General features: G+C 42.4%; 1 protein-coding gene and 1 pseudogene across 7 annotated transcripts; one reads left to right on the top strand and one right to left on the bottom strand.

Annotated features, from left to right (window-relative positions):
* The first annotated feature begins 15,891 nt into the window (after positions 1–15,891).
* Positions 15,892–51,399, top strand: LOC100299712 (zinc finger protein 665). 7 transcript variants are annotated; one of them, XM_059877205.1, is made up of 5 exons: positions 15,892–15,948; positions 30,585–30,667; positions 37,948–38,074; positions 39,793–39,909; positions 45,100–51,399. In XM_059877205.1, exons 2-5 carry the CDS (start codon positions 30,653–30,655, stop codon positions 47,430–47,432), a joined length of 2,592 nt encoding a protein of 863 aa, XP_059733188.1. In that variant the 5' UTR covers positions 15,892–15,948; positions 30,585–30,652; the 3' UTR covers positions 47,433–51,399. The 7 variants fall into 7 exon arrangements, with proteins under 7 accessions (XP_059733188.1, XP_059733189.1, XP_059733191.1 ...); XM_059877206.1 differs by lacking the exon at positions 30,585–30,667; XM_059877208.1 differs by lacking the exons at positions 30,585–30,667; positions 39,793–39,909 and adding an exon at positions 38,461–38,512.
* On the bottom strand, positions 36,704–37,117 carry LOC132342731 (ATP synthase F(0) complex subunit C2, mitochondrial-like; annotated as a pseudogene).
* Positions 51,400–57,316: the final 5,917 nt, after the last annotated feature.

Genomic DNA, 57,316 nt, shown 5'->3' with positions numbered 1-57,316 from the left:
ATGAATATTCAGGACTGATTTCCTTTAGGATAGACTGGTTGGATCTTCTTGCAGTCCAAAGGACTCTCAAGAGTCTCCTCCAACACCACAGTTCAATTATTTGTCCCTTAGCTTTCTTTATAGTTCAACTCTCACATCCATACATGACTACTAAAAAGCCAAAGCTTTGACTAGACGGGCCTTTGTTGGCAAAGTAATGTCTCTGCTTTTTAATATGCTGTCTAGGTTGGTCATAACTTTGCTTCCAAGGAGCAAGCATCTTTTAATTTCATGGCTGTAGTCACCATCTGCAGTGATTTTGGAGCCCAAAAAAGTAAAGTTTGTCACCATTTCCATTGTTTCCCCATCTATTTGCCATGAAGTGGTGGGACCAGATGCCATGATCTTAGTTTTCTGAATGTTGAGTTTTAAGCCAGCTTTGTCACTCTTTCACTTTCAGCAAGAAGCTCTTTAGTTCCTCTTTGTATGTTTATTAGGTGTGTCTAATACCACTGTTGTGACTTTGTTACACTAACACTTGTTAAGTCAAGGTCCTCAGTGCTGGACGTTATGTCACAACTCAATAGAAGACTGCAAGGGAAAGCGAAATGGAAGTGTGTTTTACTCACACTTCCTGGAGGAGCTGCAAGGCAAACATCAAGGGCTCAAGTGGGAAGTCAGGGCAAGATGCAGAGAGCCAGGCAGGGACAGCCTGGGGCTTGTACCTTCATTAGGCTCTATAGGACTGTGAAGAAAGCTGAGCACTGAGGAATTGATGCTTTTGAACTGTGCTGTGGAGAAGACTCTTGAGAGTTCCTTGGATTGCAAGGAGATCCAACCAGTCCATTCTGAAGGAGACCAGCCCTGGGATTTCTTTGGAAGGAATGATGCTAAAGCTGAAATTCCAGTACTTTGGCCACCTCATGCGAAGAGTTGACTCATTGGAAAAGACTCTGATGCTGGGAGGGATTGGGCCAAGAGGAGAAAAGTACGACAGAGGATGAGATGGCTGGATGGCATGACTGACTCGATGGACGTGAGTCTGAGTGAACTCCAGGAGTTGGTGATGGACAGGGAGGCCTGGCGTGCTGTGATTCATGGGGTCACAAAGAGTCGGACACGACTGAGCGACTGTACTAACTAACTAACTAACTAACTAGGCTCTGTAGATAGAGTTCTCTGGGGTCCAGGGTTAAGACTGGATCCAACTTTGTTCTTTATCCTGAGAGTGTAATGTTCCATGAAACACAGGGCCACTCTGCTACGTGTGTCCAGTGACAGGTGAAAATTATTAGAGCACTTAGTGTTTTCTAATGGACCAATTTGTTTCCTTCCTGCTCTGTGTGAATCTAAACACATTAAAATATTTCTCTAATTTAATACAGATATTCTGATTCTACTATCAAGGTGGGTAATAAAAACTCATGTTGAAATGTTCTCTATTCATTGTATCCTACTTAAAAGTTAGAGAGGCATGGTTACAGATGTCATTTCTGGCTGCAACAGTCTCCCCGTCGTCTACTCCACACCAGGAAACGTAAGGGGTGACCCACAGCTGTCTGAGCCAAGTCACTGTCCCCTGGGCTGAACAGGATGGCTTGGAAGCTCTATTATAATACAAATAATTACAAAATGCACATATACAGACAGGAAAATTTCAATTCGCATCCTTATCAGAATAATTTTAAAAGGTATTTTTTGGAGTCCAAAGCCACAAATCAAATACATCGCAACTTAATCATGCATAAGCAAACAGCTCAGCACTCATCTGGCTCCAGATCTCCACCCCCTCATTTCGTGTTTCCCTTTCATTTTGTTTGTCTATTTGTCCCTCTCTGCTGTCCTGCCTCTCTGCACATTGTTACCCCTCAACCTTTCTGAACTGATTCCTTGTGTCCCTCTCTTTCAGTCCTGCAGGTTACCACCATTCAATCCGTGACATGCCCTTCATCCCCACTCTGCCCCACCTCTGGTGGCAAAACTACCTTTCCACACTCTCTTCCTCTGCTCACTTTGTCCCCGCTGCAGCCCTTCTCCTCTCCCAGCATCAAGTCTCTCCCGAGGCCATGTCTTCCACCCTTTTATACCCTCATTATACTGATCAGCCCTGGAGTAGGAAATGGCAACTCACTCCAGTATTCTTGCCTGGAGGATTCCATGGACAGAGGAGCCTAGTGGACTACAGTCCATGGGAATCACAAAAAGTCAGACACGACTGACTAACCTTCCCTTTTCATACTGATTAGGGGCTCCTCTCCTATTCTGTCTTTACTCCTTCATGTCCCAAGAGATCTCAACTTTCTTTTACTTTGTTTTTTACCATCTGCTACTTTCACTGTTTATTCTTTCATTCTTACCATCTCTTTGCAAAACACCCATCCTCCACACTGTCCTCTGATCTCACCCACTCTTCTGTTCTCCTCACGTTTCTATTCCTCTCAGTCACTCAGTCTCCTGACCCCTCTTGCCCACACATTCAGAGTAGGTGGGATGCAGTAAGATGTCTGCCTCATGAGAGAGCACTGATGAAATCAAAACTCAACAGTTTAAGGCAAGACAGGAAAATTAAACGCAAACTTTCCCTCTGCCCATTTTAGCCCCCTCCCTCCTCTCCCGTGAGCCCTCTGTTAACCAGACCTCGATGGAAGAACCTGCTCAAACATAAAGATCAATTTTTCTTCCTCTGGCACCAAGCCACATCACTCCTTAGAAGACAACATTCTCAATATTCTAAAGGATCACAATGAGACAGAAGGAAGGGGGCAGGGCACAACCATTCAAAGAAGTGGGGGGAGGGGATGACACAGTCATTGGGAAAAAAAGGACCTGACAAAAAGTAGTTAGAACCCCAACAAGGCCCAAGATGGCAGAAGAGTCTACTTCCAGTTGACCTTAAGCCTCATTACACTCTCACTCTAACACATCACCTAAACGACACACCCACAGGCACAATGATAGTTCACAGGATAACCATAAAAGATCAAAAAGCAGGCACAGGCTCAATTCCCAGAAACCCTGCCCCTTCCTTAAATAGAATCTTCTTCCCATCTACTTTTGCTTCATTGAATAGTCTTTGACTGTGTGGATCAGAACAAACTATGGAAAATTCTTCAAGTGATGGGAATACCAGACCACCTGCCATGCCTCCTGAGAAATCTGTAGATCAGGAAGCAACAGTTAGAAGTGGACATGGAACAACAGACTGGTTCTAAATAGGGAAAGGAGTACATCAAGGCTGTATATTGTCACCCTGCTTATCTAACTTATATGCAGAGCACATCTTACAAAATGCTGGGCTGTATGTAACACAAACTGGAATCAAGATTGCTAGAAGAAATATCAATAACTTCAGATATGCAGATGACACCACCCTTATGGCATAAAGTGAAGAACTAAAGAGCCTCTGGATGAAAGTGAAACAGGAGAGTGAAAAAGCTGGCTTAAAGCTCAACATTCAGAAAACTAAGATCACAGCATTCTGTCCCATCACTTCATGGCAAATAGTTGGGGAAACAATGGAAACAGACACTATTTTGGGGGCTCCAAAATCACTGCACATGTGACTGAAGCCATGAAATTAAAAGACACTTGCTTCTTGGAAGAAAAGCTATGACCAACATACACAACATATTAAAGAGCAGAGACATTACTTTGCCGACAAAGGTCCACCTAGTCAAAGATATAGTTGTTGCAGTAGTAATGTATGGATGTGAGAGTTGGACTATAAAGAAAGCTGAGTGCCAAAGAATTGATGCTTTTGAACTGTGATGTCAGAGATGACTCTTGAGAGTACCTTGGGCTGCAAGGAGATGCAACGAGTTAATCTTAAAGGAAATCAGTGCTGAATATTCACTGGAAGGACTGATGCTGAAGCTGAAACTCCAATACTTTGGCCACATGATGCAAAGAACTGACTCATTGGAAAAGACCCTGATACTGGGAAAGATTGAAGGCGGCAGGAAAAGGGGACAACAGAGGATGAGATGGCTGGATGGCATCACTGACTCAATGGACATGAGTTTGAGTAAGCTCTGGGAGTTGGCAATGGACTGGGAAGCCTGGTTTGCTGAAGTCCATGGAGTCCCAGACAGTCGGACATGACTGTGTGACTGAACTGAACTGAGAGCATTACAGTAAGTGTATTTTAGCAGGTCTTTGAAAAGGAGTACCCAGGCAAGAGAGCTTAGATAAATTCAAGAGATACAGCAAAAATCCAATGAGGATCCATCAGAGTTTCTAGAAAGAGTTTATTATACTTATAGGCACTACTGTGATGCAGTCCTGAGGCCTCTGAAAATAATGAGAATGGTAAACATAACCTTTATTGGACAAAGCTCCCCAGACATCAGAAACTCACAAAAGTCAGATGGTCCACTTGGAATGACCCCTTCTCAACTGGCAGATGTTGCTTTAAAAGTGTTCAACAACAGGGAACAGCAAACGAAGCAAGAAGATGCAGGACTGAAAGCCACATTACCTCGTGGCAGCAGTGGACTCCCAGGGCACGAGTAACCTGAGGAGAGGTGAGCCACCGCGGGGGAGGGAACAACAGGCTTAGTGTAAGGAGGGCACTGGAAAACAGACTGTCCTTGGCTAAGGAGTGAGAAGGAAAACAGTAACAGACAGGAGCCTGTCATTGCAGTAGAAAGAGATGAACACTCTGATGATGCCCCAGGAGCCCCAGGTACCTGTGACAGTGGGGACAAGCTGACTGACCTTCTGATAGCTGCAGTGCAGCATACTTGGTAGATACCAAGATGGCGCAGAGAACGACTCAGTCCATCCCGGTCACAAGAGTTTCTGGAGAAGTGCAAAGCTGTTCTTTCTTACAACCTCTGCAATGCCGATTAGGGGACCTCAATCTGAAACACAGTTTCTTATATATGCCAACGTGTCCAATCCCTCTTTTGTAAATTAAATGCGCAAATAATTTTTTCACCAGAAAAGCTTGACATCAGCATCCTGTCAGAGCACCCGGTAAGTAGGCAGATGACACTTGTGGACACTCTGGAGAAGAAGACTGATTCCCCCTCCCCAAGTATACAAAAAGGTAAGGCAGGAAGTGTGCACTGACAGCACTCCAGGGGAGGCTGACAAACACGTGGCCAATACAAATCCTGTTATTAGGGACACTGGAGGGATTCCCTGGTGGTTCAGTGGTTACAAGCTGGCACTTTTGCTGCAGTAGTCCGGGTTCAATTCCTGGTGAGGGAACTTAGGATCCTGCAAACTATGCAGGACAGCTAGAAAAAAAAAAAAAAGGACACTGGGACACCTAATTTAAAACAGTACCTTCTGAGGCAAGAGACCCAAAGATCATTCAAACAATTCTTGAAAAGTTGGCTTAACTGGGACGAATTAAACCTTGTAGATTCCTATATAAAACCCCTATCCTCCCAAAGAGCTGAACTCCACAGTGTAGAGTTCAGCTTGGAATCATTGTCCAAGACGTGAGGGCCACTAGTGAGACAGCCCAAGATTTGCAGCCTGTAACAGTAATCCATATATGTTCTGCTCAGAACTACTGTGGGACAATACTGCGGGTTCTCAGTTCTGGGCTTGAAGGACACTTTCCCCTGCATTCCTACTGCAGAAGAACCACTGCAGCTGTCTGCTTTCTGGCGGCAGGACCCAGAAGCACAGGGAGTCCAACCGTACTGCTGGACAGTGTTGCCTCAAGGACTGAAGATTTCCCCTACCTTGTTTGGGGAAATGTTGGCTAGGGTTCTTACACCAATGTTTGTCAATGACTTGGTCACAACAAGTGAAATATCTACAAAATACCATAGGAACCCTGAACTCCGCTGATTGTGGATGGAACGGCTCCCAGAAGAAGGCAACAAGCAACAAGTCATGTACCTGGGTTTCATCCTCTGCCTGACAGAAAATAGGCAACTGCCGGCTTGGGAACACCCAAGACACACAGAGCTGAGGGGCTTCTGGGAAAGGCAGGATTCTGTCGAATGAGGATCTCGAACTCAGGCTTTAAAAGGACATATCTTGAGCTCTTTACTTTGACAAAAGAGCACCAAAACAACCTGTGAAATGAGAAAAACTAGGTTAGTCTCGGCTCCAGCTTTGGAACTAGCAGACTTAAACCTTTCACACTGTAGGTCCATGAGAGACAAGGCGATTCTCAAGCCATGCGAGGTTCACTACAGATCAACTTGTCAGAATACCAGGTGGTGTATCCAGAAAAGGAGTGGGCATTCACTCTACACCACACCATACCTGGGGGACATGTGTGCATGTGGAACTGTCCTGTCTCCTGAGGCCCTCTTGCACAACCGTGCCACAGCACACTGTAACAGCACCCACACCAGGAGAGATGCCATAGCAGATTCACAAGTTCATAATGGAGCCTAACCTGCGGAAGACCATCCAGCGAGCCCCTCAGACTTGCATGATTCATGCTAAAAATAAAGACTGCTGTCAGACCTCCCCAGATGGGGACCTAACACAGGAACCTGGGTCGCCCAGGACTGGCAAGCAGACTAAAGTAAATCAAGTTGATAAGGATAGAGAAAAGGGACAGAGTAGGTGACTAAATAGTTAATCCCACTAGGGGATTGTAAGTAAAGAAAAAACTATGGGAGACTCTGTACGTTAAAGGATCAGTCAAGAAAGCAGGTTTTCTCAGCCACAAAACCATGTGGCAAAGGCACAGGACCTGCCCCCAAAGAATAAGACAACATTGGCATGAGCCCCACATCCTACCCGGTGGGCTCAGTAAGTTAATGACCCCCTAGGACATGCTTCTTTGTGTGCACTAAAAACAAAAATATAGGGAAAATGTGACATTATGCTCAAACCTGAGATGATTTACCAAATTTTTGTGTATTTCCATTGAGCCGTTCGAGTCCAAGCTTGACCCTGTAAGGACAAGAAAATTTCGCCACCCGATGAGGAAGAGGAGCTGATGATGAAAGCTGACTTCTAATCAAGAAGTTTGAGCATAACTTTGCTAGCGGGTGAGATGAGTGCAATTGTGCAGTAGTTTGAACATTCTTTGGCATTGACTTTCTTTGGGATTGGAATGAAAACTCACCTTTTCCAGTCTTGTGGCCACTGCTAAGTTTTCCAGATTTGCTGGCATATTAAGTGCAGCACTTTTACAGCATCATCTTTTAGGATTTGACATAGCTCAGCTGGAATTCTATCACCTCCACTAGCTTTGTTCATAATTATGCTTCCTAAAGCCCACTTGACTTCACATTCCAGGATGTCTGGCTCTAGGTGCGTGAACACACCATCATGGTTACCTGGGTCATTAAGATCCTTTTTGTATAGTTCTTCTGTGTATTCTTGCCACCTTTTCTTAATCTCTTCTGCTTCTGTTAGGTCCATACCATTTCTGTCCTTTATTGTGCCCATCTTTGCATGAAATGCTCCCTTGATATCTCTAATTTTCTTGAAGAGGTCTCTAGTCTTTCCCATTCTATTGTTTTCCTCTATTTCTTTGCATTGTCCACTTAAGAAGGCTTTCTTATTTCTCCTGGCTATTCTTTGGAACATTTCATTCAAATGGGTTTATCTTTCCTTTTCTCTTTTGCCTTTCACTTCTCTTCTTTTCTCAGCTCTTTGTAAGGCTTCCTCAGACAAGCATTTTGCCTTTTTGCATTTCTTTTTCCTTGTGATGGTGTTGATCACTGCCTCCTGTTCAATGTCATGAACCTCCATCCATAGTTCTTCAGACATTCTATCATATCTACTCCCTTGAATCTATTTGTCACTTTGACTGTGCAATCATAAGAGATTTTATTTAGGTCATACCTGAATGGTGTCTTGTGGTTTTCCCTACTTTCTTCAATTTAAGTCTGAATTTGGCAGTAAAGAGTTCATGATCTGAGCCACAGTCAGCTCCTAGTCTTGTTTTTCCTGACTGTATAGAGGTTCCCCATCTTCAGCTGCAAAGAACATAATCAATCTGATTTCGGTATCTACCAAATGGTGATGTCCTTGTGTAGAGTCATCATCTCCTGTTGTCAGAAGAGGGTGTGTCAACTAAAAGAGATGCACAACTTGAGAGTTGCAAGTTAAGTTTTATTTGGGGAAAATGAGGACAGCAGCCAGGAAGACAGCATCTCAGATAGCTCTGACAGGTGTCCAGAGATCTTTGACTATTAAGACCTAGTCCAGTAATAGCACATTGAGTGGCGTATCAGCAAAAACCTTCTTCAGAACAGGGAATGAGCCTTCCCAGCAACGTGGGACCATATGGTCATGAAATGCCCTGCAAAGTATGGTCATATTTGCTAAATGGTCATATCAGTAGAATAGTCTGAGCAGTCTGAGAGACCACTCCAAAGCAGCAGTGGGGGAAGTTCAATATATAAGGTTTTGGTGAAGGGGAAGTTCAATACCATGAAGCGCTCATTTCACAAAAGGTTTTTTGTTAGTCATGAGGATCTGATGTCACCATGAACGGATTTAGTGCTTCTCTAGATAGGAGCAGATGCAAGGATTGAGATCATAAAGTCTGTTCCTAAAAACATCCAACTCTCTACAGACCCGTCCTACCAGAGTCCCTGGAGCAGAGTGCCTCGCTCCACTCTGAAGTCCCTCCGGTCTTGTTGAAAGTCCATAGCTTTAGCAGAATGGGGTTCAATCTCCATGGAGGCAGAGGGTAAATGCCTTTGCCGTTCGCTCGTTGGCAGTGCCCTTCATAAGTGACAATTTGTAGTTGAAACGGCCCTCTTGTGGTCATACATCCAATCATGTTTTGGGGGGCATTTCATGAACATTTTGTCTCGTGTTGCTGAGAGGCTTGTTCCCAGTTCTGAAGAAGGCTTTTTCTGACAGGTCACTCAGTGTGCTATTAGTGGATTAGGTTTCCATAGTCAAAGATCTCTGCAGACCTGTCTTCTAGTTATGGTCCAGGAAAGTATTCCTTCTTGTTGCATCTTCCCATTTCTCAGTTCCATTAAGTCACTCAGCTGTGTCTGACTCTTTGTGACCCCAAGGACTGCAGGACGCTAAGCCTCCCTGTCCATCACCAGCACCCAGAGCTTACTCAAACTCATGTCTATTGTGTCAGTGACGCGATCCAACCATCACACCCTCTGTCGTCCCCTTCTCCTCCTGCCTTCAGTCCTTCCCAGCATCAGGGTCTTTTCCAATGAGTTAGTTCTTCACATCAAGTGGCCAAAGTATTGGAGTTTCAGCTTTAGCATCAGTCCTTCCAAAGAATATTCAGGACTGATTTCTTTTAGGATTGACTAATTTGATCTCCTTGCAGCCCAAGGGACTCTCAAGAGTCTTGTCCAACATGACAGTTCAAAAGCATCAATTCTTCAGCACTCAGCTTTCTTTATAGTCCAACTCTCACATCCATACATAACTACTGGAAAAACCATAGCTTTCACTACATGGACCTGTTTTGATAAAGTCTCTGCTTTCTAATATGCTGTATATGTTGGTCACAGCATTTCTTCCAAGGAGCAAGTGTCTTTTAATTTCATGGCTGCAGTCACCATCTGCAGTGATTTTGGAGGCCCCCACTCTCAAAAAAAAGTATCTCACTATTTCCATAGTTTCCCCAACTATTTGCCATGAAGTGATGGGACCAGATGACATGATCTCTGTTTTTTGAATGTTGAGCTTTAAGCCACCGTTTTCACTCTCCACTTTCACTTTCATCAAGAGGCATTTTAGTTCTTCTTCACTTTCTACCATAAGGCTGGTGTCATCTGTATATCTGAGGTTATTGATATTTCTCCCAGCAACCTTAATTCCAGCTGGTGCTTCATCCAACCTGGCATTTGGCATGATGTACTCTGCATATAAGTTAAATAAGCAGGGTGACAATACACAACCTTGACATACTCCTTTCCCTATTTGGAACCAGTCTGTTGTTCCATGTCTGGTTCTAACTTGCTTCTTGACCTGCATACAGATTTCTCAGGTGGCAGGTCAGGTGGTCTGGTATTCCCATCTCTTTAAGAATTTTCCACAGTCTGTTCTGATCCACAGTCAAAGGCTTTGGCATAGTCAATAAAGCAGCAGTAGATGTTTTCTGGAACACTTGCTTTTTTGATGATTCAGCACATGTTGGCAATTTGATCTCTGGTTTCTCTGCCTTTTCTAAATCCAGCTTGAACATCTGGAAGTGGAAGTTACTCCCATATCTAGAGTAACATTATTACAATCACTGATCACATATTGAGTTATACACTTGATCAACTGCTTCAAGTCCAGTTATCATTATTTTTGTTGGAGGCTCACACACTTGGTTTGGAGATGACAATGGCAACCCACTCCAGTATTCTTGCCTGGAGAATCCCAGGGACAGAGGAGCCTAATGGGCTGCCGTCTATGGGGTCGCACAGAGTCGGACACGACTGAAGCGACTAAGCGGCAGCAGCAGCAGTGATTGAAGGAGCTGAGAGAAAGAGCGAGCTGAAAGGAAGCATAATCACTTGGGAGTGCCAGAGAGTTGGGAGGGAGGGAGGGCAGAGATGGAAGAAGAAAGGCAGAAATACAGGGAGATTGAGGATCACCAGGGAGGTTGGAGAGAAAGCAACTTGAAGGCGAACAGATGGCAGAGAGAGGCAGGGTGGGAGGCAGGGAAGAAGTAGAGAGGAGGACGGGCACAGCAGGAGAGCAGAGAAAGGGAGACATAGAAAGAAGTAGGGAAACAGATCAGCCAAATGGAATGGAAACAGCTAGTGTGCAGGTGATGGTGGGGGCTAGATCCAGAAGAGTGCTGAATCAGTTGGGTAAGAATTATTAAGTCGTTATACATTGATTTTTGGCTTTAAAATCTAATGCAAATCTGGCTTCTTTAAATTATATAGATAAGAACGAGAATTGCAAAATTTCTGTCTGTGACGCACGTGTATTTTATAATTATTTGTATTAAAAGAGCATGCATGTGTAGAGCCTGCTGAGGTGTGGGCTGCGGCAGTAACTTGATTCTCTCAGGTATGGGTCACCCCCTTCCGTATTCCTGGTGAGGAGTAGAGGTTATGTGAGAGAAGAAAAAGGGCAAGAACTGACTGACTCTTACTACATGATGCCTTTTCAAGGAACTTTAAACATGTTCTTTGTGATGGTTTTACTTTTGGCTTTCTGATTTTCTTACATTTAATTATTTTTATAGCTTGGGATAAAGATTTGTTCATTCAATAGCCACTTTCTTGTAAACAATTCTGGAGATTTGTCTCACTTGGGACAACTTGGATAAATGTAGAGAATATTATGGTAAGTGAGTTAAGACAGACAGCGAAAGAGTGTAAAAAATGTAAAAAAAAAAAAAAAAGAAACTCACTAGTACCAGAGGGTAGGATGGTGGTCATCTGGGGCTGGGAGGTGGGGAAGATGGGGAGATGTTGGACAAAAGGTACAGACTTTGAGTTGTGAAATGAGTGTGTCCTGGGGAGGTATGCACAGCATGCTGACCGTAGTTAATCCTGTTCTGTTACTGCATGCTGGGAATTTGTCAGGAGAGTACCTCGTCAGTGTTGTCACCACACACAGAACATGGGAATTTGGAGGTGATGGATATGTTGGTTCGTGGATTGTGATAAATGTTTCACAGTGTACACATGTGTCACATGCTCACAGGGTGTTTGGTGTGTATACATATACTCCTTTGGTTAGTCGGTTCTCCCCCATCAGACATGCTCCTGAGGATCTCGTGTGGGGCCTCGCCCCAGGAATGTGCACAGAGCCACAGATGATTCTGATCTGGATCCTGCATTGTGCACCAGGGCTCTTAGCCTCCACTTCTGAGACTGAGATCAGGCCCTGGGGGAGGGGAGGGCGCCCTGCTGCGAGTGGGGCTGGACCAGGGCCTGCTGTGTGACTTGAAGGGCGTCGTGGGGTCAGCAGAGGTGCCCCCTGCTGCTGTGTGCATGAGGCCTCAGCAGGAGGGGAGTGTGGCCAAGGAAAGTGTGGGAAAGGCCCCTGTTGGTCTCTCTGCGGCACTTGACTGTCCTGAGTCCCTCCTGAGACAGTGGCCACAGAGGACTGTCTGTTCCACAGGGTGAGGGCTTCCCTGTGTGTGTGGTTGGGGCTCAGGAAGGGGAGGTGTTGACTCTAAGCATTAAACAGCATGTTTTCAACTTTCATGGTAGAACTGTGGAGACTCATGGACGAAGAGGCCCAGAAGAAGAAAGAATAGGAGTCAGGCATGGCTCTTTCTCAGGTAGGGTCATATTCTCAGTGGATTCTCACACTGCCTTCCTGAAATGCCCTTCTCAGGATCGCTAATCATGTCTGACTCTTGAGTGTCCTGTCTGACTCCTGTACACGCACACTCACCCGGGGCCTTCCTTGAGGGCCTGTCGTCTCCACTTAGATCCTGTCTCTCCATGACCCGGTGACTCGGAGCTTGTGAGGAGGCTCCCCTGAGCACCATCCTGGGCAGGGTTTCTCACGCATGAGTTGGAGATGAGGTCTCGGTGCTGTTGGGCAGCAGGGACTGTTTAGGACCCATCTGGATGTGCTGTCTGCTCTCTGTCAACCAGGGTAAAGAAGCTGTACGTGGACCTCACGTATTAACACATACAGTACACGGTAAAATCTGCCAAAGAGGCCAATGAGTGCAAATCAGTTCTCACTTTTTATAGTACATTTAAAACTAAATGAGCACCTCCTTGAAAACTTAAGTGTTTGGGAATGGAATGGAACGTTCAGAAAGGGATGTCAGGGCTAGGGAGTGTTTCATTACACCATCTAATTTAAACTGTGAAATCAGGCTTACCAAGTTTTTTTTCTTTCTCTTTTGACCACATGATGCATTCTCCAGGGTCTTAGTTTGCTGAGTAGGGATCGAACCTGAAACCCTGCAGTGGAAGTGAGGGATCTTAACCACTGGACCATGAGGGAATTGTCCAACTTTTCTAATCTTGATTCAGTATTTTCCTAATGAAATAAAATAATCAATTTTGGATTTTTTTAATAAGTACATACCTAAAATTAATGATAAAAATCACATTATGATTTTTAAAATATATTTATTTCCTATACTGTATCTTCGGAGAAGGCAATGGCACCCCACTCCAGTACTCTTGCCTGGAAAATCGCATGGACAGAGGAGCCTGGTAGGCTGCTGTCTATGGGGTTGCACAGAGTCAGACATGACTGAGTGACTTCACTTTCACTATTCACTTTCATGCACTGGGGACGGAAATGGCAACCCACTCCAGTGTTCTTGCCTAGAGAATCCCAGGGACAGGGGAGCCTGGTGGGCTGCAATCTATGGGGTCACACAGAGTTGGACATGACTGAAGCGACTTAGCAGCAGCAGCATACTGTATCTTTATTTCTTCAGTGTCTTTTCCCTAGTTCTGACGAGTGGTGGCCACTCTCTGGTACAGTGCACACACTTCTCATTGTGGTGGCTTCTCTTGTCTTGCAGCCCAGGCTCTAGAGCCCGCTGGTTTCAGTAGTTTCACTTCCTGGGCTCTAGATCTCTGGCTCAGGAATTGAGACTCATGGGCTTAGTTGCCCCTCAGCATGTGGGATCTCAGACGAGGCAACAACTCACATCTCTTGCATTGCCCAGTGGATTCTTTACCACTTACCCGTAGGGAGGGCCACATATTTTTAAATACAGGTATTTTATAAAGATTGGAAGAAATCTTCTGTATGTTATTTTCTGCTTGTGTTACTTTTTATTTTTTTTGAACTAGAGTAAGATATTGTTGAGGCATTCCTGGTAGTACAGTAACTACCAATGTGCCTGCCAAGGTAGGGTGCACGGGTTCCATCCCAGGCCCGGGAAGATGCCTCAGAGCAACTAAGCCCATGGGCCACAACTACTGAGCCTGTGCTATAGAGCCCGGGAGCCCCCACACTCTAGAGTGTGTGCTCCAAAACAAGAGAAGTCACTGCAATGAGAAGCCCCTGCACTGGAGCTGTAACTAGAGAAAGCCCACTCACAGCAACGAAGACCCAACATAAGCAAAATAAATACGCTTTGAAAAAGAAATAGAATGTTGACATAGTTACTGAATGAAGAAGTAAAATGAAAGAAGAGAATGGGAACCCACTCCAATATTCTTGCCTGGAGAATTCCATGGATAGAGCAGCTGGCGGGGCTGCCGTCAGGGGGGTTGCAAAGAGTCTGGCATGAGTAAGCAGGTAAACAACAACTTCTGCCCACAGCAGATTGAGCTCTGAAAAACAGATCTAAGCGTCTAACTTTCCTCTTGCTGATTCTTCAGTGACTTCCTGTAGCTTTTGGAATCAAGTCCTAAATCCATAGATTTTGCATAAATTAGCCTCTGCCTGGCATCACCCCATATACATTCGCTGTGTGCCAGTAACACTGGCTGACTTTCTGTTCAGTAAATATCTTCTGCCTCAGAGCTGGAACTCAGGCTGTTCTCTCTGCTTGCAACACTCTTCCATTTCCCACCTTACCAATCCTACATGTTTCTTCCTCACAGAGACCTTGTCTGATTTCTCAGTGTATTGGAGCTTCAGCTTCAACGTCAGCCCTTCCAGTGAATATTCAGGATTGATCTCCTTTAGCATTGATTGGTTTGATCTCCTTGCAGTCCAAGGGACTCTCAAGAGTCTTCTCCAACACCATGGTTCAAAAGCATCAATTCTTTACCACCCAGCCTTCTTTATGGTCCAGCTCTAATATCCATACATGACTACTGGCCCATAGCTTTACTATACAGACCTTTGTGGACAAAGTAATGTCTCTCCTTTTTAATATGCTGTAGAAATTTGTCATAGCTTTAGAAAATAAAGACCTAAAATATATTAGAACTTGCAAATAGCAAGTGAAAGATTCTAATTATGTTCACACTAAATATATAATCAATTTGAAATTACATTATGGGTATTATTTAGTGTAATTTCCTAAACAAGTTTTTGGGAAAGACATTAACAGTTTAGGTTTCCCTGGTGGCTCAGACAGTAAAGAATTCGCCTGCAATGCACAAGACATGGGTTCAATCCCTGGGTTGGGAAGATCCCCTGGAGGAGAGCCTGGCAACCCACTCAAGTATTCTTGCCTGGAGAGTCCCACGGACAGAGGAGCCTGGCAGGCTATTATGGTCCACGGGGTCGCAAAGAATCCGACACAACTGCGTGACTAAGCACTTCCTCCAAAGTACAGAATACGGTATTTTAATGCAGTTCTCATCAAAAGAAAAAAAATGTTTTTTTTCTCCTATTTTGCTGTCTCTTTTTAGGTTATCTATACGAAATTATGGATGCTAGGTAAAGTTACTGTGATAATCGTTTCACAGTATATGTATCAGTGAATTTTTCTCTGTAGCTTAACCTTACACAATATTTGTCATTGTAAGAGTTGCTTATACAACCCCCTTTATGTCACTGTTTAAAGAGTTGGGTTTAGAAAGGGAAATAATTAAAACACGTTGGATAAAATAAACAATAACGCAGTTTATAATCATTTAAAGTGTCCTGCTCATTTTAAGGCTGTGGTTAGTGACCCAAATGATCACATCCCTTAAGTCCTCCATCTCAGACACCCAAGTGCTGACCCTCAGTTGGTTGAACTCAGCACTATGCTGAGTTTGCTGGTTTGTAGGGCGTCAGTAGGGAATAGCCCATTTCTACCCAGGGAGAGTTTTGTATTTGTAATATAGAGACTAGTCCCATTCTTGTTTATTAAAACTGCCCAAGTTCTGAGATCCCTGAATTGCTTCAGCCTCACTAGCAGGATCTGAGCACACCATGCTGTGAAAAACAGCTTTTTATTGAGAATAAACCCTTTTAGTCTTAAGAGGAAGTATCTTGGGTTCCGACATAAGTTGAAGCTTTTACCTAGCAATGCTACAGAAGGTAACTTAGTGCTCTCAAGGTAACAGGCCCCGCCCCCCTCCGCGGCCCGCCCCTCCCACGAACTCTGCGCACAGCTGGTGCTCGCCCCGCCCCTGGTCGGAAGCCGCGGCTCTAATACCGAAAGCCCTTTCACGCAGACCCGGAAGTTGAAGAGCGCGGAGCCGAGATCCCCGAGCGGCGCCTAAGCTTCCTTCTAGAGTAAGTTTGCAGAGTTCGCCACCCCTCCAATCCCCACCTCCGCCCCCGCTCACTCGTCCTCATGGTGTGGGAATTGCCAGCGACCTGAAAACCCTGGCACCCGGTGCTCGGCCCCGAATAGACGCTGCCGCTGCCGTTGCGGCCCAGTTATCTTTTCGTTTGGGTTTGAAGTGTTTCTGAGTCGGTTTCGGCCCTCTGTCCGCGTAGACACCGCCTCTGGCGACATTTTCCTGCTTAAAACCCTTTTTTTACCTCTGGCGTCGCCAAGTAAAGCCCTCTCTCGGGAGTTGGAGTCGCGCCCGCCGCGTCGCCTTCTCGACCGCTGGAGGCAGAGCCCGTCGCCCCCGCTCCCGGAGAGGCCGCGCCCCCTCCCTGGTCCCGGGATTCCAGAGAGCCCGCCCCGCTCTGAGCCCCTTCTCTCCCAGCCCCTCTGTCCTCGCGTCTCCTCAGGCCGGTCCTTCTGCCCCGCAGGCCGCCCCCCCCTCCCGCCTCTCCCCCCCTCCCGCCTCTCCCCCCCTCCCGCCTCTCCCCCCCTCCCGCCTCTCCCCCCCCTCCCGCCTCTCCCCCCCTCCCGCCTCTCCCCCCCCCCCCCCCGCCTCTTTCCTGTCAGCCCGTCCCCTCACCCCGCGTAGGGTAGGTGACCTGGTCCAGCCTTGTGACCGCCAGTGCTGTTCCATGCCCAATTCAACTCGGTCGGAAAAGGTGGTCTTCCGGTCCGGGGGCGTCTCGTTCTGTCGCCCACTCAGTAAATTCAGGAGGCAGGAGGATCAGGAGAAGCAGAGTCAGAAGGACTGAGAGAAATAACTGAAACTGAGGAGAAAAGCATCAGGGAGAACCAATGGGAACACTGAGAATGGCTGAGGGACTTGCAAAGGGATAGTCAAGTCAAAGAGATTAAGCCTTGAAAATAGCCGAGTGAGTAAAATAGAGAAGTATTAATAAATTAAAAAGCCAGATCTCCAGGGATTGGAAAACAGCATAGGGAGAACTGCCCTGTATCAGTTGATGGGAGCGGGGAGGCGAAGGGCGATGAGGGACGTCAGAGGTGGAGAGTCCCTAACTGGGTTTTGGCCGGGTTTGAGTCCAGGCCTCTTGGGTTAGAGTCCGGGGTTGTGTTTTCATCCGGTTGGGGTCCCGCCACAAGGGTTCAAGTCTCAATCTGAGGTGGCCGGTTTTATCATGGTGCTGGCAGAGAAAGAAGTAAGGAGCAGAGGAAGAAAGGGCTGGAAGGAAGCATAGCCACGTGGCCTGCCAGAGAGTGGGGAGGAAGGGAGAGTCACAGCGAGAGAAGGGGAGTAATCTGGAGCGCAGAGAGGGAGCCGAAATGGGGGAAGAAAGAGGCAGACATAGGTATGGATTTTTGAAAGACTCAGGAAGGTTGGAGAAAGAGAGCATTTCGAGGGGGAACGAATTGCAGCAGCCTGAGACAGGACACGTGTGAGGCAGGAAATAGGACAGGAACAGCAGGAGAGCAGAGGGGGAGAGAAAGAGACACGGAGACTCAGATGGAGTAGGGAGATAGGTGAACAGAGGGGTAAGCTCGATCCGGGTGTGGCCAGTTGTTTGGATACAGATGATTTTTTTAGTTATACAGAGGAGGCTGAGGATTTCAAAACTCCTGTCTATAAGGCTTGTGTCTTTTTTTATTACTTGTGGCAGAAGATGACTTTTCATTTGCAAACCCTGTTGAGCCTGGGACAGTGGCTTGATTCACTGAGTTGTGAGTGAACTCCTTCCCTTGTCCTATCATAAGATAGAGGTCAGGGAAGAAGACACCTGGAGCAAGAAATGACTGACTCTGTCACTCTGTGATAGCTTTTTTTTTTTTTTTTAATTGTTTTGGCTGTGTTTTCTTCAGTTCTGTGCCGTGGGCTCAAGAGTTGTGGCTCCCAGGTTCTAAAGCACAGGCTCAGTAGTTGTGCACAGGCTTAGTTGCTTGTACTTGTGGGAGCTTCCTGAACCAGGGGTAGAACCCATGTCCCCTGCATTGTCAGGCAGATTCTCATCCACTGTATCACTATTGGGTAGCATTTTTAAAGGAACACTTTTTTTTTAATGGATTCACATTTTCTCCTTTCTATATATATGGTGCTTTTTGTAGCTTGGAATAGGTCTTAATTCATTCAGTTTCTGTAATCATTTTTTTTTTCTTTAATAGAAAATTATTTAATTAGTATACATGTGTTCCCCATCCTGAACCCTCCTCCCTCCTCCCTCCCCACACCATCCCTCTGGGTCGTCCCAGTGCACCAGCCCCAAGCATCCAGCATCGTGCATTGAACCTTGACTGGCACCTCGTTTCATACATGACGTTTCACATGTTTCCATGCCATTCTCCCAAATCTTCCCACCCTCTCCCTCTCCCACAGAGTCCATAAGACTGTTCTATACATCAGTGTCTCTTTTGCTGTCTCGTATACAGGGTTATCGTTACCATCTTTCTAAAATTCCATATATATGCGTTAGTATACTGTATTGGTGTTTTTCCTTCTGGCTTACTTCACTCTGTATAATAGGCTCCAGTTTCACCCACCTCATTAGAACTGATTCAAATGTATTCTTTTTAATGGCTGAGTAATACTCCATTGTGTATATGTACCACAGCTTTCTTATCCATTCATCTGCTGATGGACATCTAGGTTGCTTCCATGTCCTGGCTATTATAAACAGTGCTGCGATGAACATTGGGGTACACGTGTCTCTTTCCCTTCTGGTTTCCTCAGTGTGTATGCCCAGCAGTGGGATTGCTGGATCGTAAGGCAGTCCTACTTCCAGTTTTTTAAGGAATCTCCACACTGTTCTCCATAGTGGCTGTACTAGTTTGCATTCCCACCAACAGTGTAAGAGGGTTCCCTTTTCTCCACACCCTCTCCAGCATTTATTATTTGTAGACTTTTGGATCGCAGCCATTCTGACTGGTGTGAAATGGTACCTCATAGTGGTTTTGATTTGCATTTCTCTGATAATGAGTGATGTTGAGCATCTTTTCATGTGTTTGTTAGCCATCTGTATGTCTTCTTTGGAGAAATGTCTATTTAGATCTTTGGCCCATTTTTTGATTGGGTCATTTATTTTTCTGGAGTTGAGCTGTAGGAGTTGCTTGTATATTTTTGAGATTAGTTGTTTGTCAGTTGCTTCATTTGCTATTATTTTCTCCCATTCTGAAGGCTGTCTTTTCACCTTGCTAATAGTTTCCTTTGATGTGCAGAAGCTTTTAAGTTTAATTAGGTCCCATTTGTTTATTTTTACTTTTATTTCCAATATTCTGGGAGGTGGATCATAGAGGATCCTGCTGTGATGTATGTCAGAGAGTGTTTTGCCCATGTTCTCCTCTAGGAGTTTTATAGTTTCTGGTCTTACGTTGAGATCTTTAATCCATTTTGAGTTTATTTTTGTATATGGTGTTAGAAAGTGTTCTAGTTTCATTCTTTTACAAGTGGTTGACCAGATTTCCCAGCACCACTTGTTAAAGAGATTGTCTTTAATCCATTGTATATTCTTGCCTGCTTTGTCAAAGATAAGGTGTCCATATGTGCGTGGATTTATCTCTGGGCTTTCTATTTTGTTCCATTGATCTATATTTCTGTCTTTGTGCCAGTACCATACTGTCTTGATAACTGTGGCTTTGTAGTAGAGCCTGAAGTCAGGTAGGTTGATTCCTCCAGTTCCATTTTTCTTTCTCAAGATCGCTTTGGCTATTCGAGGTTTTTTGTATTTCCATACAAATTGTGAAATTATTTGTTCTAGCTCTGTGAAGAATACTGTTGGTAGCTTGATAGGGATTGCATTGAATCTATAAATTGCTTTGGGTAGTATACTCATTTTCACTATATTGATTCTTCCAATCCTTGAACATGGTATATTTCTCCATCTATTAGTGTCCTCTTTGATTTCTTTCACCAGTGTTTTATAGTTTTCTATATATAGGTCTTTAGTTTCTTTAGGTAGATATATTCCTAAGTATTTTATTCTTTCTATTGCAATGGTGAATGGAATTGTTTCCTTAATTTCTCTTTCTGTTTTCTCATTATTAGTGTATAGGAATGCAAGGGATTTTTGTGTGTTGATTTTATATCCTGCAACTTTACTATAATCATTGATTAGTTCTAGTAATTTTCTGGTGGAGTCTTTAGGGTTTTCTATGTAGAGGATCATGTCATCTGCAAATAGTGAGAGTTTTACTTCTTCTTTTCCAATTTGGATTCCTTTTATTTCTTTTTCTGCTCTGATTGCTGTGGCCAAAACTTCAAAACTATGTTGAATAGTAATGGTGAAAGTGGGCACCCTTGTCTTGTTCCTGACTTTAGAGGAAATGCTTTCAATTTTTCACCATTGAGGATAATGTTTGCTGTGGGTTTGTCATATATAGCTTTTATTATGTTGAGGTATGTTCCTTCTATTCCTGCTTTCTGGAGAGTTTTTATCATAAATGGGTGTTGAATTTTGTCAAAGGCTTTCTCTGCATCTATTGAGATAATCATATGGTTTTTGTTTTTCAATTTGTTAATGTGGTGTATTACATTGATTGATTTGCAGATATTGAAGAATCCTTGCATCCCTGGGATAAAGCCCACTTGGTCATGGTGTATGATCTTTTTAATGTGTTGTTGGATTCTGATTGCTAGAATTTTGTTTAGGATTTTTGCATCTATGTTCATCAGTGATATTGGCCTGTAGTTTTCTTTTTTTGTGGGATCTTTGTCAGGTTTTGGTATTAGGGTGATGGTGGCCTCATAGAATGAGTTTGGAAGTTCACCTTCCTCTGCAATTTTCTGGAAGAGTTTGAGCAGGATAGGTGTTAGCTCTTCTCTAAATTTTTGGTAGAATTCAGCTGTGAAGCCGTCTGGACCTGGGCTTTTGTTTGCTGGAAGATTTTTGATTACAGTTTCAATTTCCGTGCTTGTGATGGGTCTGTTAAGGTTTTCTATTTCTTCCTGGTCGAGTTTTGGAAAGTTGTACTTTTCTAAGAATTTGTCCATTTCTTCCTTGTTGTCCATTTTATTGGCATATAATTGTTGATAATAGTCTCTTATGATCCTTTGTATTTCTGTGTTGTCTGTTGTGATCTCTCCATTTTCGTTTCTAATTTTATTGATTTGATTTTTCTCCCTTTGTTTCTTGATGAGTCTGACTAATGGTTTGTCAATTTTATTTATCCTTTCAAAGAACCAGCTTTTGGCTTTGTTGATTTTTGCTATGGTCTCTTTTGTTTCTTTTGCATTTATTTCTGTTCTAATTTTTAAGATTTCTTTCCTTCTACTAACCCTGGGGTTCTTCATTTCTTCCTTTTCTAGTTGCTTTAGGTGTAGAGTTAGGTTATTTATTTGACTTTTTTCTTGTTTCTTGAGGTGTGCCTGTATTGCTATGAACTTTCCCCTTTAGGACTGCTTTTACCGTGTCCCACAGGTTTTGGGTTGTTGTGTTTTCATTTTCATTCGTTTCTATGCAAATTTTTATTTCTTTTTTGATTTCTTCTGTGATTTGTTGGTTATTCAGCAGCGTGTTGTTCAGCCTCCATATGTTGGAATTTTTAATAGTTTTTCTCCTGTAATTGAGATCTAATCTTACTGCATTGTGGTCAGAAAAGATGCTTGGAATGATTTCTATTTTTTTGAATTTACCAAGGCTAGCTTTATGGCCCAGGATATGATCTATCCTGGAGAAGGTTCCATGTGCGCTTGAGAAAAAGGTGAAATTCATTGTTTTGGGATGAAATGTCCTATAGATATCAATTAGATCTAACTGGTCTATTGTATCGTTTAAAGTTTGTGTTTCCTTGTTAATTTTCTGTTTAGTTGATCTATCCATAGGTGTGAGTGGGGTATTAAAGTCTCCCACTATTATTGTGTTATTGTTAATTTCTCCTTTCATACTTGTTAGCATTTGTCTTACATACTGCGGTGCTCCCGTGTTGGGTGCATATATATTTATAATTGTTATATCTTCTTCTTGGATTGATCCTTTGATCATTATGTAGTGACCTTCTTTGTCTCTTTTCACAGCCTTTGTTTTAAAGTCTATTTTATCTGATATGAGTATTGCTACTCCTGCTTTCTTTTGGCCCCTATTTGCATGGAAAATCTTTTTCCAGCCCTTCACTTTCAGTCTGTATGTGTCCCCTGTTTTGAGGTGGGTCTCCTGTAGACAACATATGTAGGGGTCTTGTTTTTGTATCCATTCAGCCAGTCTTTGTCTTTTGGTTGGGGCATTCAACCCATTTACGTTTAAGGTAATTACTGATAAGTATGATCCCGTTGCCATTTACTTTATTGTTTGGGGTTCGAATTTATACACCATTTTTGTGTTTCCTGTCTAGAGAATATCCTTTAGTATTTGTTGGAGAGCTTGTTTGGTGGTGCAGAATTCTCTCAGCTTTTGCTTGTCTGAGAAGCTTTTGATTTCTTCTTCATACTTGAATGAAATCCTTGCTGGGTACAATAATCTGGGCTGTAGGTTATTTTCTTTCATCATTTTAAGTATGTCTTGCCATTCCCTCCTGGCTTGAAGAGTTTCTATTGAAAGATCAGCTGTTATCCTTATGGGAATTCCCTTGTGTGTTATTTGTTGTTTTTCCCTTGCTGCTTTTAATATTTGTTCTTTGTGTTTGATCTTTGTTAATTTGATTAATATGTGTCTTGGGGTGTTTCGCCTTGGGTTTATCCTGTTTGGGATTCTCTGGGTTTCTTGGACTTGGGTGATTATTTCCTTCCCCAGTTTAGGGAAGTTTTCAACTATTATCTCCTCAAGTATTTTCTCATGGTCTTTCTTTTTGTCTTCTTCTTCTGTAACCCCTATGATTCGAATGTTGTAGCGTTTAATATTGTCCTGGAGGTCTCTGAGATTGTCCTCATTTCTTTTAATTCGTTTTTCTTTTATTTTCTCTGATTCATTTATTTCTACCATTCTATCTTCTAATTCACTAATCCTATCTTCTGCCTCTGTTATTCTACTATTTGTTGCCTCCAGAGTGTTTTTAATTTCATTTATTGCATTATTCATTATATATTGACTCTTTTTTACTTCTTCTAGGTTCTTGTTAAACCTTTCTTGCATCTTCTCAATCCTTGTCTCCAAGCTATTTATCTGTGATTCCATTTTAATTTCAAGATTTTGGATCAGTTTCACTATCATTATTCAGAATTCCTTATCAGGTAGATTCCTTATCTCTTCCTCTTTTGTTTGGTTTGGTGGGCATTTATCCTGTTCCTTTATCTGCTGGCTATTCCTCTGTCTCTTCATCTTGTTTAAATTGCTGAGTTTGGGGTGTCCTTTCTGTATTCTGGCAGTTTGTGGAGTTCTCTTTATTGTGGCTTTTCCTCGCTGTGTGTGGGTTTGTACAGGTGGCTTGTCAAGCTTTCCTGGTTAGGGAAGCTTGTGTCGGTGTTCTGATGGGTGGAGCTGTATTTCTTCTCTTTGTTCAGTCGCGCTGTGGGGAGGGAGGGAGGGATGCTGCAAACAAATAACACTGGCGTGCGCTCGCAGTGCCTCAGCCACACTGGGTCTGCCCCCGCTCACGGCGCGTGTAGCCTCCCTGCCCACACTGCTCGGGCTCTAGGTTGTTCCGCCGGGAACAATCCAAGGCTGGCCCTGGGTTGCATGTACCTCCCAGGTCCAAGCCGCTCAGGTTAAGGCACTTGGGTAGTCCTCAGAGGCGCAGACTCAGTTGGGCCTGAGTTTTGCGCTCTTCCCAGGTCCGAGCAGCTCAAGTGATGAGGTGTTTGGCGAGCGCCAATGCTGCGACTTATCGCCTCCCCGCCACTCGGTTATCTGGGTGTAAAACCGGCGCACCTTCTCAGGCAGATGTTAACCGTCCAGACCCCCAAGAAGTTTTAGTTAGCAAAGAAGCCTGCTTACAGTTTTATAGATAATGTCTCTCTGAGGCTGCGATTGCCCCCTTCTGGCTCTGGCTGCCTGTCACCGGAGGGGGAAGGTCTGCAGCCGGCTATCTCTGTTCAGTCCTTTGTTCCGTGCGTGGGCCAGGCGGTCTTAGGTTAGGGCTGGCTTTTCATGTGGTAGATATCCCACAGTCTGGTTTGCTAGCCCAAATTATTTCGCTCAGATAGTGCTCAGGGTATTCAGGCCAGATTCTTACTCTAAGCGATGCAGCCCACGCTGCGCCTCCCTGCCCAGCCCCCGCTTGCTAATGGCGCGTGCAGGCGTCTGCGCTGCTTCTCCGCTGAGGGAGTTACCTCAGCGCAATCTTCGAGTTTTAATTGTTTATTTATTTTTTCTTCCTGTTATGTTGCCCTCTGTGCTTCCAAAGCTCGGCACAGATTCGGCAGTGAGAAGGTTTCCTGGTGTTTGGAAACTTCTGTCTTTTTAAGACTCCCTTCCCGGGACGGAACTCCGTGCCTCCCACTTTTGTCTCTTTTTTTGTCTTTTATATTTTTTCCTATCTCCTTTCGAAGAGTTGGGTTGCTTTTCTGGGTGCCTGATGTCCTCTGCCGGCATTCAGAAGTTGTTTTGTGGAATTTACTCGACGTTTAAATGCTCTTTTGATGAATTTGTGGGGGAGAAAGTGTTCTCCCCGTCCTACTCCTCCGCCATCTTGTAATCATTTTTAACTTCAGAAATAAGCTTTTTTTCCCCAGTATTCTACTCTTATCATCCTTTTCTGATTATGATTATTCTCAGTGTTTTTTTAAACTTTGACACCAGATTTTTAGATTAAAACTAATGCACAATTTTTTCTTTAAAATTTTTTTCCGATTCATTCCTTGCCTGATGCTTTTTTCCCTTCGTCTTGTACATTTGAAATTTTCTTTGGTAAGTAGTAAATCATCTTAGACTATTTTGTGCCATACTTAGCAAAAATGTCACCTCGTTTATCAGTTCTTATGAGGTAGATGAACCTAGAGCCTATTATACAGAGTGAAATAAGTCAGGAAGAGAAAGACAAATACTGTATATTACTGCTTATATATGGAATTTAGAAAGATGGTACCAACGATTCTACATGCAGGGCAACAAAGGGAGACACAGATGTAAAGAACAGACTTTTGGACTCAGTGGGAGAAGGTGAGGGTGGCATGATTTGAGAGAATAGCAAGAAACATGTATATTACCATATGTAAAATAGAATGATCAGTGCAAGTTCGATGCACGAAGTAGGGCACCCAAAGCCAGTGCTCTGGAACAACCCAGAGAGATCAGGTGAGGAGGGAGGTGCAAGGTGGTTCAGGATGGGGGGACACATGTTCAATTCATGTTGATGTATGGCAAAAACCATCACAATATTATAAAGTAATTATCCTCCCATTATAATACTTAAAAATGAGGAAACTGAAAAAATTAAAGTTAACAAGCAACGATCACCTCGCCTCCCTTTCTCTGAATTCAAAGAGAAATACATCTTCGAGGGTTTTATGTATGGGACATCGTGTAAAAAAACAGACATATTTTCAACTATGGTTTTACCAAAGACTTGAATTGTGTGTATGTGTTTATGTGTGCACACACAAATGGATATTTCTGGTCTCAGCTCTTTACCAGAGAATAACGGAGGTATGACATTAGATCTTGTGAAATTAAAGGCATTTCTTTGAGAAATTGGAAAATAAAAGAACATTTAACATGATAAAACCAACAAAATAAAATGCTTCATTCTTTCCTTTCAAAAAAAGAAAAAAACACCTATTTTAACTGGTTAGTGTAATGGTCTGTTTTCTCCATTTTCTATGATCAGTGAAACAAGTGAGCTGTGAGGTGATATGAAGATGATTCCCTCAGGTCCCTTTTTGACTTTTCTGTGCGAATGAGGAAGGATGGGCTGGATTAACGTGGGACCTTCCCACAGAGCCTCTCTATTCATGATGAAAAAGATTGCTCAGATCCTATTTCTAATGTTTTTTGTACTAGTGGATATATATTTGCAATTCCGTATTTTAAAAATATTTTACTGCAATCTTCTAATAAAGAATTACCTGCTTGGTATCAGTTTGACCCAATCTTGAAAGAAAAGTTTCTTTTGCTCAGATACATGACAGATGTTCCTGGTGTTAAATGGGATGGACATTAAGGACAAACTTGGCCCCCTTGCCCTTCAGCCTCCCATTTCATTAATCAGTTATACCTGGTTCTCTTCACTCAGCTCAGACCTCATAAACGGCTTCAATCTGGGCCCGAGGGAGCCCACTTGTAACATGGAGATGAGAGACTAGACCGGAAACTCTGAGCATGAGCAACACTGACCCCTGAAATGATTAGCCGAATTGGCTGTGTGTCTGTGTGTGGCAGTTCTGGTTTGGAGGGAGTGTCTGGCGGTAATTAGACTTTTAAATAGATCCCAGTCCTCCCTCAATGAAAAATGAAAAGGAAAACTGTAGGATGGAGGCAGGATCACAGGCTCAGAATTAGATGACTTCTATGAATAAGGCTAAATCTGAAGGGAGATTTTTTTTACGTCCTGACGTTCAAACCTCCACTGGCTTTCATTTGTTCTTGGGACAAAAGCTTGACTCCTTGCTGTGGCTCCACAGCCCTCTGTCAAGCTCAGGGCCCTGTAAGAGTCTCCAGCCTCATCCTGGGAGCTGACCATTTGCTCATGGTTCAGCCTGTCCTGGTCTCATTTACCTTTTCTCTGTTTCCAAATACCAAAACCATTTCTGTCTGACATTGTGTTCCTTTCTCACCTTCAGGTCAACCTGGCTCAGGTCCTTTGTCACCCTTCAAGTCTAGGCTCAGAGAGGTCTCCCCATCCCCTCCTAACAGTCTCTCTCATGTTGCTGCTGCTGCTAAGTCACTTCAGTCGTGTCCAACTCTGTGCGACCCCAGAAATGGCAGCCCATCAGGCTCTTCCATCCCTGGGATTCTCCAGGCAAGAACACTGGAGTGGGTTGCCATTTCCGTCTCCAATGCATGAAAGTGAAAAGTGAAAGTGAAGTCGCTCAGTTGTGTCCGACTCCTAGCAACCCCATGGACTGCAGCCTACCAGGCTCCTCCGTCCATGGGATTTTCCAGGCAAGAGTACTGAAGTGGGGTGCCATTGTTACCCAGGTTTATTGCCTCTGTATCAGTTGCCTTCAGCAGAAATTAATGCCCTTCTTCATGAGTTATTTTGAGTCCTTCCTTGTTCCCCTCTTTTTAGGGCTCATAGTGTTCCTCTCGGAGAAGGCAGTGGCACCCCATTCGAGTACTCTTGCCTGGAAAATCCCATGGACGGAGGAGCCTGGTAGGCTGCAGTCCATGGGGTCGCTAAGAGTCGGACACGACTGAGCGACTTCACTTTCACTTTTCTCTTTCATGCACTGGAGAGGGAAATGGCAACCCACTCCAGTGTTCTTGCCTGGAGAATCCCAGGGACGGTAGCCTAGTGGGCTTCTGTCTGTGGGCTTCCGTCTAAGGGATCACACAGAGTCGGACAAGACTGAAGCGACTTAGCAGCAGCAGCAGCAGTGTTCCTCTTCTTCCGGACGTGTGGCTGCAGTACCTGATACTGGAAATGTCTTTAGATGACAGGACTATGAGTTGGGCTGAATAATCCTCAGGAAGACCAAGAGAACAGGGCAGATGATGAAGATGTTTCCCGTGTTTTGGACATTTCAGCTGTAATTGATCTTTACCCCATGTGGACTACTTAATTACTCAAAAGAAGAGCCAAGAAATATAGGAAATCCCGAAAATCCCTACAGAACTGGTGTCCTCAAGCAGCAGGCTAAGATGTCCCCATGTAGTGTTCTGTGTTTCGTCCTCTGCAGCCCCCAGATCTAAGCTCTGTCCATCCAGGAACCAGTCACCATCATGGACAGCAGCTTTGCCTTGTAGGAGTTCATGTGCTCAGTGCCAGCGATTGTGATTTCAGTGCACTGAGGATGAGCAGAAATGCAAAACCTAACAGGGCAGGAAGGAGACGCTGCCCGCCCTCCCCCCTCCCAAGGGCTAGAATATTTTCCAAGTAGGTGTGGGTGAGGAAAACAGGAGAGTGAGACCTGGAGACCCTTGCTTTGAGACTTCCTCATCTCAAATACCTTTGTACCTGGACTCCATAGTGTCCCCAGGTGGTGGCAGACTTTCCGAGGAGGGCCAGTCTCTTGGTTTCCATGCTGCACGTGCAGTGTCCTTTGGGTGGTAGCTCGTGGGCACTCCTCTTGTGATCCCCTTTGCCAAGGAACCCCTGTGCTCTTTAGTCTTGCTTAGTCCAGTCATGCAGGGAGGAGAGGTAGACAAATAGGGAAAGCGGAGGGAGCCTGGTGGGGTCTGCAGGAGGCTTGTGGCAGTACTTGGGGGCATCAAGGTGAGCCCAGTGAATGGAGCGTGCGCCCATCCCAAGTGTAGTTGCAGGGACAAGGCGGGTGTGGATCTGTTGGAAAAGAATGTCTCAGTTCAGGCTGGAGAACCTGGGAGCGGGTTTGTTGGCGAGCCCGCATGGAATGGTTTGAGGTTCCAATGCCTTAGCTCGTGTTCCCGGGACAGCAGTGCTGAGGCTGACACTTGCCTGCACAGGTTTGATTTGACAACTTATGACCACAGGTGAGCAGCAACGACGGACGTGGAATTCAGCCAAGAGAAGCCATTTCCACTGTTAGAACTGTGGCCTGGGCTGAGCCCGCAGGAACCTGTGGGTGCAGGAGGATGGGAGCCTTGGGCTTGAGGGGCTGGTTCTAGCAGGTGCCCCCAGCATCCACTCCACGCCCTGGCTTTTGTTGGCTCTCTTAGCAGGCAGGCACCATAGAGTAACAGGGAAAATCTCAGGTCATTTTTTGCATCAACTTTGGTATTACTGTGTACTTGGGGTTGCCTGTGAAGAAAGGTTCATGTGCATTTGGGAAGATACCAAGAGAATCTGGAGTGTGTCCTTGAAGACGCTGAGGTCTCAGTGGGCCATGTGCATCATTGGAATTATCCCTCTTTTTCATAGTCTTTGGAGATTTCAGTGTTTGACCTGGATCACTCACTGTAAATGAAAATATGGTGTCTTGTGTCTGTGGATCCTTGGCTGTCCTCTTTTGTATTTTGCCTCATGCGTGAGTTATCATGGCTTAAAATGCTTTGTGTTTGCATAAGAGGGTTAGAGGCTCATCATGGGCTCTGTGGACACTCTGTTGGACACCATGAAAGTTTGTAAGTTTGTTTGAGTCCCTCTGGGAAAATAGGAGTACTAAGGTTAAGATCACAGAATGCTTGTTATAAGATGGTCCTGCTCAGTAGGGATCTCTGGGCCTAACCTGCGAAGAGTCATAAAGTCCTGTGATGTAGGGGAAGATGGCTCCGAGAATCAGAAGGCAGTGATACCACAGTGAACGCTGTGCAGCTGCAACTCTCTTGCTGCCAGGCCAGTGCTGGGTTCTCTGTTATCCACTCCTGTCCCTCCCAAAATAAGCACATACACAGGCACAGTACAGAAAACACAGAATCTTAACTGCACTGTTGGTGGTAATGTAAATGGTACTGCTATGTTGGAAACTAAAATAGAAGTTCCTTAACAAATTAATATAGAACAGGCCTACAGTCTGTCAAACCCATTTCTGACAGATATCCAAAGGGAAAGCAGTCAGTTTTTCAGGGATATGTCCGCAGTCCCATGAGTGTGACTGGATTTGCAGTAGCCAAGGCATAGACACAGGCCAGATGTCTCTTGACAAAAGAATAGGTAACAAAAGTGTGGTATGGAAATATTTATTATATACTGTATATTCATGAACTATTTTTTCTCTGTATATAAAAATCAAGGATCTGAACTGAACTGAATGAACCTAGAGAACATTATGCCAAGTTAAAGAAGGCTGACAAAGGAGGACAGACACTGTATGTGGAAACTAGACTTGTCAACCTCATAGAGCCATCGAGTAATAAGGCTGTTACCAGGAGCTGGGTGGAGGGGGAAATGGACACTGTTAGGCAAAGAGTAGAGATTTTCAGTTCTGGGAATCTGAGGTACTGCATGCTGCCGGTAGTGTTTCTATATACTTGAAATTCGCCCAGAGAGGAGAAATACAGTGTACTCATAGATGGAAGTGTAACTTACTCCACTGTAATAATTATTCAATGTATGAATCTATCACAGGATCACTTTGTACACAGTACGTTTGTACCATTTTTGTTAGTTACACCTTAGTTAGGCTGGGATGAAAAAGAGAGTTGGGAGGTGCTTTTCTCCTCTGAATGGTGCTCAGTCCAGGCTTCACGTTTCGTTGATGAGGCATTTTGCGTACCCATGTTTTATACCCTCTGACCACAGATTCCCGTTTAGGTAACTTGTGGTGGTCCACGGCTCGAGAATGTTTCAGGTGCCCCAGTTGATTCCAGTCTGGTTCCCTCACTGAGCATCAGGACTCTGAGTCCTCCCAGTCCTGAGGGCTGAGATCTGAGCTGAGGAGGGGGCACTCTGCTCCGAGTGGGTCTGGACCAGGGCCTGCTGTGTGACCTGAAGGGGATCGTGGGGTCAGCGGAGGTGGCCCCTGCTTGCTGTGTACATGAGGCCTTCACCAGGAGGGGATTGCGATCCGAGGGAAAGTGTGGGAAAGTCCCATGTTGGTCTCTCTGCGGGAGTTGACGGTCCTGAGTCCCTCCTGAGACAGTGGCCACAGAGGACTGTCTGTTCCACACAGTGAGTTCTGCCCTGTGTGTGTCGTTGGGGCTCAGAAGGGGGATGTGCTGACTCTAAGCATTAAGCGGCATGTTTTCAACTTTCATGGTAGACCTCTGAAGACTTGTGTTGCCTGAGGAAGCCCTGAAGTTGAGGAAGAGGAAAGAAAAGGAGTCAGGCATGGCTCTTTCTCAGGTAAGGTCATATTCAGTCTGTCTTTCCTGAAATGCCCTGCTCTGGACTTGCTAATCGTGTCTGACTCTGGAGTATCCTGTCTGACTCCTGTATACACACACTCATCCGGGGCCTTCCCTCAGGGCCTGTCGTCTCCACTTAGATCCCGTCTGCCCATGACCTGGTGACCTGGCCCTTGTGAGGAGGCTCCCCTGGGCACCGTCCTGGGCAGGGCTTCTCACCCACGGGTTGGAGATGGGGTCTTAGTGCTGTTGGGCAGCAGGGATTGCTTAGGGCCCACCTGGATGCTCTGTCTGCTCTCTGTCCACCAGGGTAAGGAAACTGCACTTGGAAGTGAGGTATTAATATGCACAATAGCTGGTGAAATCTGGGAATCAGATCAATTAGGGGCAGTTTGTTCTTTGTTAGGGCAGTTCAAGCTAAAGATGTGGGTCAGTCTCCTTAAATCCTATTGATATAGAATGGAAAGTTCAGAAATAGACATCAGTGATACAGGGTTTTTTAGTTTATCATCAGATTTAATCTATGAAATGAATCTTAAGTCTCTCGCAAGTGAAAATTTTCATTACCTCCATTCTTCAGAGGTTGTCCTTTCACTCTGTGGATTGAATCCTTTGACACAGAAATATTTTAACTTTTAATGCAAGCAACATTCCAGCTTCATTCTTTTGCTGGTGGATATCTATTTTCTCAGCATCATGGTTATTGAGATTGTCCTTGCCGTTTTGTGTATCTTGTGGATACATCCTTGTGGATATACCTTACATATACAGAAAGAATTATTTCTGAGTACTGTGTTCTGTTCAGTTGGTTTATTTGTCTGTTTTTATACCAGTACCACATCACCTTGATTACCTTGTAATAGGTTTTGGAATGGAAAGACCTCCATCTTCCTTCTTCAGAAGTTTTGCTGTTTGCTCTTTGAATAGTTCTGTAACTTTCACCATGTTTTATTCTGCTTCTACAAAGATTGCCATGGCAGTTTTGATAATGAGTTAATTGGTTAATCTTTTGTATGGTTATTAAAGAATCTTTTTTGATATAGCATGTTTCTTTTGTAATCTTTATGACTTTTACCTATGAAACTTTGTCACGTGGGAAAGAAGATAAATTTACTTCTTTTTCAATTGCTGACCTTTGATTTCTTTTTCTCATCTAATTGCTGTAAGGGTTTCAGTGCTTTGTTGAACTGTAGTGCAGGGTGTGCATCCTTGCCTTCTTCTTGACCTCAGAGCAAAAGGTCTTTCATTCTTTCCCCATTGCTGTGCTCTTTTCATAATGGCATTTATTATGTTGCTGCTAAGTGCTAAGTCACTTCATTGGTGTCTGACTCTGTGCAACCCCATAGAAGGAAGCCCACCAGGCTCCCCTGTCCCTGGGATTCTCCAGGCAAGAATACTGGAGTGGGTTGCCATTTCCTTCTCCAATACAGGAAAGTGAAAAGTGAAAGGGAAGTCGCTCAGTCGTGTCTGACTCTTAGTGACCCCATGGACTACAGCCTACCAGGCTCCTCCATCCATGGGATTTTCCAGGCAAGAGTACTGGAGTGGAGTGCCATTGCCTTGATGTTGGTATAATTTATTGTTTGTAGTTTGTTGAGTGTTCCATCTTGAAAGATTGTCAAATTTTTGTCGAATGGTTTTTTTCTGCATCGAGATGATCCTGTATTTTTTTTTCCCTTAAATCTGTAATGTAGTGTGTTATATTAATTGATTTTTTTATGTTGACTTCTCCTTTCCTTATATGAATAAACTCCACTTGGTCATGGTGTCAGAATTTTTTATTTATCTATTTTAATTGAAGGATAATTGCTTTACAGAAGTTGTTGTTTTCTGCCAAATACCAACATGAATCAGCCATAGGTATACCTATGTCTCCTCCTTCCCATCTTCCTCCCTATCCCACCCCTGTAGGTTGTTAGAGAGCCCCTGTTTGAGTTCCCTGAGTCATTCAGCAAATTCACATTGGCTCTCTACTTTACATATGGTAGTGTAAGTTTCCGTGTTACTCTCTCCATACATCTCACCCTCTCCTTCCTCCCCTCCTGCCTCTGTCTGTTCTCTATGTCTGTTTCTCCAGATCTTTTTAATATGTGTTGAAGTGGGTTTGCAAGTATTTTAATTTTGCATCAGTATTCATCAGGGGTATTGGTTTCTAGTTTTTCTTTCTTGTGTCTTTGGGAAATCAGCAAACTATTAGAATCATGCTTGCTCCATAGAATTAGCAGGATTAGTGGTAATTCTTTTGTAAATGTTTGGTAGAATTTGGTCCTGTATTTTTCTTAGAGGTTTCTGACTATTTATTAAATCTCTCTAGGTATAATGGGCTTCCCTGGTGACTCAAATCATAAAGAATCTGCCTGCAGTGAGGGAGACCCAGGTTCTATCCCTGGGTTGGAAGACCCCCTGGAGGAAGGAATGGCTGTCTAGTCCAGTATTCTTGTCTGGAGAAATTCCATGGACAGAGGAGCCTTGTGGGCTACAGTCCATGAGGTCACAAAGAGTCAGACACGACTGAGTGGCTAACACTTTCACTTTCAACACTTCTCAATTTTTTCATTTCTTAATAAGTAAAAGAGTTTGTGTGTTTCTGAGAATTTGCCAGTATCTCCTATATTCTGTCATTTATCGGCATTATTGGTCATAGTACTTCCTTATCTTTAGAAACTTTCTTTGACCTCAGTTGTAATCACTCCTGTTTCATATCTGTTTTTAGTTATTTGAATCTTTTTTTCTCTTTTCCTTAGTCTAGATGGGGGTTTTCCTATACAGTTTTTTCAAAACATCAACTCTTGGTTTGTTGATTTTTATACTTTTTTTTTTTTTAATCTCTGAGGGACTTTAACATCTCTCATTTTATTTGATGGTATTTGAATTTTTTCATCCAGGATTTATTACTTTTTTAAGAAAAACAATATGGATTTTTTGAGGAACAACAACTCTTCACCTGCGTCAACTAGCCATCCAATGCTACAGACACTACCTTTGAGATGATGTTCAAATCTAACCATTCCCTCACATTGTCCTCACCCCTGCCAATTCTCTCTTTTTTTTTTTCTATTTCTTTATTTTTATTTATTTATTTTTTTTAAATTTTATTTTATTTTTAAACTTTACAATATTGTATTGGTTTTGCCAAATATCGAAATGAATCCGCCACAGGTATACATGTGTTCCCCATCCTGAACCCTCCTCCCTCCTCTCTCCCCATACCATCCCTCTGGGTCGTACCAGGACACCAGCCCCAAGCATCCAGTATCGTGCATCGAACCTGGACTGGCGACTCGTTCCATATATGATATTATACGTATTTCAATGCCATTCTCCCAACTCATCCCACCCTCTCCCTCTCGTATCTCTGGTTTAATCTTTCTCATTTACGTGTTTCCGTCTGCTAAACTTGAGTTTAGTTTGTTTTCTGTTTTCTGTTTCCTAAAGGTCTAAAAATAGATTGCAGATTTAAGATCTTTTCTCTTTTTTACTGTAAGCATTTAACGGTTCAGACTTTCCTTTTAGGACAGTCTTCTCTGTGTGTTATAAATTTTCTAATGTTGTCTTTTCGTTTTCATCCATGTATTTAAAAATTTCCATGAGGTTTTTTTCTTAGACCCATTTGTGGTATAAGAGTGAGTTGTTTAATGTCCACATTTGGGGAATTTTCTTTTTTCTTGTGTTTATTTCATTGTTAGGGAAGATCCTGAAAGGTTGTTGTTGAATCACGCAAAGACGCCTGGATTCTTGGCCCCTGGAGGAGAATGATTTAATCGGGGGCCAGAGACGAGGCTTGATGGCTCAGAGCTTTTGTGTAATAAAGTTTTATTAAAGTATAAAGGAGATAGAGAAAGCTTCTGACATAGGCATCAGAAGGGGGCAGAAAGAGTACCCGCCTGCTAGTCTTCAGCTGGATGTTCTATAGTCACTAGCAGTCTGTTAATGAAAGAAAGGAATGTCTTAAAACTCAGAATGGCACCAGGCCCCTCACCCATAAGATGCATTTGGGGATAATCTTGGCACCAAATGGTTCATCCTGGGCTGTAAAATGATTAACTTGAATCTTGAAGAAGGGCAGATCACCATACAAATAGTTTCATTTACATAGATTAGGGGAGCAATATCAGAATATAACATACTGGTTTGTCAAGTAGGTTCTGAGCCAAGAGGCGGAACCGACTTGAAGACAGAGTTTGGGGTAAATGCATCTAGTACATTCGCATAGCTTAAGATAAACATTTCCATAAGAGAAAGGCACTGGTTCACTCAAGGTTTGAGAATAGTTAACTTCAGGTGAAACCAAGTGTCATTATCGCAACACAGCATTTTAAGAGAAACCTCTTTTTAAATTTGTATAGAGAAGGAAAAAATATCGCTGGTTTGTTTCCTCCTGCCGCTTAAGAGAGAGAAAAATGTCTGACACTTGCAGGCTATTTCCTCCGTTTGGAGACCCCTGGCCTTCCTGCCTGTTACCCTCTCAATACTTCCATGGTATCAGTCTCTTAAAATTGTTGATTTGCACCTAACCTGTGGTGTCTCATAGAGAATGTTTTATGTGTCCTTGAGATGCATGTGTTTTATGCTTTTGTTGGGCCGTGTGATCTGTACATGCCCATTCAACTTGTACGTTGAAATCTCATACTATTCCTGTGCCACTATTTCTGTCTTCCTTTCCCTTAATTTTTTGCTTCATTTTTCTGACATATCTAATATAAGATGTATATATATATATTTTACTTGGTACAGCTTTTTGGTAAATTGACCATTTTATCATTATACAATATTTATCTCATTGCACTTTTTTTTTCTTCAGTTTATTTTGTCTGATATAACAGTCTCCCCTGCTTTCTTTAGGATGGACTTTTTCCATCCTTTGACTGTTCACCTTTCCATGTCCTTAGGTTTGTGAGTACTACCTGTTTCAACTCTCTGACAAACTCTGTGTCTCTTGCCCTGTGTTTTTCCTGTTACTTGTTCTAGTGGCCCCTGCCCATGCGCATCGTATGGTGGTGAAAGACAGACACCCTGGACAGCTCCTTACTTGCCCCTGTAATTTCAGAAGGAATGTATTGAATGTTTCCTTCCCATCATGATGTTTCTTGAGATAGTCGTGCTTAATAACTATATTTTTTTTTCATATTCTTTTTTGCCATGATTTTTAATTCTCCAAGAAGTTTTTTTTACGTTACTATTGGTATAATTTTTTTTTGTCATAATCTAATGACTCTTCTAGTTTCAAATCACTGTTTTATTATGGGGAAAAAAAACAAAGAAAGTCTTAGGCTTCTGTTAATGCCTTGCTATGTAAATTTAAGTGGATAAAATTGTATTAGTATTTTTGTATATTTTAATTTTATTATGAATTTAGATCAAGTATTTTTTTTTAATATTTTTACCAGTTTTATTTTGGTAGCCTAGTATAGAATGCTGTTGACAAACTCAGCTGAGTACAAAGGATACATTTTTATCGTCTGAAAGATGCTGAAATACATGTGACTAAATGGATGATATAAAATTGTCCAAAAAAATCTGTCAAGAGACGCATCCTCTCATTTCAGCTAATTTTTTATAGATATGTATGCATTCATGTGCAAGTCTGTGGTTTAGATACAACACATTATTATTTAAAAACTGCATATCACCTTTTTTTTTTTTTTTTGCTTCAACCATTTACAACTGCAGCCATGATCCTTAGCCTGCAGACTGTCCCAAACCAGGTGGACACCTTTTTTTTTGAGTTGAAATTATGTTATCAGTATAATCTGTGGCCTTGAAATTTTCTAAATAATCCTATTTTTGTTTTAAGTAGTAAATTACTAACAGTTGTGTTTCTGTATCCACATCTATAATGACCTTTCATGCCATTCCACATTGTTCACCTTGAACTTTGTGTTTTTTTCATAGTAATACAATATTTATTTGTTTTCCTTCTGTCAAACCCTGAGCCCACCACTTTCCCCAGGCTGCCTGGGGAGTTACAGGAAAGGGAACATACAGGGCAGACACAGAAGAAAGAACTATGGGAGGTGGAAACAGCTCCTTCACATCGTGAAGAAGATGAGCTAGACCACCATCAAGCAAAACAGCCCCATGGCCTTTGAGAGGGCCAAGCCCATGGTGTAGAAGAGCTTCTGTTTCAGAGAAGGGTTCCTGGCATAACAGTGATGAAGCTCCCGAACAAGTCCCACTTCCAGGCCCGGAGGCAGCCACCCCTGCTATGGCAGCTCCAGCTCCAGGGAACTTGGCTGCTGTGTCAGAGTCCCTTGAAATGGCACTGGTTTGGAAGCTGTGGCTAGGAATAAGTGAGATGGTCCAGGGACCTGGGGCTCCCAAGCTGCTGTGGCTCTCATCGATCAGTGTCTCCCGTCCTTCACCACCAGTCTCGACAGTGATCAATCAACAGCAGGGAGGTTCTCCTGATCAAGAAGTGGGTGGAGACGAATTTGGCGCAGAGGTCCATTTTCAGGGGATGAAGGCCCGAGGCCAGAGAGCTGCTCCCCGTGCAGACAAGAGGGGCAGGGAGGAGGCTCACCTTGGACGTCTTTCAAGTTTTCTTTAGGAGCCCTCTGTCAAAGGACTTTTAATGTTCTCTGTATTACTTAACTGTTAGATGCTTAAGCTTCAGTTGCTGAGCCCAAGCCTCTGAGCTCAGGTGCTTCGTGTAACGTTTCTTACCTTCTTGATCTGAGTCGACTTGCTCAGAGTGTCTGTCTGTGACACAGTTTTTCTTCTGTAAGGTGGGAACAGGTCGTTCTTTAATGAGCTATTATATGGATGACAGGTTCTTGCCTGTAAAGTACTTGTTTAATGTTTAGAGTAATACTACAGTAATTTAGAGCAACTGGAAGCCTTCAGACACTTTTGGTCCTTGCTGCTGTTATCGATGTCATAACTGAAACTTTTGACCTTTCCATTAAAAGTGCAATGGACTTCGTCATCTCTGAAGACACCACTCATGCTGTACCTCATCTAGATAATGAATTGCACTCACTGGGTAGAACATAATATCTGACACTTCTGTATAGCCAATACAGTGTTGAGTTTTATTTATACATATTTCATGGATTTTGAGCAGTGATGAAAAATCCATATTAATTGGAGGATCTCATAAGGTCTTATGAAAAAGCATAAGAAATTAAAATTAGAGATGCATAATTTCTCCAGATACCCCTGCATGGATCTGTTAGAACACATACTTCAAGTCAATCCTTACCCCTTACCACCCTTTACCTTTTGCATGAAAATGAGAACTTTTCATGGCCATTTTGGTGACGTGTGGTTTGATTTCAGAAACGACTGACCTCTAAGGATGTGGCCATCGAATTCACTCAGGAGGAGTGGGAATTCCTGGACCCTGCTCAGAGGGCCTTGTACAGGGACGTGATGCTGGAGACCTACAGGAACCTGCTGTCTGTGGGTGAGGATGACTTCCTTCCAGAGCTGCCCTTGGGTATCTGCATTTTCCCTGTGTGCCCCTTGGGAGGCCCTGATGTCTTTCATCTGAGAGTTCTGTGACTGGGGCATGACACAGCTTCACAAGGTTAAATTGACGCTCTTCAGATACTGTGTCTGTTTCATGTCACTGGCTAAGGATCAAACCTGCACCCCCTACATTGGAAATGCAGAGTCTTAACCACGGGATCACCAGGGGAGTCCCAGAATTTCTCTTTTGGATCTGAATATTATCTCCACATTGGAGCATGAGAAAAAGCTCTGGACAGTGGGGAGTGATGTAAAAATAGTCAAAAATACAACATATAAAGAAAAACGAGTATCTCAAAAGGGCTTTTTTTTTCTGTTTAGGATTGGGACAAGCTGGTGGATTGGATCCTCTGTGGTTGTTACTTAGGAAAATGTAAGGAGAGTGGATAAAGACATTGTCTTTTTGATCCCAGATCCTACGAGGGGAGCATGTGTGAATCCCACGGGCTCTTAGCTTGCCATCTGTAGATCGAGCGCATGGTCCCATCTCAAGATGCTGTGATGTCTGACCTTCATGCTGTATTATTTTTACTCTTGTGCTGCCCTACCCAGTCTGGGAATGTCACCTGTTCCTGATGTTACATTCTCCTTACTTTGTATCATTTTACCTCTTAAATTTCTTTGAATTTTATCTGGTTTCCTTGCTGTGATAATCCACCTATGTTTAATTGGCAGCCTCTGCTGAGTCTCTGTGGAGTGGATTTACTAGGTAACAGGAAACTGTGATGGAGACACTATTCCTAATGTTATTTTCTTGCTTTGTGCAAAGTCACCACTTGAAGCTATCCAGTAGAGTGGTCAGCATGTTCTAGGATTATGAGAGAGAAAGTATCACGATAACCTGATACATCTTTCCAGGTTATTTTCTGCCTTTGGAGACTCGGTCAAGGGCACCATGACAGTGTTGTTCGTGTATATCAAGGACCATATATTTTAGTGTCTGTAAATGGTATGGGAATTTATCCCAGGACAAGTTTGTCCACGTTCACATTCTCTATCTATGAGGCTATTGGCTGCACTGTTGTTCTTTGCATTGTAAGTATTTTTTAATTTTAGCATTGAGTTCAAATTTCTGTGTTACTCTTAGTGTTTCTGTTTTGTATTTGCAATGGGTTGGATGGTCCCATTGATTGGGGAATGGTCCCTATGGTGGAACTGGTGATCAGTCCCTCTTAAAATTCTTGATATATTCTTTGTACTCATTTACTATCAGATGTATGATTTCCACATATTTTCTCTTTTACTGTTGATTGTCTTTTCAAACTCACTGCACGTTAATGCACAGTCGTTTATAATTTGGATATAGTTCAATTTATTAATAATGGTTTTATTTTATGGCCTGTGCTTTTGGTGTTCTATCTGGTAAATCATTTGTGGGTCCAATTTCCAGAAACATTTCCTGCACGTTTACCTCTAGGAGTTTTATACATTTGGGACTTAGGTTTAGGTCTTTGAACCATTTTGAGTTCATTTTTGTTTATAGTGTAAGATAATGTTCCAAGTAAATTCTTCTTCTGGTGGGTATTCAGTTTTGTCAACATGTCTTGTTTCATAGACTGCTTCCCCCATTTAGTAGTTTTTACATCCTTGTGAACATCGTTTGAACATCTCCACAAGAGGTGGTTTTGTTTTTGTTTTAACCATTTGTTTTAGGTATGCTGCTGCTGCTGCTGCTAAGTCTCGTCAGTTGTGTCCGACTCTGTAGGACTCCTCAGACGGCAGCCCACCAGGCTCCTCTGTCCCTGGGATTCTCCAGGCAAGAACACTGGAGTGGGTTTCCATTTCCTTCTCCAATGCATGCATGCATGCCAAGTCGCTTCAGCTGTGTCCGACTCTGTGCGACCCCATAGATGGCAGCCCACCAGGCTCATCTGTCCCTGGGTTTCTCCAGGCGAGAATACTGGAGTGGGTTGCCATTGCCTTCTCCACTTTTTAGGTATACTTAATTTACAATGTTGTGTTTCAAGCAGGTATTCAGCAGTTTACAAGATACTTAATATAGTTCCCTGAGCTATATCATAGGTTCTTGTTGTATATCTGTTTTATGTATATATTAGTTTGTATATATTCAGACTCCAATTTATCTCTCCCTTTCCTGCCCCCACCACCATCCTGCACTATCCCCTTTGGTAACCATAAGTTTGTTTTTTATGCTGGTGAGTTTATTTTGTGAATAAGTTCATTTGTATCATTTGTTTCAGTTCAACATATAATATCCTATGATATTTGTCTTTCTCTGTCTGATTTCACTTAGAATAATCCCTAAGTCTGTCTATATTTCTGCAAAAGGCATTACTTCATTGTGTTTTATGCAGTGAAGGTGGCAATGCACTCCAGTGTTCTTTCCTGGAGAATTTCATGGACAGGGGAGTCTGGCAGGCTGCAGGCCATGGGGCCTTAAAGAGTTGGACACGGCTGAGCTACTTTCACTTCACAATATTCCCTTGTATATATGTACCACATATTCTTTATCCCTTTGTCTGTCAGTGAACATTTAGGTTGCTGCCATGTTTTGCCGGGTATAAATAGCGCTGCTAACAACATTAGGGTGCATGTGTCATTTTGAATTAGTTTTCATCCTTTCTGGATATATGCCCAGGACTGGAATTGTTGGTTCATGTGATAGCTCTATTTTTAGTTCTTTATGGAACCTCCATGCTATTCTCCAAAATGGCAGTACCAATTTATGTTCCTTCCAACAGTGTAGGAGGGTTCTCTTTTCTCCATACCCTCTCAAGCCTTTATTGTTTGTAGACTGTTTGATGGTGGTCATTCTCACCAGTGTGAGGTGATACATTTTTGTGGTTTTGATTTGCATTTCTCTCATAAGTAGAGACGTCAAACATCTTTTCAGGTGACTGTTGGCCATCTGTTTGTCTCCTTTGGAGAAATACCTGTTTTGATCTTCTGCCCAGTTTTTGATTGGGTTGTTGTTTGTTTTGATATTAAGCTGTATGAAATGTTTGTATATTTTGGAAATAAATCCCTAATAGGTAGCAACATTTGCATGTATAGTCTCCTAGTCCAACAGTTCTGTTTTTGTTCTTTGCTTGGTTTCCTTTGCTTTGGAAAAAGGTTTTAAATTTAATTGGGTCTCATTTGTTTGATTTTGCTTTTATTACCATGACTCTAAGATCCAAAAAAATTTTGCTGACATTTATGTCAGTGTTTTGCATTTGTTTTCCACTATGAATTTTATAGTATCTGGTCTTGCATTTAGATGTTTAATGCATTTTGAGTTTATTTTTGTATGTGGTGTTAGAGAATGTTGTAATTTCATTCTTTTTCATGTAACTATACATTTATCCCAGCATCACTTATTAAAGAGACTGCTTCATTCTGTTTTCTTTCCTCCTTTGTTATAGAATTATTGACTATAAGTAAATTGGTTTATTTCTGGGTTTTCTATCCTGTTCTACCGATCTGTGTTTCTGTTTTGTGCCATTATTATACCACTTCCCTGCTGGCTCAGAGGGTAAAGCATCTGCCTACAATGCAGGAGACCCAGGTTCAATCCCTGGGTCAGGAAGATCTCCTGGAGAAGGAAATGGCAACCCACTTCAGTATTCTTGCCTGGAAAATCCCATGGACAGAACAACCTGGTAGGCTACAGTCCATGGGGTCGCAAAGAGTCAGACACAACTGAGTGACTTCACTTTCACGTTGATGACTGTCAGTTTGTCATATAGTCTGAACTCAGGGAACATGATTCCTCCAGCTCTGTTCTTCCTTCTCAAGATCGTTTTAGATATCAGAGTCTTTTGTATTTTGGTACAAATTAAGGTTTTCTTTGTTTTATGAAATATGTCATTGTTAATTTCATAAGGGTTGCATTGAATATGTCGATTACCTTGGATAGTATGGTCATTTTGACAGTGTTACTTCTTTTGATCTAAGAACATGGTATATGTTTCCATCTGTTTGTGTCATCTTTGGTATCAGTCATCAGCATCTTATAGTTTTATGAGTACAGTTCTTATGACTTTTTAGGTAGGTTTATTCCTTAGAGTTTTATTCTTTTCTCTGAGATGGTAAAAGGGATTGTTTCATTAATTTCACTTTCTGATATATCATTGTTAGTGTATAGAAGTGCAGCAGTTTTCTATATATTTTGTATCCAGCAAGTTTTCTCTGTTCATTGATGAGTTCTAGTAGTCATCTGTGGCATCTTGGGGATTTTCTGTGTGTAGCATCATAGTGACAGTTTTACTTCTTTCTTATTTTTTTTAACTTGAATTCCTTTGTATTTCTTTTTCTTTTCTGATTATTGTGGTTAGGACTTCCAGAAATATGTCCATTAAAAGTGGCAATAGTGAACATTCTTGTCTTATTCATGTTGGTAAAGGGAATGCTTTCAGTTTTTCCTTGTTGAGTATGATGTTAGCTGTGTGTTTGACATATACAGTCTTAATTATGCTGACGTAGGGTCCATCTGTGCTGACTTTCTGAAGAGTTTTTTATCATAAATGGCATTTGAATTTTGTCAGAACCTTTTCTGCATCTATTGATGATCATATGGTTTTTAGTCTTCAACTGTTAATGTGGTATATCACACTGATTAACTTATGGCTATTGTGAAATCTTGCATCCCTGCAATAAATCCCACTTGAACATGGTATGATCCTTTTATGTATTAGTAACTGTTTGAATCTGCTCTTTTGAACTCAGGGAAGGTCTAGGAGAATGAAGCCTTTTTCTACAAAAAGAAGCTGGATGCCTCCGGAAGGCTTTTGTAACTGGGAAGGTCCTCCAGAGTCAGTTTCAGTCCCTCCTTTTCTTTGATACTCCTCGATCTTGAGATGAACATGTGTGGAAGAAGAAATGAAATAAATGTCCAAAAGAGAGGTTAATCATATTTGGCAGAGGAACCGAGGTTTAGATAGCCTTTTCCTGGATTTTCCTTCTGATTTCTGCAGATAAGATTCTTACACAATATCCTGGAATATTGTGTATGTTTTTCTTGAATATTAGCATTCCATTGTAACTTACAAAATTCATGGTTGGATACATTACATTGTAAATAGTATAACAGATATTATCCTACTTTCTCCATGTATCACAGTCACTTTTTAAAATCTCTCTTGTTTCTGTCCCATACCCATAGTATAATGCCCATAAACTTGCTGAACCAGTTCTTTTCTTTTAAGGTCATTTGCGCTCTCAGTTACCTTCACAAAGACATGCAGTCACAAGCTGATATCTGACATAAACCTATGTACCCTATGCTCCACACAGGCCCTTTCTTAGTCCTGACCATTCCTCACATAGTACCTTGATATGGATGGAAACACTGTTCTCACCTACCACATCCCTCCACCTTTTACATACTCTCACTGTAAAGATCTCTGGCCATTTATTGAACAAGTTTCTCAGGACATGACCTAAGTGATGATGACTCACAACGCATTTCGAGATGGGATGGTTGAATAATAGTTAAACAGACTACTTCTGTCTTGTATCTTCCTTGATATTTTCTTTCTAAGTTCCTTGTAGTCTTTTTTAATATTTTCTAATCTATTCATTCAGTGGGTGGTCATGTTTACAAATAAGTTTTCTCAGTCTGTAGGTTCAGATTCATATCCTGCTGCTCTTACCACTTTGTGTGCCATTTGGTGCATCTCCTGCTCTGATTAGAGAAAAACATGTTAATGTACCTCAAGCCTTTTAAAGCAAATTAGTGCTGTCAGTTGGCTTACAGTAGTGCATGTTTTATAGTAAATACTCAAAATTTACTTTTGTTTAAAAAAGGTAATATCTATATTCTGTCATGTTCTTTATGATATGACTTTATCTACATTACATCTCTTTAAAATTTTATTAATTTTTTAATTGAAGGATTATTGCTTTACAGAATTTTGTTTTCTGTCAGTCCTCAACTACATTATATCTTGTATGCTTTTCACTTGCAAAATTTTTCAGCAATATTGTGTCTGACCCTAGTCAATAAATACACAAAGCACTCACTTTTTGTTTATTATATTTTGGTGCCATTAAACCAGGTAATTAAGAATAGTGCATGGCTAGAGAAAAGCCTTCCTTGGTGGCTCAGTGGTGAAGAATTCACCTGCTAATGCAGAAGATTCAGGTTTGATCCCAGAGTTAGGAAGATCCCATGGAGAAGGAAATGGCAACCCACTCCATTATTCTTGCCTGGGAAATCCCATGGATGGAGAAGTCCGGTGGGCTACAGTCCATGGGGTCGCAAAGAATCAAATTCGACTGAGCGACTGAACAACAACATAGGTAGGGATTGCTTTGGTTATTGACTGTTAGGAAACTGGTGAATATTTTATGTCTTAATGTATATGTCATGTACAGATAATGGTCTTTTAGCGTGTATTCTGCAATACAGCTGACACATACTACTTGTTAACATTGTAAAATGCCTTTTCTTTTTGGGTACGTAGTTCTATAGCAGATTTAGAAAACTGCTATTTCCAAAGAATTGTTTTAGTCATATTCTTCATTTTCTCACTTGTTTTCAATTGTAAACAACCAATTATGAATAGTTAATTATTAATTAGGTAAGCTTGGTTTTGGATTCTTTGCTGTTACAATATATAATATAGTGTTTAGAATTTATTTATGTACAGTAAGTATGCAAAATACAATGATAGTGTAATATTTTTCTTTTCATTTTGAGACAAGTGTTGTTTGATACGTTCCTAGGGGTCCTGGTAGAAAAATACTGTGTTTCGAGAGTTGGCCTAAGATTGTCCAACGTGAGTGTGTTTCACATATGGTTTTTAAAACTAGGCTACCTTAACGGTGAATTTATGTTATCATGCTTTCTTAAGTTAAGAATTCTATTCCTTTAGTGTTTCTAAAAACTTAAGGTCATCATTGTGGTGTTTCACAACTTGTTGTAAGTATTACTTTTGGTGTAATATATATTCAACATGAAAGATTTATTTTTGAATTACTGTGAACATGATACCTGTGGTTCTTTTTATCTTGTAGATATCTCTCCTACACATGTGATCAAGCATTTACAACCCAAAGCGAACAGTGATAAACGAGCAATATTCCAAACATTGATGCTGGGAAGACCTGAAAGCTGTGAAATCAAACATTTTCATCTTTGGGGAAGTCAGGAAAATACGTGTGACTTTGAGTGTCAGGGGAGAGATGGCAAAAGAAATTACAAAGGAACACCTGTAAGCCTTAATGGAAATGTGCCTGATGGAATAGATTCACATGATGGAAAGGATGCAGGAATCAAGTCCTTTGGAAGGAGGCTTGGATTTAAGTCTCAGGATAAACTGCAGATATTTCAAACTGGTGGGATAATTTCTGAATATAATAAAGTTGAGAGGTCTGTCAACAACAGTTTCTCATTTTCACCACTTCAAAGAATTCCTCCATGTGCCCAAACCAGTGTTTCTAATGTATATGGGAATGACTTTATGAATCCTTCAGTAGTAACGCAAGACCTCAAAGCACACAGGGAAAAACCTTACAAATGTGATGAGTGTGGCAAGGCCTTTCGTGTAAAGTCAATCCTTTTAGGTCATCAGACAGTTCATACTGGAGAGAAACCTTACAAATGTGATGAGTGTGGCAAGGCCTTTCGTGTAAAGTCAATCCTTTTAAGTCATCAGACAGTTCATACTGGAGAGAAACCTTACAAATGTGATGAGTGTGGCAAGACCTTTACTCACAGCTCAAACCTCAGGAGACATCAGAAAATTCATACAGGACAGAAATTATTTAAATGTGATATATGTGACAAAGTCTTCAGCCGAAGTGAACAGCTTGCTGGTCATCAGAGTGTTCATTCTGGAGAGAAACCTTACAAATGTGATGAGTGTGGCAAGGCCTTTCGTGTAAAGTCAATCCTTTTGAGGCATCAGACAGTTCATACTGGAGAGAAACCTTACAAATGTGATGAGTGTGGCAAGGCCTTTACTCACAGCTCAAATCTCAGGAGACATCAGAAAATTCATACAGGACAGAAATTATTTAAATGTGATATATGTGACAAAGTCTTCAGCCGAAGTGAACACCTTGCTGGTCATCAGAGTGTTCATTCTGGAGCGAAACCTTACAAATGTGATGAGTGTGACAAGGCCTTTCGTGTAAAGTCAATCCTTTTAATTCATCAGACAGTTCATACTGGAGAGAAACCTTACAAATGTGAAGAGTGTGGCAAGGCCTTTACTCACAGCTCAAATCTCAGGAGACATCAGAAAATTCATACAGGACAAAAATTATTTAAATGTGATATATGTGACAAAGTCTTCAACCGAAGTGAACAGCTTGCTGGTCATCAGAGCGTTCATTCTGGAGCGAAACCTTACAAATGTAATGAGTGTGGCAAGCACTTTGGTCAACCTTCACAGTTCATAAGTCATAAGAGATTACATACTGCAGAGAAACCTTACAAATGTGATGAGTGTGGCAAAGCCTTTCGTGTAAAGTCAATCCTTTTAAGGCATCAGACAGTTCATACTGGAGAGAAACCTTACAAATGTGATGAGTGTGGCAAGGCCTTTCGTGTAAAGTCAACCCTTTTAAGGCATCAGACAGTTCATACTGGAGAGAAACCTTACAAATGTGATGAGTGTGGCAAGGCCTTTCGTGTAAAGTCAATGCTTTTAAGTCATCAGACAGTTCATACTGGAGAGAAACCTTACAAATGTAATGAGTGTGGCAAGGCCTTTCGTGTAAAGGCAATACTTTTCAGGCATCAGACAGTTCATACTGGAGAGAAACCTTACAAATGTGATGAGTGTGGCAAGGCCTTCCGTGTAAAGTCAATGCTTTTAAGTCATCAGACAGTTCATACTGGAGAGAAACCTTACAAATGTGATGAGTGTGGCAAGGCCTTTTGTGTAAAGGCAGTCCTTTTAAGGCATCAGACAGTTCATAGTGGAGAGAAACCTTACAAATGTGATGAGTGTGGCAAGGCCTTTCGTGCAAAGTTAATCCTTTTAAGGCATCAGACAATTCATACTGGAGAGAAACCTTACAAATGTGATGAATGTGGCAAGGCCTTTTGTGTAAAGGCAATCCTTTTAAGGCATCAGACAGTTCATACTGGAGAGAAACCTTACAAATGTGTTGAGTGTGGAAAAGTCTTCAGTCAGAAACCACATCTTCGACTTCACTGGAGAATTCATACTGGAGAGAGACCTTTCAGATGTGATGAGTGTGGCAAGTTCTTCAGTCGGAATTCACACCTTACAAGTCATCGCAGAATACATATAGAGAAACCTTTCAAATGTTTTGAGTGTGGAAAATCCTTTACTCAGGTCTCAGCACTGACTAAACATCAGAAAATCCATACATGAGAGAAACGTATGTGAACGTGGTATATGGTAGAAATCTTCAAAGTTCAAAATTCACACCCTACTATTGGTCAGAGAATTCATACTACTGAAAAACCATACAAATATGAATGTGACAACCTCTTAGGCTTCATGAGAAAATTCATACTGGATAGAAGCCAGATATATATGTATTTATTAGGTCTCTAGAACATGAATTCATTCTAGAAAGATTCCTCACCAATTTCACAAGTGTAAAAACAAAAAACAAACAAACAAACAAACCCTATCCTCACAGCTCAACATCTCTCCAGTAGTATCAGAGTATTTATCCTGGAGAAAACACACAGCAATGTAATGTGTGTGGCAAGGATCTTACCCAAAAGTCACAAGATAGGAACATAGTGGAGCCATACTTCCCAGACTCAGTGGTTGTGGCAAATCCTTTACCTTTCTCACTATATGTATTCTCTGATTACTTTAGTTCAGGTACTGAGCAACTGCAGTAAGTCCATATTTGAAAAGAAACTATAGAGATCTTTTCGTGTAAAATAAACCTGAATTCTAACTCCTCAGAGATTATTCTTTGGGACAGTAGTCCACCATCTTTTTGGTCTCCTGGCTTTCTGAATAAAGTCACTATTCCTTGCCCAACAAGTAGTTCTCAGTTTATTGGCCTGTTGTGTGGTGAGCTCTAAGAGCTTGGCTTTGGTAATACATTGATCAAACGCATTTGCTACATGCATTTCATGATGGTCTCTGGGAAGGAATCAGTGAAATGAAGGGGCCAACTTTATTAAATATGATTCATTCACACCGTGTTTCCTGGAAACACATACAGCCTGAATTACGAGATTCAACAGTGTGTGTGAATTAGCAACAGGGAGGGCGGAAAATAATGTAAAACTAGGACATGACTCATCATGGTCAGTATGATTGGGAAGCCCTTCCGTACATAGTCCAGCCTATTATAAAACATAAAACATATAATAATATAAAACATATTATAATAGAAAACATTATAATAGTTATAAAACATAACTATTCCTTTTGTTATAATTATTCATATTTCATACAAGCTTGTGGTCCCCTTCCTTTTTTTATAGCTATAGGGAACTTGCAGTTTAATAAGACTTTAAATTGTATACTTGTCTTAATTCCTTAGTTTCTTTGAAAAATGAATCCCTTTTGATTCTTCAGTCTTGCCATAATCTATGGTTGCCAGTAAATCTTTAACAACACTGGGAAGAGGGTCCCATGGCAGGACTTGCCTCCCAGCTACGTACTCAATTACCTTGATGATCTAAATGATTCAATGGATAGTTAATTCTTGGCATTTTGGGATTAATAGCCATTTGCACTACTGCCGCTGTTGCAGGCATTGCTTTACAAACCTCAATTCAAACACACAACTTTATTCAAAACTGGACCAAAGATGCTCATACTGTGTGGACCACTCAGGCTCAGGTAAATGAGGAAGTTCAAGATGAAATACAGGAAATAAAAACAGCCATCCAATGGGTCAGAGATCAATTAATAGGTTTACAAAAACAAGTTATACTAAAATGTGACTGGAATTCTACTCAATTTTGTATTACCCCTGTTCGGTTCAACTATAGTGCCTAGTATTGGGAACAAATAAAATTTCACTTGTAAAACATACGTGATAATGCTTCCTTAAATGTACAATTATTAGAAAAGGAAATCTTTGAAACCTTCTCTAAGAGTCTACTCTCTTCCAACAATTTGGAAACCTTAGCTGACCATCTAGCTGATCAATTATCTGGGCTAGAACCTCCAGGATGGTTTCAAAGCATTACACATAGTAATGTATCTAGAGCTGTAACACTGATAATTATCCTGGTGATTACATTTGTAGTATACCAGTGCCTTTCAACTAAAACTGTACAAACTAAACAAACTCAATTGGTCCCGGCCTTTTTCACAAAAAGTATCTACAGTCACCCCCAATTATGAAAAAATAAAAAAGGGGGAATTGTCAGAGGACATTCAACTTTAAGGGATCCAATATATTGCATTTTCTTCCTTTGTGTGCCATTTCTCAGAGACTCTGTTCCTTATCAGTTCCTTGAAAACAGGAACGAGCAGAGCTGCACACAGTTCTCAGAACTTAGAACATGGGAAAGGGCACCTGCTTGGATTCCCTTCAGTGACTCCCTTCAGTGACTTACTTACAGTACTATCCATTTTGTTGCAACTGATGGAATTTCATTTTTAATGGCTGAGTAATGATTTTATTGAAAATATAAAAGTGTCTGTCTACAATGCGGGAGACCTGGGTTTGATCCCTGGGTCGGAAAGATCCCCTGGAGAAGGAAATAGCAATCCACTCCAGTACTATTGCCTGGAATGTGCCATGGACAGAGGAGCCTGGTAGGCTACAGTCCATGGGGTGGCAAAGAGTCGGACTTGCCTGAGCGACTTCACTTTCAAGCATGCATTTAGAAGTTCTTTACTAAAAGGTGAATGAGGGCTGTACACAGTTACAGCTTTTTTCATCTGTTGCATGTGAGAAAAATCAGTGCGTTCATATTGCAGTATTAGTTGCCCTTCAGCGTAAACATTTCCCAACAGAAGAAAGGCAAGAAGATCATTGGCCTCAGAGAGTCCGATTTCAAAGCCAGTAAATCAGAAAGGCTTCGTCGTGAAGAACAATGAGTGGATCGTCTGTTTTCATAAATATGAGTGTGTGTTAGGGGCTTCTTGTCAGCAAAAAAAGTATTGTTGGCTTTAGTGTCAAAGAGAGCATCAGAATAATCATCATGAGATTAATTTTGTCCTCTAATTGAGGGGACCTTTGGTTTTGTGCCCATTACAAGAGAAGGGGGAGGAGCACTTGGGACAGATGGAGCAGGGATGGTGGGGAAGTTTTGAAACATTTTATGTTGCTGTAATTGGGCCTTCTGTAAATTCTTATCATCTAATTTATATTCGTATAATGAGCATTCTGCTTGTTGACGAATATCAGGGCGGCTAGAATGGCCTTGAAATAGCAAGATCACAGCTTAAATGTAGGCCCACAAGAGCCAGAAATTTATTCAAATATTTTCTCCCCATCTTGTGGCTTGTTCAACATGTTCTTTAACCTGGCTCAAAATTTCTAAATGGAAACTGCCTTCATCAGGGAACCAGGGATTATATTTAACCACTGTTTGGAGACAAGCCTCTATCCACTGATGCAAAACCAAAGTCCTTGAACCTTAAATAAATGATGAAGTAAAGTAGAAAAGTGGTGGGGCTTTCCAGCCGTTTGTCATATAACCACGCACTTACCGACCTCCGTAGGTCCTAACAGTCGACTCCAGCCGCTTGCCAGGGTCGTTCACCAGGTCCCTATTCGGGCGCCACTTGTCACAGTCTTTGTAGACTGGGACCCAGGGACTGGAGTGGACAAGAAGAAGGAAGCAGGGGACCCACATCTCGAAACAAGGGTGCTTTATTTGCAGAAACGCATGTTTATGTATCTTCATACAAGGCAGCTTTAGGCAGTAAAAAAATTGAGCAAAAACAAAGCCAAGCAAATAACAATCTTCAAAGGGCCAGAAAGCATTCCATATACTGAGGAAGAGGGGCATAACTGATTAATTACCTTTAAGTAAAAGGTCACTGAAGGGAGTCACTGAAAGGAATCCAAGCAGGTGCCCTTTCTCATGATCTCAGTCCTGAGAACTGTGTGCAGCTCTGCTCGTTCGTATTTTCCAGGAACTGGTAAGGAATACAGACTCCTTGAGAAACAGCACACTACAGAAGAAAATGCAACATATTGGATCCCTTAAAGTTGAACGTCCCCTGACACAGAGCAATTATTTTGAGCATCAGTTTGATCTGAACCAGGATATTATGTGTATGTGAATGAATCACATTTAACAGCTATCATTACCATTTGCTACTATTGTATTCAAAGAACTACATTCTGAATGTATCAAGGTTTCCTGTTTCCATGAATAAAATAGAAACCCTTATGTCACAACCCTGGATGAATGGTGTTTATTCCATCAACACAGTTTTCTCTCACTTCAGTACTTATAACAGCAGCTAAGAAGGCACCATTCGGCTCTCAGGTTTAAATAATCTAGAACAATTTCTTGTCACCATGGAATCAAACAACATAAAATTTGGGGGTTACATAGTCATAATTTGTAACTAAAGTTACTCTCTCTACACTCTATGCCAGAACATTCATATGACTGTAATCCAAATAGCACAGCAGTGCATTTTAGACCGACTTCCATTACTGTACAAAAATTGCATCAAATAAACTTAAAGGTCTTATCTGCTTTATTTTTATTTTTGGCTGTGCTGGGTCTTCGTTGCTGCATGCAAGGTTTGTCTAGTTGCTGTGTGTATTGGCTTTTCTTGTTGGGGAGCACAGCCTCTAGATGCGAGGGCTCAGTAATTGCATCTCACAGGCTCTAAAGCATGGACTCAGTAGATGCAGCACACACTGTTAATTGTCCTGTGGCATGTGGGATCTTCTCAGACCCAGGATGGAACCTGATGCTCTGCATTGACAGGCGGATTCTTAACCACTGAACCATTGGAGAAGTCCCTCATTAGCTTTATTGAATGATTCATGCATTGGGCAGAATTCAACCTGGTAAGTGGGTGCTCCAAGGATCGTGACACAGTGGACAGTCTCAGAATGTTGAGGGTATTTTCATGTGTATTTTGATTACGTATCTGTTACAGATTTTTGGCTTCTCCTTACGATGAAGTTTTTATTTAGATATGGGCTCTTGGTGTTTCTTAGACTTGGGTGACTGTTTCCTTTCCCAGATTAGTGTGGTTTCAGCTGTTTTCTCCTCCGAAGGTCTTTTCCTGTCTTCTTCTGGGACTCCTACAGGACAAATATTAGTGGCTTATTGTCCCAGAGGTCTCTTAAAATCTCCTCCTTTTGGTCTTTTTTATTCTGTTCAGTAGTGGTGATTTTCAGTACTCTTTCTTCTGGCTCACTGATGTGTTTTCTGCCTCATTTAGCCTGTTCTGATTCATTTTAGTTTCTTCTTTGTTTTTTTTTTTTAAATTTCACTTACTATATTCCTCCGTTCTGTTTGGTTGGTTGTTATATTTTCTAAGTCTTCGTTAAATACTTCTCAGTTCTCAGGTCGTGCATCTTCTCCCAAGTTCTTTGATCATGTTTACTACAATTACTCTGAAGTCTTTCAGGTAGATTGTCTATCTCCCTGTAACTTAGTTCTTCTGGGGTTTCATCTTTTTCCTCCCTCTGAATCATATTCCTCTGTCACCTTGTTTTGTGTAAATTACTATTTGTATTTTTATCTATCTGGTAGCGTAGGTACGTTTCTTGACCTTGGAGAAGTGGCCCTCTGCAGGAGATATCCCAGGCACCCTTATCCTGATCCAAGGGCCAGAGGACATCTGATCACAGGGTGGTGTCCCACAGGTATTTGTGGACTCGGTTTGCAAGCTGTGGGACTCTACTTTTCTTGCTTTTGGTGTCTGCCCCCTGATGTGAAGAGCCAACTCGTTGGAAAAGACCCTGATGCTGGGAAAGATTGAGGACAGGAGGAAAAGGGGGCGACAGAGGACTAGAGGGTTGGATGACATCACCAACTCAATGGATATGAGTTTGAGCAAACTCTAGGAGATGGTGAAAGACAGGGAAGCCTTCCTTGCTGCAGTCCAAGGGGTCGCAAAGAGTCGGACACGGCTGAGCAGCTTACCAACAACCCTGCTGGGTGAGGCTGGTCTGGAGGCTTGTGCCTTCACAATTATGGTTAGAACTGGGTCTTGACCCTTTGTGGTTAGAGTTACATCGAAAGGCATGTGTACAGGAAGCCTTTGGACAGCCTGTCTGCTGATGGTTAGGGCTGCATCCTGGCCCTTTCATCCTTTGGCCTTAGCGGCCTCATTGCTGTAGCCTACAGGTTCTAAGTGGATCCAGTGTCAGGCCAAGATGGAGACCTCACACAGATGAGTGCTCTCTGATAGTTCTGCCCTCAGGATCTGTGTCCCCACAGTGAGCCACAGCCCACCCCCCACCCTCCAGAGATCCTTCAAGACCAGCAGGCAGGTCTCACCATCCAGGATCCTAGCAAACCATTGTGTTTTGCCCTTCATCTCAGCTTCGTCTCAGGGTGCGTGAGGCTTCGTCTGCACCTGTTAAGAGTGAAGTCTCTGTTTTCCCCGTTCCTGTGGAGCTCCTGCAGTCAGGGCCCGCTGGTCTTCAGAAGTAAATGTTAACGATCTCTATGGCCTTATTGATTGATTCATGGGTTGGTCAGCATCCCACCTGGTAAATAACAGGTGCTCCCAGAAGCTGTCTGTCGTCTTTACACCAAGGTATATATGAATCAGTGGGTTGTTTTCAAACTTTTGTGACCTGAATATACTCATAAATGCCATGATGTGTACAAAGTAGGTGCAGCATAAACATGAAGAAGCTGTGTTTCTTTAGGGGTGGGGTTCACTTCCATGAAAAAACTGAAATGGCAAAATGGTGAAATGAAATGTTTAATTTGGGAGTTGGCGGTGATCAGGTGCTTGAAAGTCAAGTGAGTAGAGTTGCACAAGCACACAGTGAAGGGAATGACTGTGGATTCCAACTGTATTTTGTGATAGGAAACTAGTCTCCAGTGCCAAATGCCTGCAAGTCATCCTGCCGTTTCTCAGTGTTGTGTTCACATTCAGAGCCCGAAGATCTTGCAGAGAAACTGAGATGTGTTCTTTGTTCCCAACCGAAAATACTTTCCTTAATAACTGATGTTAAATTGGACTCAAATTCACTTTTATATCACAGTGTGTGAGTCCTTTTTTTAATGCTTTACGCATGCTATCTTTTTGAATTTGAACTCCAAAATATGTACTCATGTTCTTTCTCATTCCCCAGATGAAGGAACTTGAATGGAACAAAAATCACCCCATCCCAGGAAATGACTGAATGGGAGCTTGAATCCACGTTGTCTCGCCTCAAAGAACTTGTCACCGTGTTGCTAAACTGAGGCCCAGGTTGTTGGCATGGCTACAATAATTCTTGTTGCAGTTGACAGGGCCGAGGTGCAGGCAGGCACAAAGCGTGGGACAAGTCACTTTGTCCCAGTTGTATTTCTGGGAGAACAGCTGAGGGGAGGCTCCCTGCGGTGGCACCTCAGGCAGCAGACCAAGTGCAGGTGGACTCTGTGCATATAGTAATTCTGAGAGAGTAGGGCCATCTCCCAGCTCTGTGCCCACAAAAATCAAATGCTGCTGGTCAGTTAGGATGACCTCAGTGTATTTACAAACATCTTTTGGAAGAACTTAACAGAAAAACCTGAACAAAACTGGCCAATCCAATAAATATCTGTGTCCTTTGGGCCGCCTCCCAGAAGAAAAGGATAGGAATAAACATCTCAATCATGTATTTAGACTGTTTTTTTAAGACATAATTCTGTTTCACAGTTTAGTCTGTAGAATAGTGAAAATGTAACTTTTATACGCACCATGTGTGTATGCTAAGGCGCTATGGTTTTTCCAGTAGTTGTGTATGAATATGAGAGTTGGGTTATAAAGAAAGCTGAGCGCCAAAGAATTAATGCTTTTGGTTTTGGTTTTTTTTTTTTTTTTAATTTTATTTAATTTTTAAACTTTACAATATTGTAAACTGGAAATAGAATGCTTTTGAATTGTGTTGGAGAAGACTCTTGAGAGTCCCTTGGACTGCAAGGAGATCCAACCAGTCCATCCTAAAGGAGATCAGTCCTGGGTGTTCATTGGAAGGACTGATGCTGAAGCTGAAACTCCAATACTTTGGCCACCTCATGCAAAGAGTTATCTCATTTGAAAAGACTCTGGTGCTGGGAGGGACTAGGGGCAGGAGGAGAAGGGGACGACAAAGGATGAGATGGATGGATGGCATCACCGACTCGATGGACGTGAGTTTGAGTGAACTCCGGGAGTTGGTGATGGACAGGGAGGCCTGGCGTGCTGCAATTCATGGAGTCGCAAAGAGTCGGACTCGACTGACCTACTGAACTGAACTGACATAATTGGACAAGATTGTGGTTTCTGAGGTTTAGAAGATAAACATGAGTAAGAGATGAAACACTATAGAGTAACAATAATTTATTTTCTATTAGAAATCATATCATTTTAATGGAGGACTAAAAGAGAAACTCTTGGCAGAACTCTATTAGCCTTTGCCCTGCTTCATTCTGTACTCCAAGGCCAAATTTGCCTCTTACTCCAGGTGTTTCTTGACTTCCTACTTTTGCATTCCAGTCCCCTAAAATGAAAAGGACATCTTTTTTGGGTGTTAGTTCTAGAAGGTCTTGTAGGTCTTCATAGACCTGTTCAACTCCAGCTTCTTCAGCGTTTCTCTTGGGGCATAGACTTGGATTACCATGATATTAAATGGTTTGCCTTGGAAACGAACAGAGATCATTCTGTCGTTTTTGAGATAGCATCCAAGTACTGCATTTTGGACTCTTGTTGACTATGATGGCTATTCCATTTCTTCTAAGGGATTCCTGCCCACAGTAGTAGATATAATGGTCATCTGAGTTAAATTAACCCATTACAATCCATCTTAGTTTGCTGATTCCTTGAATGTCGACGTTCACTCTTGCCATCTCTTGTTTGACCACTTCCAATTTGCCTTGATTCATGAACCTAACATTCCAGCTTCCTATGCAATATTACTCTTTACAGCATTGAACCTTGCTTCTATCACCAGTCCCATCGACAACTGGGTGTTGTTTTTTCTTTGGCTCCATCCCTTCGTTCTTTCTGGAGTTATTTCTCCACTGATCTCCAGTAGCATATTGGGCACCTACCAACCTGGGGAGTTCATCTCTTAGTGTCCTATCTTTTTGCCTTTTCATACGATTCATGGGGTTCACAAGGCAAGAATACTGAAGTGGTTTGCCATTCCCTTCTCCAGTGGACCACATTCTGTCAGACCTCTCCACCATGACCCATCCGTCTTGGGTGGCCCCACAGAGCATGGCTTAGTTTCATTGAGTTAAACAAGGCTGTGGTCCATGTGATAACATTGGCTAGTTGTCTGTGATTGTGGTTTCAGTCTATCTGCCCTCTGATGCCCTCTCTTAGTGCCTACTGTCTTACTTGGGTTTCTCTTACCTTGGACGTGGGGTATCTCTTCACAGCTGCTCCAGCAAGGCACAGCCACTGCTCCTTACTTTGGACGTGGGGTAGCTCCTCTCAGCCACTGCCCCTGACCTTGGACATGGGGTAGCTCCTCTCAGCTGCCACCCCTGACCTTGGACGTGGGATAGCTCTTCTCAGCTGCCGCCCCTGATCTTGGATGTGAGGTAGCTCCTCTCGCCTGCCACCCCGGACCTTGGACATGGGGTAGCTCCTCTCAGCCGCCACCCCTGACCTTGGACATGGGGTAGCTCCTCTCAGCTGGCACCCCAACCTTCGACATAGAGTAGCTCCTCTCAGTCGGGCTTGTTAAAGGCCACAAAAAACAAGCTGAATTCTCAGTTAGTGGTACACTGGTGTGTGGCATTGTCAGATCCAGTAAGTGATAAAAGTGTTTAGCCTGTGAAGGCAGAAATAGAAAAACATCTATTTCTGCTTATTGACTATCCCAAAGCCTTTGACTGTGTGGATCACAATAAACTGTGGAAAATTCTAAAACGGATGGGAATACCAGACCACCTGGCCTGCCTCTTGAGAAACCTGTATGCAGATCAAGAAGCAACAGTGAGATCTGGACAGGAACAACAGACTGGTTCCAAATAGGAAAAGGAGTACGTCAAGGCTGTATATTGTCACCCTGCTTATTTAACTTATATGCAGAGTACATCATGAGAAATGCTGGGCTGGAGGAAGCACAAGCTGTAGTCAAGATTGCTGGGAGAAATATCAATAACCTCAGATATGCAGATGACACCACCCTTCTGGCAGAAAGTGAAGAGGAACTA

The sequence above is a fragment of the Bos taurus genome, chromosome 18 (genome assembly GCF_002263795.3).
Source record: "Bos taurus isolate L1 Dominette 01449 registration number 42190680 breed Hereford chromosome 18, ARS-UCD2.0, whole genome shotgun sequence".
NCBI classification, from domain to species: Eukaryota; Metazoa; Chordata; class Mammalia; order Artiodactyla; family Bovidae; genus Bos; species Bos taurus.
This window is presented reverse-complemented; position numbering and strand designations above follow the sequence as displayed.

Excerpts from the sequence above, each read along its gene's own strand:
- LOC100299712 (XM_059877205.1), top strand. Across the intron at positions 38,075-39,792 it reads CAGGAACCTGCTGTCTGTGG|GTATGCTGCTGCTGCTGCTG; the intron begins GTGAGGATGACT and ends CATTTGTTTTAG. Across the intron at positions 39,910-45,099 it reads CTCCAGGCAAGAACACTGGA|ATATCTCTCCTACACATGTG; the intron begins GTGGGTTTCCAT and ends TTTATCTTGTAG.